The sequence below is a fragment of the Parasteatoda tepidariorum genome, chromosome 7 (genome assembly GCF_982258835.1).
Source record: "Parasteatoda tepidariorum strain Cologne lab strain chromosome 7, Ptep-v5.0, whole genome shotgun sequence".
NCBI classification, from domain to species: Eukaryota; Metazoa; Arthropoda; class Arachnida; order Araneae; family Theridiidae; genus Parasteatoda; species Parasteatoda tepidariorum.
The window spans coordinates 6,218,940-6,291,028 of record NC_141761.1 but is presented as its reverse complement, the minus strand read 5'-3'; the positions used below and the strand labels follow the sequence as shown (position 1 = coordinate 6,291,028).

Sequence of the window (72,089 nt, the reverse complement as noted above, 5' to 3'; positions counted from 1 at the left end):
TAGATCTTCTGCGCCAGTTTAAAAATCTAGCAATACCAGGGGTCTGTTTAGAAGAAATTTGGGTCCGTTAACGGACTCTTCACAAAATATCTTTTCATAAAAACGGACCCTTCACAAAATATTTTAACTTAAAAACGGACCCTTCACAAAATGATTTTTCTTTTAATCGAACCCTTCACAAATTTATTTATCTTCATTATTATTTTGTTAATCGAATAAACCCTGGAGAAAACAAGAAGGATGGATGTAAACGAATTAAGTTTTGTCTTCGGCAGACGATTCTTCCATTATTTGTCCGAAATTAATATTCTGCGTTCAGCAGTATAGGCTAAATACCAAATATTTGTATGTTGCATCTCTAATTTAGAAGCAGCAATTGTTGTTTATTTTTTAAAATTTAATTTTTTTAATAATAATTTTACGGTGTTGAGCATAATCTTGTATATCTTTACAATTTAAAAACTCCTTGAAAAAGTTTTTTTTTTTTTTTGCTTTAACGGACCCTATTTGCACAAATTCATAAAAGCGGACCCTGGTTGAAAGAATGTGAGTAATTTTTTCACAATTTCACGAAAAACGGACCTTTCACAAAATGTCTGGACAGACCCCTGAATACTGAAGTATTTGACGACTTCAAAAAAGTGGTTTCTGCATACTTCGGAAATAATCTTGACCAAAATTACAAAGCATGTATAGAAGCTTTCAAAAAGAGCTACATGGACTTCAGCGCTACACCAAAGGTTCATTCAGTTTTTTTTCACATTGAACAGTTCTGTGACAAAAACGGTGAAGGATTAGCATTTTTGGGGGAGCAGGCGATGGAGTCCGTACATTTTGATTTCTTATAGTCTTATTGGGAAATGAATAAGGTTGCTGCAAATCACCCGGATTATCCTAAACACCTTTTGAGTGTTGTTTGTAGATATAATGCTTCACATGTTTAAATTGATGTAATTATAATAAAATTATGATATTTTCATATTTTATCAGCAGTAAAATGTTGAAATAACAAAAGTTTAATAGTATTACAACTGAAAAATTATTATTATATCATTTTTTCCTTTCTATTGATATAAAACAAAGCCAGATTTTCCAAAATATCATACTTCGTGCGCAAAAATGTTCAAAGTGGATTTTTTTAAAAATCTCTCCACAGATTATTTTGATTTTTATTATCTCTTAACATTGTAAATTCAGAATCTCTTCTAATTTTCTAGGTGTAAGAGCATTTTATTTAACTTAGGTTAAGTCACGCCGTGTTAAATTTCCAAGTTTAGGTAAAAACTGCTCAAATCAAAAGTTTTCAAATTTTAGCCTAGATTTATTGATTAACATGATTAAAAAAACATTGATAAGCTTTAAACAAAATTTTAAGTTCCTAATTTTAAAAGTAAAGAATTTCATTTTAAGTTGCATTATCTATGTTTCATAATATATTTTATAGGAAATGTGTGATGTGTACTTACAATGCTTGAATGTACAGTACAAAAAAATAAAATAAAACAGACCACCCTGAATAACTTTTGATCAGATCATCATATTCGAGGACTCAATCTTAACGCTTCGAAGGGGTGACCTCGAATATGCTAATTAATAAGTGCAAAATAATATTTTAAGTTACGAAATCGGACACTAAAACGTTCTTTCTCTGAATAAACATACCTTTTTCTCGACGGATTCGAATTATTGATTCCCAAAATATCGGAGTTAGTTGAAACCTGGGAAATATGGTCCCCATAATTTGCTCAGGAGAGTAGTCCAAAGTTTGAACCCCCTAATTTACAATTTACTTCTTGCGTATTTCACTATATCTCGAAAACTTTTTAAAGGAATCAAAAAAATTTTGCTTATAAAATTCATTTGTCCAAAAACCAATCTCTGTAAAAAAAAATTCTAGTAAATATTTATTATTACCTATTGGCTTGGTTTGGATTTCATGGCGTCCGAACTTTTCAACTACAATAATCAAGAGCAATTGTAAACAGTGCGCATGCATTGGTATGACGAGCGCTGCTATTTGATAATTTTTTTTTTAGAATTCTTTTTTTAACTTTTGTTATGCATTAAGTTGGGAAAGTTTATTTTTGAGACCAGAGAGATCCCATAATTACTTCTTGAGTTGTGAATAAAGGAGAATTTCATTTATGAAGAGAATAAATTATGGAGAGATTAAAAGAGAATTTCATCAATTAAACGATATTTTATTTTAAATTAAGAATCAGAAATTCTAAACTACAGTTCAAAGTTTTTAATACTAATTCAGGAGAATATGACAAATAAAGAGGGCCCCCAAACTGATTGACCAAACAAGAAAAAAAACCGATCCCCAAGGCCTAAAACTAACCGAGGCTGAAAAAGCCTAAGCCAAAGAATACCTTAAGAAGCGTTACGCACAAACGGAAAAACGAAAGGATTCCGTTCACAAACGCAAGCATGAAGCCCGTCCCTCACATAAGTACCAAAGTGGTTGAGAGAATTGAACCCTGCAGAAGAGCGAATGGTGACTCTCCGAACCCCTTTCATGCAAATATGAAAACTGGGGGTTGATCATCAGTTAGGGATAACTTGCTCATAACCGTAGACTGTCTTGCACGCAATCTAAATGATTCATTCACTATCTATGTAAAATTGAAGAAAAGAGAGCCTAGCTTTCAAATCATATTTTTTAATATATGAACTTGTGAATTCGAAACGGGTATATGATGCAGTTTACATTCTCCAACACCACTATACCCATCCGAAAATTTTAACATTGATCTCGATTGGCTGTTCAGTCATCAAAAGAATTTACACAGAATGTGTCTTAGCTGCATTTAAATATGTCTGCGAAATTGTGTACCGAGCAGTTCAGGATTAATAGTTAAAGATGTCCAAGATGAAAACACAATAGTTTCTCTTCCAAAAAATAATTAGACAACAACCATTTTGTCAATGGGTAAAATGTCACAATTTTCTTCATTTTGTAGTGAATCGTAAAAATTTACTTTTCGTCAAATGTCTAAGAAATCAGTTTATTAAAAATAATCATGCATACAGACTTTTTAAGTTTTCAGGGTTGCCACAGAAAAAAAATGGATGAAATAGTTGCTTTTAGTAGCCTAAAGCATGAAAATAGTTACCTAAATAAGAATAAAAATTCATCACAAACATGACTAAAATTTAATTAATGACTTAATTGTCATATACCATGATCCATTTAGTCAAGTTGGTGGCAAATATGATAATTTTTATATAAACGTAAATGTTCTAGCACAATTTTCCCTTCTATCAATAATTTATCTAAGTGTATATATGTAAAATGATGCAGTCGGACCGAGCAGGGAAACAGACACAGGATTTTAATGAAATCAGATGTATTTTATTTAGATCATGTTCTTATGGAAGACCAGCGAAAAAGTGATGTTAACTCCATTCAGGATCAGTCTTTCTGGTAGGGAAAATCTTGCAAATAATCCGAAAATGTCTCTATTTAGAGAAGAAAGGGAAATCTTAGAAGTTACTATTGGTTAATGAACTTGCTCGAGTGATTCCCACGGCTTAAAAGGGAAAAAAGATCTTTATTTAAATTTATGCATAGTTGGGCCAAAAATAGATTTAGAAACAGGATGTAGGTTTTAAAAGTGTGAGAAAGTATTTTGGTTTGAATAATTAATTAGTAATAAAGTAGGAGTTGTTTTATAGCAAAGAAACTAACATAAAAAGATTAATAGAAGCTTTTTATGTTATATATATATATATATATATATATATATATATATATATATATATATATATATATATATATATATATATATATATATATATATATATATATCAGGGGTCTGTCCAGACATTTTGTGAAAGGTCCGTTTTTCGTGAAATTGTGAAAAAATTACTCACATTCTTTCAACCAGGGTCCGATTTTATTTATTTGTGCAAATAGGGTCCGTTATTGCAAAAAAAAAAAACTTTTTCAAGGAGTTTTTAAATAGTAAAGATATACAAGATTACGCTCAACACTGTAAAATTATAATTAAAAAAATTAAATTTTAAAAAATAAACAACAATTGCTGCTTCTAAATTATAGATGCAACATACAAATATTTGGTATTAAGCCTATACTGCTGAATGCAGAATATTAATTTTGGACGAATAATGGAAGAATCGTCTGTCGAAGACGAAACTTAATTCGTTTACATCCATCTTTCTTGTTTTCTGCCCTGGAAAGGGTTTATTCGTTTAACAAAATAATAATGAAGATAAACAAATTTGTGAAGGACGAAGTAGACTTACAAAGGAAGATTCTGCAGATTGAAAGAATTAAAAAGTGAAGACTCAAATTTTCAACATTTGCACACTCAAAATTTTCAAATTTTTTTTATTACACATGAAATTACAATTTGATACTTATGATAAAGTGGTCAAAAAAACTTACCTCCTCAGTTTGAGTGGCAACCGAGCTGCTGGGGGGTGGTACCTCTGGTAGGTATCTTATTTGTCGGTTCATTGTTTTAACCTAAGTAAATTATACATAACAATATTAACAATTACAATTTTCTCATAATTTCGAATATTAATATTTATTTCATTCATCAAAGATAGTTAGCAGATTTTTTTAAAAATTAATTTAAGAAGAGAGTTCTGAATAAAAATAAACTGAACATTTTAGAACAAAAAAAGTCCCGCAGTGGTCAAGATCATTAAACACGGTTCCCAACAGATCACCGAAGTTAAGCAGCATTGCTTGCGGTCAGAGTGAGCGAGGGTGACCACTTGCGTCAGTCTGCGTAGGGACCAAGGGTGTGCGGTATGGGTCCTCGTTTAACTGTTCTACTGTAAAGTGCTCGACATCGCGTGCAGGCCGTTGGACTACCGAAGAGGGGATGCCATCCCCTCTGCAGAGGATCAAAATTGTGATGGCATGATGTCTTCGGATCATACTCAAGGATGTTTCTCAGACCGTCGCCAATAGCCCATTGTGCAGCTCTAGTGCGACGTAAATGAATTACGAAGCAACTACGAAAGCTTTGAACTGATTTCAATAAATTAAGTTCGCTTCATTATGTATTAGTAATACTCATTTTAATATTCAAGCAATAATCTGTACAGAAATCCTATTTCAATAGGGATTCTTTTTTTTCAGGAAACTTTTTCTGAATTTTAATTAAACCAGTAGATCAGGCGAAACTGGCAATATCCAGTAGAGTTGGCAGCTATGTGGATATAATTTTTAAATATAATTTCGAGAGTCGCATTTTGGTGATTTAGAAAAAGTCAATCACATGACGGAAGATATGAAATTATTAAACATTTTTCTTTTGAGCTTTTCGGAGAAAACAGGTAATTTAAAAAGAATACTTCAGTTCAGTGGCCTAATGAATGCAAAGTACTTAAAAAATATCCTGAATAAAAACCCATTACATTCATGTCTAAATATGAAAGTGTCCATAAACTCGTGCAAAACATGCCATAATTAAAATATTGCAGTAATTTAATCTAATCATTAAAATATACTAATATAATACCCGTTATAATAAATATTCTATAATACATCGTTTAATTTAAGAAATTAAAACACGTAATCAAGACGTAATCAAGAGAAAACCAGTCGGTTAAAAACAATAAACTTGAAAATTAAGATTTTATCTAGACTCTTTATAATGAGTCTAATAATTTGGACTGTATACTATATTTTTTTAAATCTATTTTTCTATAATTTCAGCTAAATGTTTCGTCTTAAAATAAAAAAAACAGGTTTTTCTATATATTATTTGCTGAATATCCGCTCTGTTTGAATAATGAATCAATCATAATTGATACAAAACTGAAAGGAATCTATTTTAACAACCATAGAAGTTGACCAAAGAATTCCTTCAAACAAAAGTGAGAAAGATTATCCCACGAATTAAGTCGATCCAATGTTTATTTCAAATTAAATAAACTAGAAATTCGAAACTAAAGTAAGTGAACATTCATTCAAAACTACGAGTTGTTGTTGAAAGGGAGTGGCGGAATGTTCTCGAAAAATTGCTGATAAGGAAATAAAAAAGAAAGATGTGTGCTTCATTAATTCACATTTCAGCAAGCTTGGCATACTAATTAGATAACGGATCAACTGAAAGCATTGCATGTTTGACTTTTTCTATTTTAATAGACCTTGAGTTTATTTCCAAAAAATTGTGTCTTTAGACCAACATGGATTGTGGTTCAATAAATTGTGAAAACGTTGAATAGAAAAATGTGAAAAACACGCTTTTGCATAATACGCACAGAAAATCGACGAGGTAAAGAAAAAATATTTTTCGAAAAGGGAACATGAAGCTCTTTTTAAAAACACCCACAATAAAAAAGCACCTTTGAGGGCTTTAAAAAAACAAAAATTGAAAATAAGCATCTCTACAGGGGTGATTGTGAGCCCAACTCAAAAATCCTGAATCTTTCTTGAATAAAATCATTAATGACGCATTTTAAAAAATTAATACAAATTTAAATTACTGAAAATTTCAAGTCATGAAATTCTAAATCAATTATATGCAGCATAATTCAAATGGATAATTATTACTTTCATGTCTATTACTTTCATTCTACCAGAAAAAATATTTACAAATGAAAGCGATGCCAAGTATAAATGCTAGATCAAATATTTCTAAATAAAATATAGAAGAAATTTTATACATAAATGTGACCGATGATTTCTTGAAACCTTTTTGGCCTTGGAGTCCCGAAAACTTCAGGATCGCGGATAGCGAAAAATCTGGAAATCCGGATTTTTTCCAAAGCACTATCATCTCTGGACCCATTTCAGAAATAAACTCTTATTTTAAAGTTGCGCTTTTTTTTTCCTTAGAAAATAAATTTAATAAAAATACCGAAATTCGAGATCAGCATATATGAATTGTTCAATAACAAATAAAATTTAACATTTTATATTATAACAGGGTGGGTAGCCAAATCTTTCAACAAAAAATAAGCACAAAAAATATTTTAAGCAGTATATACATTATCAAAATGTAAAATAATTTTCAAAGACAATACAACCATAAAATAAAGGAAAAAATAAAATCGAAAAAGGAAAATGAAGCACTTTTTAAAAACACCCAATAAAAGAAGCACCTTTAAAGGCTGTTAAAAAACGAAAATCAAAAATAAGCACCTTTAAGCACTTTTTAAAAATGCTACGCATCACGTATAACCCTCATTAAACAGCTGACCAATTTAAATTTGATAAGTATTGTTCAACTCCACAGTTTTGAACCCAATTCAAAAGACAAGGGAACTCTTGTATTAAGTATAGGGGGAAATTTGCCTTTACTTTTTGATGGAATTCTCAGGCATTTAAGTTACATGGCGAGGAAACCCGCGAAAATCTCTCACGGTGTAACGATAAGGGGACTTAAACCGTCTACCACTGAATATACTTTTGAAGTCAGCAGTGTCGTCTATACTAGCCGGGTGCGGAATTCGGTTCGAACGGCCATCATTGGGAATCGAACCCAATTTACCTCATTGGGAAGCGACAGCTTTATCTCCTGAGCCACCGTGACTCAAAATGTAATATAGTGGAAAATAGCATAATGAACATTTGAATTAGGGATATGTAATGGGGGTGCACAACCTGAGGCCCGATGACGCAATCTGAAGAAGAAAAAATTCAATTTTATTTTCGAAAAAAAAAAAAAATCGGAAATTTGAAATGTTTGCATTTAAGTTTTTGAAGCACCCAATTTCAATCAATGTAGTTTTTCGATGCTTGACGCTGCAGATTTATGCATAGTTTTGAAAATCTCAATATTTTCAATACATCATTATTACAATAGGCGAATTTCGAATTTTAGTTATCGCTCTTCGTGTGTGCAGATTTCATCGTAAATCCAATGACTTTTCGGTAGTTAATTACCATTCATTTTTACGTAGTTTCTGAAATCGCAATTTTTGGAAGTTATATGAAAAGGTTTTTTTGTGCAAACGTCATGGAAAATCTGAATGACTTTTGATCCTTTTTTCGGCAGTTATAGTTACTTATTTCAGCATGGATTTTAAAATTTCAATATTATCGCACGATATTATTACGAATCGCGAGTAAAGAATCGCTCATTTAGATAAAAAAAAAAATTTTGATGTGGTTTATTTGTATCGATTTTATCGCAAATCTAATTATTTTTTCGTTATTTTTTTAATTATTGCTACACATTTCCAAAAGGTTTTGAAAGTCCCAATATTTTATATACGCTTTGCTTTACTTTAACTTCGAATCCTGCATTTAAATATATAACATTTTGATGCACTTTATTTACACGAATTTTATCGTAAATATGAAGGAATCTTAATAATTTTTTTGGTAGTTATTACTATTCTTTCCCTAGTGATTTAAAAAAAAATCTAATATTTTTAATACTATAATTTAACCGCACACGAGTTTTGAATCGCGCACTAAAATAATTACTATTTGTGCTATGTGTACTAATGTACTATTTGTGCCGATTTGAACATAAATATAGGAGTTTTTTCGAACGTTTTTTTTTTTTCCGTTATTGCTCCATTTTTACTTGTGATTCAGAATATCATGATATTTTAACACAATATTACAACTCGTGATATTAGTTTCTGCTTGAAAAAAAAATTTGTAACTTAAAAAGTAATTACTAAGGCCCGGATTTTGATGACATATGCATTTTTTTGCATTTTTGGACATTTTTTGTCCTTTAGAGCATTTTTTTAAATTTATAGGGCATTTTTCATTAAATTTTTTGGCTTATTTTGCATTTTAAAACATTTTTTAAATTTCATGATAATTTTTTCCAATTTTTATTATTTTTTTTATTATTGCACTGGCTTCCAAACAGTGAAGAAAATCTCTAGGATATTAACAGGTGAAGCAACATCTTTTCAAATTGAAGAAGAATTGTCAGTAAGTGAGACCGTCTTTTTCAAATACGAACCTATAACATCAGTAGACGTTGAAAGAAGCTTCTGCAGGAATGAAAATTTACTTTCAGACAAGAGACGCTCGTTTACATTTCAAATTATCAAAAAACATTTAATAATCCAATGTAATTCTGATATTTAGTAATATTATGAGATGGAGGTTGTTATATGCATTAAAGTTTCTATACAAAATGAAATTGTTTTGGTGTCAATATATTTTCCCTTTTTTGTTATTTTAGGATATAAAACATATTTTTCAAACTTTAATGAACGTAGAACAAGTATTGCATTGCTTTATATTTTTTAAATGACTCATAATAATTTTAAAGACCGAAATATTTTTTTAATTCAATATTTTTGCTTTATTTAAAGCATTTTTTTGCCTAATTTTTGCATTTTTAAGGGCATTTTTGGCCCTTTTTAAGAGCATTTTTTGCACTTTTTAAGGACATTTTTTGCTTTTTTTAGGGGCATTAATTGAGATTTTTTAGGTTATCAAAATCCGGGCTCTAGTAATTACGTATCTTAACAAAATCGACACCATCCTGAAGAGAATGAAAAAAAAAAGAAAGAAAGAAAACGAGATGTGTATATCTATATTATACAAAAAGCAAAAAAAAAAAAAAAGATTCAAAACTCGTGCATATTTCTTTAGTCCCACGAACACGTGCAAGTTTTACAGCACACACACTTAACCTATTCTTTTTGATGTCGCATGATTTAAAAAATCACATGTCGGGATTCGTATTAACAATTTTACGTTTTAATTCTATTACGTTTTGCCTGTTCAATATTACGATCAATATTTAAACAAAATCATTCGATTTTAATTAAGGCTCGAAAAAGCTATCTCATGATCAAATGAATAAAACTATCACAATATTTACAAATTTTGCAAATTACAGGATAACCATTAGGAAATTTTTTTAAAACCATTTTTTACCTACTTTGGACCATTTTATATCATTTATGATTATATGCTGGGAAATGATTTGTATATTATTAAATTTTTACTGTAAAAATTTATTTCTCTACTGCATGCTAAATATTATTTTCTGCTGAAGAGGTTTTGTTTTAATTTAAATCATTCTTAACCCTATAAACTTTCCTTAAATCAAAGTATTTAACTTGCATTTATTTTCGTAACTAGAATTTTTATTTATTTTTTAAATTCTATGAACAAATTTTTAATGTTAAAATTTATGTTTAAATGGACTTTTGTATTATGTAATATGATAAAAAAAACATGAATTTTCCAATAGATTTTAATTATTTCAATTTATCTAAAAAAAATTTGATAAATTAATTTGAATTTTCGGATTCTGTTTTTTTTTTAAATTTTTTTTTAAGTAATCAGTTTTGAAGTTTCTAATTTTAAACATTTAAAAGTATTCAATTTTATGCAAAGATATTACAAGGTTAAGAGACATAAAAAGTTTAATGCCTAGAACAATGATGTTTATATAACAATTACTACCAACAATTGCTGTCAATATGCCTGTCTAAATACTTTGGCATGTGGCCCTTCACTCAAAAAGGTTGTGCACTGCTAATATATAATGTCTCATAGTTGCAGTTATTAGAAATGAAAGAAAGGCATTGATTATGATTGCAGAAATAAAAGGCGAATGAAAATTTAAAAAAAAAGATCATTGAATAATTTGCTTGAATCAGGAATTAATCTTTAGCAAAATTTAGTGTATACATAGCTGCCAACATGGATAGGAAAAAATCCAGTAGATTTTACGAAATAATATAAATCTCATGATGATTGTTGCACAATGTACTAAATATTTTACGCATATGGAATTTTAGGGATTTTTATAGTCATCAAAATAGAAAGACAGCAATATTTTCCCGATATGATTGACATTATACATAACAATGTAAACAATTACAATTTTCGTAACATAAACAATTTTTTCATTATTTCGAATAGTAATATTTATTTGATTTATCAAAAATAGTTAAAAGATTTTTTTTAATTTAAAAAGATAGTTCTGATAATTAACACATAGAAATTAACACATAGAATTCTGAAAATAAACACAACAAAAAATAAACACATAGCTGTCAACATGGATAGGTATAAATCCAGCAGAATTTATAAAATAGCATAAATTTCATGAAATTGCATGCACATTGTCATAAATATTCTACACATAATAGGAAAACTGCACTATTTTCCAGTTATGATTTAAGACTTGACATAACTTGAAATGTTATGTATTATGTTTACTCATATTTCGAATATTAATAGGCATTTAATTCATCAAACGTATTTATAATATTTTTTTTATTTCATTTGAAAAGAGAGCTGAGAATAAAAATAAACTGAACATTTTAGAACAAAAAAGTTGGAACATTTTAGAACAAAAAAGTTGTGAACTGTGAACATTAAATGAGTTTCTCTTTATTTTGTATCAGTAATACTTATTTAAATATTTAAGCAAGCAATAATCTGCACAAAAATCCTATTTCAATAAGGATTTTTTTTAGAAAACTCCAATTTTAGGTAATTTTTTAAAATATTCTAAAACAAGGAGAATTTTAACTAAACCATTAGAAACAGGCAAAATCCAGAAGTCTACTGAAGAATAAATATTAAAGGAACAATAAAAGGACAAATTTCGATTTTTTATAAAAATTTTTTTGAAAAGTGCGATTCTTTTAAAACTGGTTTAATGTTCCTTCCTAATGTTCGAGTTAATGTTCCAAAAATACTCAAAGAATAAACAGATTAATTACATCCAAAACACGATATTTCCATTGTAAATATTAAATAAACAATAAAGAAAATATTTTTGTAATGAGTTGAAACCTGGTTTCATGTTGAAATCTGCGCGTTATATTCTCAGAAAATAACTTTTGAATCCTTCAAAATATAGAACATTTAATGGTAACCAAGCAGAATGCACAGCACAAACTGTGGTGAAATATTCTTAGTTTTTAAATTCAGGGGGAAATTAAATTAAAATTTAATTTTAGGGGGGCCTGCAGTACTAACACCTCTAATTAGTTTTGAAATACAGTCGAATCGCTTACTTAACGAGTTCGGCATTGAAAGTTGAAATTTAAATGAACAAATTCCAAAAAAAGTTTTTTTTCCTTGGAATAATAAATTGACTCGGCTATATATCAATAATTAAAATAAAAATTAGTATAAATGCAGTGATTTAATTACCTGAGTGAACTTTTTTTGTATATAACAGCAAAATATAGGCTTCGATAAGCAAGTAAGCAAATTTGGATAAGGGCGAGACTAACTCTAACTATCACAAATACTTTAATAATGAAAAGAAATCGGAAAAAAAATAATTTTTTATTTTCAATATTGGCGACCGTTAGGCGACGAATTAATAGACAATTTTCTTATAACCAATCAGAAGATTTTGAAGGTGCGAAATTGTACAAATCGGAGTTTTAGCTGTCTTTAACGTATAGATGTAACCTGATTAGTTGATTACTGAAACAGTAAAACACGAGGCTTAATTGCACCTGCAAAGAAATTTCATCTGCCGTGAGAAAAGAAATAAAAAATAGGCATAGCTAAAAACGAATATAAAATTTTACTTTTATTTTTTTAGGGTTAATAATGGAAGGTTTAGTTCGATGATTTTAAAGCAGACGATTTTACAAAAATGGTTGCAATCTTTTCATAGCCTATAAAAAAATGAATAATTTTATAAAAAAGTTAAAAATAATTTTTGCACAAATTTATTTTTTTCATACATATTATATTCACAAGCTAAACTAATATTGATTAAAAATCACTATTTTTCATATCGTAACGAATGAAATAAGATTTTTTTACCAAATTTTCACAATCTTATTTGTTTCTAAAATTAATAAACTGAACTAATTTAGCTGGTTAACTTGTCAAAAATATTGCAGGAAACAACAGCAGCATACAACATCAGGTGTTACTATAGAGCTTTACTGTTTTTAAGCGATTAAAACCAGTTTGCAGATATTCGTGTATCAATTGGGTAAATTAGAAGATATAAAATAAATTCGACGATATATTATGTAAACGTAGAATATTTATTATATTATAATAATTAGACCTAATTATGAGACACTCTGCTGTGTTTTGCACGAGGCAATACTTTTATATTTAGACAATATGTTTTTATTTGGGAGATTTTTTTACGCACTTCCTATTTGTATTTATTTTTAACATATTGCATGACCCACTGATACACGAACATAAGCAAGTGCAAACCGGTTTCAGTCGCATAAAACACAATAAAGCTGTGTATAGTATCGCTTATCCTTTATACAGTGCAGTGATGACTCAGGGCGATCACCATCCATGGAGGTGGACCGGGTTCGAACCCTAGTCTGGTCGATTCGAATTCCGGCTTGCAGCGACTACAGTGCTGACGTGAAATATCCTCAGTGGTAGACGGTTGATTGATTTGTTCATTTACGTCGCACTAGAGCTGCACAATGGACTATTGGCGACGGAAACATCCCTGAGGATGATCCGAAGACAAGCCATCACAATTTTGATCCTCTGCAGAGGGGATGGCACCTCCGCTTCAGTAGCCCGACGACCTGCACGCGAAGTCGAGCACTTTACGATAGAACAGTTTAACGAGGACCTACACCGCACACCCTCGGTCACTACGCAGACTGATCCAAGCGGTCACCCACCCGCGCACTGACGGCAGTAAGTGATGCTTGACTTCGGTGATCTGCTGGGAACCGAGTCTTAACGATCAGTCCACTGCGGGACCAGTGGTAGACGGATCAAGGGTTAGAGTCCCCAGGCTAACCGTTGGAGGTTTCTCGTGGTCTTCCTCGCCATGCAACGCACATGCGGTTAATTTTCATCAAAAAGTCCTTCACGAAAGCAAATTTCTACCACTACTTGATCCAGGAGTTCCCTCGTCTTCTGGATTGGGTTCAAAATGGTAAAGGATACGAACATGGGTAGCCGTAAACTGAAAATTCGGTCGGCTGTTCAACGACGGTTATAAACTATATAAAGTGAAGTTTTAAGATTTGAAGTATTTAAAAGGGGCTTTGCTTGATATAATGATGTCCAACCACTTAAAATAATCGTGATACTTTTCAATTCTATGAAAAGGTACTATACTATTATTAATTACTATTATAATTAGTATTAAGGGTATTATTAATAATAAGGCAAATACGCCAACTAGTTCCTTTTTCTATATTCCCCCTATTATTAACATTTTTCACTGATTACGTGGCTTAAAAGACGAATATTTTTAGAATCGCCTTAAGTATAAGAAATTAATTAATTTTTAAGGAATTTAAAACAAAAATGATACTTTCCTTTAAAAAAGAAAGTAGCACTACAATCTACGAAAAAGTAGCGACTACAGTAGTTTCACTACTTCCGACCACTGAGTTTGTATGCAGGCTATTATTAAAGTTAAAATATGAATTGTACTTAGTTCGCATTGGAGTATTGAGGAGGGAGCAGCATTCAAACCTGTTTCGTTACTAAACTTTTACGAAATTTTTTAAAATTTAATTATTTTAATCGTGTCTATAAGTCAGAATATCATTTTATTTTTATTATATGTTCGGGGCTAAAAAGTCGACCCATGTAGCGTACGCGAGACAAATTTTTGGGACCCTTAGGTTTAACCTTTTTTTCTCCTATAATTTTTATTTATTTAAATATAAAAGTGTTTATATGTCTTTTCATTTAAGAAAGCATATTTAAAATAAAAATAAATAAGAATAAACTATAATAATACTTATAAATAATAACTAAAATAAGTAACAAATAAATATGATTTACATTATGTAAAAAAAAATTATCGTATTTTATTAATATATGTTTGAAATTTATTTCTTTTTTTAAAAAAAATCATTGTTTTTCCTAATTTTTTAAGATTTATTTTCAAAAAATCCATTTTACCCATAAGACCATGGCCTAATCAGGCACTGGTTTACTGCTATCAATGTTCAATTCTTGGTTTTGTAATACCGAAACCAGCACAGAAGACTAGAAAACTCCCGGATTTAGCATTGGGGTGAACTAGAAGAAATTTTTGATGAAGAAAGTTAGCATTTGCGTTATATGGAGAGGGAAACCATGAATACCACCCACGGAGTCTAAGGGCGAATGAATTCTTTTGATCATTTGATTTAATTATAATAGCAAATGATAATATTTATTTTTTTATAACCATCGTCGAACAGCCGATCCAATTTTTGGGTGAACGACTACTCATCTTCAACTCCGTAGCCTTGTCATTTTGATCCCAATCCAGAAGACAAGGGAACTCCTGGATCCAGGGACTGTATATGGACTTTTTGATGGAATTAACCCTCATGTGCGTTGCATGGAGAGGAAGACCACGAGAACCTCCCACGGTTAGCCTGACGGTAAGGGGACTCTAACCCATGATCCACTGAGGATATTTCAAGTCAGCACTGTAGTCGGTGCAAGCCGGATGCGGAATCCGTATTGACCATCGCCGGGATCGAACCCCGGTTCAGCTCATTGGAAGGCAAACGCTCTATCCCAGGGGTTTCCAACCGGCGGCCCGTGAAGCCCTTTTTTGTGGCCCGCGAACTTAGTTGTCATTTTCTTGCGGACAATTTTCGTAAAAAATCTATATGGGTTTAAAATACTTTTCTTTCGTTAAAAAAAACCTAATCTCTTCGTTTCTAGTGACATTTAACACACAAAAAAATGATACTCAGCAAAATTATTTGCAATGTATGTTATTTTGCTTTCTAATAATATTAAAACAAAAATTATATTTAAAAGCAAAATTCTTATTATATTAAGTTTCCATTCGAATGCAAGTACACTTCCTTGGTCCCTATTGCAGGCGCCAGTGCAGCTTAAGTGTAGATGTCAGTTGTGTCTTCATTTTTTCTGAAAATTTGTCTTTCTTTCGTGGCGTTTTTCTCTAAACAAGTTTATGCTTTCTAATTATTCAATTTATTTTTATTTTATACTAAATAATTATAATGAGCGGAAATGATAGTGAAAATCGAGCTTTCAATGATGGTTGGGAAAAGGGGATTATTTAATGTGTCAAAATAACCAAGCAAATGATATCAGTGCCTAAAGAATATAAAACAGACTTTACTCAACGCTGAAATGGAAGTGTCAAAACTGTAGAGGAGGAAGTATAAAGGATTTAAAGAAGAAATTGAAACAGGAATTTTTACCTAATTTTCCCATCATCTTTATACGCCGTTTCTCTTGCTGAAGAAAAGAAACCATTTACCAATGGCAATTTAGTAAAAAAATGTGCTATTGAAATAGCGAAGGCTTTTGGTGATGAAAGATTAGCCGAGAAATTCGATTCGGTGCCGCTTTCTGATCAAAGGAGAGTCATCAGGGGCGGATTCAAAAATTTTTCCTGGGGAGGGTCATGGACTCAGATTTCCGCCCCCCACCAATTAATTTTTTTTTATAAAAAAAATTTTTTTTTTGAATGTTTTTTTAAAAAAAGAAACTGGGGTTTTTAATGCTAGTCTTCTCATTTATTTTTTTCATAATGAACAATAGAACAATACATAAATAATTCAAGTTTTCAAAATCTTTAAATAATAAATGTAATGCGTTTTTTTAGAAACTTTGTCGATGATTTTTTCAACATCCAAATCAATTTCTCGATGAATATTGCGAGTCCATTTAAATCGTTCTTGATTTTGAGTTGCTCTAAGCCTAGTTTTGAGACGTCGAGGAGTTGAAAAGGAACATTCTGCTGTTGCTGCACTAACTGGCAGAGTTATTCAAATTCTCAACAACATATTGATTGGTGGCTACAAATCAATGTCACAGGCATTATTAATCTTGGAAAGATCGTTGGGGAAAAAAATAGATTTTTCCCACCTACCTAGGTTTATATTTCCCTTAAATAATTTTTAAAATATTTTATTTCTTTTGTAAACTATTAAAAAAATTATTTTTATTTTATTTTTCACTTTTTTTTTGGGGGGGGGGGTCATGACCCCCCCCCCCCGCTAAAATCCGCTACTGCGAACAGGAGGTTTTAGTGCTTAACTTTTGTTTGTTGCTGTACTTTATCCTAGATGTAGGTAGATAAATGCTTTTGTTACTTTTAATTTTGACTAAGAATTAATACTTAAAGTATGTATAAATTAATCATTAATTTGTAATTTAAAAAGTAAAAATTTCAACAGTGTGTGAATATTGTTTGTAAAGAGATGGCCCCAGAAAAGTTATAATCCATTGCTCTCAAAAGTGTCGATTCGTTTCTGATTTAGTGTACCCACCTTATTTATCAGATTAACAATTAATTTAATATGATACAACTGGCAGGTAATCATTAAAAATAAACAATTTTAAAGAACGTTTATTTCTTTGTAAATAACTTCGTAAAACCACCGTCTTCCAAGTATTCATTCTAAATTCGAAATTTTGATAATTCGAAGATTTTTTACCTTCCCTTCTGCTTTCGAAGAACTAAGAGTGTATGTTGTGTAATTTTTGAATAAATGTAATTATATTTCAATACTTTAAAAGTGAGGAATATCATTACTATTTGAGTTCTTTTTTAATGACTTTAAATTCTCTTTTCAAGCAAGCACTTTTAAAAACTGTGATTTAAATACAATTATTTTTAAATGTAATGTTAAAGAAAAGTATATGTTCTTTAGAGTTATAAAATCGTTTTAAAACTGTTTCATAGAAAGAAAAAAGTAAAAGAAAAATTTTGTTCGAGAATGAAAACGATTTTTTTTAACGTCTTTTTATAGACTCCTGATTACAGCTGTAAAATTTGATAAGTAAAACATCTGCTAACAAAAGAGGCGTTATTGTAATTACCCTTTTATAAAGATATGTAGACCCCGTTTTGAATTGGAACAAAATTTGATGCAAAATGAAATTAAAAATAGTCGCCAAGGATGAGAATATGGTTTCACAAAAAAAAAGGGAGAAAGAAAACTAATAAGCAAAAAATTTTTTTTCTTTGTCAAGATATCTTACCCTTCAATTCCCACGGAATTTCTGAAGTAAAACTTCTAAAAATCTGTTTCGGATGTATCACAAATAATGCTCTGAATTTGATTTTAAATAATTTTGGCCGCCATGACATATAAATTCGTTTTTGCCATAAGCTTCTATCACCTCAAGCAATTCATCGTCGTTTTTCTTTTCTTTTTTTGTTCTTAATGTGATACACATAACGTTTTTCATTTAAAGTTAAAGTGTTATAAAAATTTAAAACTTTAACCTTTTTAGTCTACCTATATAAAGTGGTTTTAAAAAACATTTATTTTATTATTATTTGTTAACAGGAACTGATTTACAGGTGGGTATTCGTTCCCAGAACCCCAACTCGAGCTTGTAAGGGCTTCCAAATTTTTCTCAGAATTTTTTCAGTAAAAAATATTGTTGTATATTACCAACAATAACAATTTTCTTTTAAAAAAGTTTTTTTCTCTTTAAGTTAAATCGGTTTGTGATTATGTTATTTTAGCATTAAAGTTAACTTTCAAGCAATTTACATTATATTGTCAACTTTATTTTAAAATGTTAAATGCATACAAGAAATATACTTATTAAATGGAAATGAAATTTTTAAAAAGAAAATATATTTCCAATAACGATATGTTGAACAAATTATGAAAAGAACAAGCATTTAAAAACTGTTGCGTTAATATTTTATATCGCTCCTCTCAAATCAAATTAAAATAAATAAATTCTTTTATAAAAAAATGCTTTCCAAATTACTATTTTCAACGCTTATAAAAGCTCTTATAAGTTCATTTCGAAATAAATCATAATTTAGCTTATTTTATTCATTTTCAGCTTATTTATATACACAAATTTAAAAGTAGATTCGATACGGCACAAAGATTGAAAATTTAACTTTTGGATATAAAACCGAATTTAGAGGGAACCCTAAATAATTATTGTTAGTTAATTGACACAAAATAATTATTATTAATTACTTTTATTATAGAATGAAATATTTTAAAAGACCTGTTTATGTTTAATATTTAATCAATGAAAAAACATAACCTATATTAAAATCTAACGAATCAGAAATATCCCTAAAATCTTTGACAGATAGTGTGTCAAAGAGTGAAATGATAAGTGACCCATCATTAAAATAAATGAACAAAAATTCACAAAATATAAAAAACTAAATAAAAAAAAAAGAAGGATTTACAATCCCTGGCCAAATTATTAGACAAGATTCTATGTAAAATCTTCAGTATCAGGTGAACTTTAGTGTTCGGATGAAACCGGTTTATACTTGTTTACGCTCGTGTATTAATTGGTTAACACTGTAATACAATACGTTAAAAATAAATACAAATAGGAAGTATATTAAAAAATATCCTGTATAATAACTCATTACATGTATGTTTAAATATAAGAGTATACTCGTGCAAAACATGTCATTATTAAAACATTACAGTGCATCTAATCATTTGGTCTAATTATTATAACATACTAATATAATACCTGTGTAATAAATATTCTATATTTAGATAATATATCATCAAATATATCCAATTGTCGAATTTTTCATTATATATCGTCTAATTTCTCCAATTGATACACAAACGTAAACAAGTATAAACCGGTTTTAGTCACGTATAATATGGCCACGGATTGTAGTTATTACTTTGCTGGCTCAAAAACTCTTCCTTCAGAACAAATTCGGGTCAAACTACCCTCATGATGAAAGGTCATGGTCCCGCAGTGGACTGATCGTTAAGACACGGTTCCCAGCAGATCACCGAAGTCAAGCATCACTGGCTGCGGTCAGGTGACCACTTGGATCAGTCTGCGTACTGACCGAGGGTGTGCGGTATTGGTCCTCGTTAAACTGTGCTACCGTAAAGTGCTCGACTTCGCGCGCAGGTCGTCGGGCTACCGAAGCGGGGGTGCCATCCCCTCCGCAGAGGATCAAAATTGTGATGACATGTCTTCGGATCATCCTCCGGGATGTTTCCCAGACCGTTGCCAATAGCCCATTGTGCAGCTCTAGTGCGACGTAAATTAACAACAACAACAACATGATGAAAGGTCATGATCAACTTTTGCTCATAAAAAAATTATTTATAAAACATAGTTTTTAATTTGTCAAAGTTTGTAATTTAAGTAAAAAAAATATTGATGTAATGTAAACAGAGGGCATATATTATAAGCTACTAGATAATTTGAACTTTGAAATTATATTACGTTAAAAAAAATTTATCAATAAAAAAACTGTGCATGCCTTCCATGTTTTTCCCAACTACACCCATAAGAAGATTAAATTAAAACATTTGCTTACTTCCAAAGATGATAAATTTATAAGTCTCCTTGATATTCAAGTAAAATTTTTATACAATGGTTCAAGTACGTTTAATAAGAAAAATAATAAAATAAAATCAATTAAGGTAAATAAAACAATTAGGCTAATTGAAAAAAATTAAGATAGTTAAAAGGGAGAAAAAACTTCTATAATAAACTAAAAAAACATCTTAATTATGTAAGAAAGAAAAAAACTTGAATAGACACAACGGAAATCTCAAGAGTCAGTCAACAAAAGAAATATTAATAAAACTCACATCATATTTACAGAAATTTTTTGTTCCAAGCAATTTATGATCAGACAAAAGGCTATTTCTGTTGATACCTCCGAAGTAAGGCAATTGAAAGACATTTTCCCACAGTGAGGCGACTATTTCACAATTCTGTGGGTGGTAGTATGTATACGAAAGTGTTGATATTTTCATCAGTGGAAAAGGTGTTTTATTGGTCTTTTTGTTAGAAAAGTGAAGAATAAACAATTATTTTGTATTTGTAAACATTTCGATTAGATTCAGAGGGCCCAAACTCCAAATAAAACTTTTAAAAAAAAATCGGATCTGAGGTACTGCGTATTTAGCTTATACGTAAATCCGGCCTTGGTTGGGTTCGTTCGTTCGTTGTAGTGGGAGTCTGAGTCCTTACGGTCCTTTACCCATTCATCCTGAAATTAAACTAAGAAACATACATGACAAAATTAAAATTTGGGGAGCAAAATGGAGTTCTTGAGAGAGAAAAAATGACACTTTGCCATAATTCGGCGATAACAAAATAAGAAGTAATTAAAAAGTACGTGAAAAAAGGTAAAATTAAAGTACAGTGGGAAAATAAACACTTTCTTTTTTTTCTTTCTTTATCAAAAATTGGGTGCCTGGGCGGCGCAGCGGCCACTACCCCATACATCATGAAAATTATTAAAAACAATGAGTAAAAACATTTGAGTTAAGCAACATTATGGTAGCTTTAAAAAGAATTACCCACTTTGTTTGAATAATTTACAGTTGTGAGTTGAATTTACAAATATCAGAAAATTAACAATTCTATTGGGAAATAATGCTTATCAAATTAATAGAGGAAATATTGAGAGTTTTTAAGAGTTCTTGGAAAGTTCAGAGTTTATAGTTTTGTTTATGCTATTTCCATCTGCTCTAGAAACACTGTATGATAATTCACAATTATTGACGATTCACAGGGAGCGATGATGCATTGATGATAATTATACAATGATCGATGATTCTATGCACGATGTTTCACTGTGTATGAAAATAAACACTTATGAATATTTACAGTATTTACATAATGCATACAAAAGGGGGGTTAAAAGAATGTGTAAGTAAGTGTGTTAAAGAAGAGACCAGGCCATCCTGGTAACTAAGAATCGTGCCTCTACACTTAAGTTACAGGAATTAGCAACCAAGGATGCAAACTATCTTTAAATGCACTTTGAATTTGTCCGTAAATTATGCTTAAATATTTTAAGCAATTGATCATTTGTATAAATTCAAATTATATTTATACTGATCAAAATACAGCAGGTTTGAATAAAGTTTTTTTAAAAAAAATACTGTGTTCTAATACCGATAAAAAGATAGTGGGTTCGAATATGCCTGTAAAAAAGGTTCAAGTACTGATAAAAAGAAATATGTGAAAATGATGCTAAACTAGTGGGGCCCTAAGCTGCTGAAAATGATGGGGCTCTTACAGGTATATTTATATACTACATCTAAAGTAAATTGGTCCCGCAGTGGACTGGTCGTTAAGACTTGGTTCCCAGCAGATCACCGAAATCAAGCATCACTGGCTGCGGTCAGTGTGCGGGTGGGTGACCATTTGCATCAGTCTGCGTAGGAACCGAAGGTATGCGGTATCGGTCCTCGTTAAACTGTTCTACCGTAAAGTTTTCGCCTTCGCGTGCAAGTCGTCGGGCTACCGAAGCGGGGGTGCCAACCCGTCTACAGAGGATCAAAATTGTGATGGCATGTCTTCGGATGCTTCCCAGACAGTCGCCAATAGCCCATTGTGCAGCTCTAGTGCTATGTAAATGAACTACTACAGAAACAATATGAAAAAAACTATATATATACTTTATGTTACTTAAATGTGTAACTATAAATAAATAAAATTAATTCAGTAATTAGGTATTTCTGTTTTTGTAATTTTGCATCTGTTTGTTTGCAAACAGATCTGGTATTTCTGTTTGTTTGCAAAATGAAACGAAATGTTCCTCAAAAAAGTATCATAATTTTAAGAAATGAGAGCTGTTTAATGATTTTTAACGAAACTCGCAGAACGTTTGTAATTATCAAAACTTCTGCTGCAGAACAATGAATACAACAACACTGCTTGCTGAAATTTCGAGAAACTAACCTTCTGGAACTCTCGGCCATTTCGGTATTTTGCTTTATTGAAATTACATTAATTATTATTTGAAGACTCAATTTAGGCTTATAAACCTTTATCAAGTAGAAGGACAAATAGAACAGTTTAGTGAAGGACATCACGATGTTGTAGTTCATTTACGTCGCACTAGAGCTGCACAATGTGCTATTGGCGACGGTCTGAGAAGCATCCTTGAGAGTGATCTGAAGACACGCCATCACAATTTCGATCTTTTGCAGAGGGGATGTCTTTTAATCGGACCCTTCACAAATTTGCTTATCTTCATTATTGTTCTGTTAATTGAATAAACCCTTCCCAGGACAGAAAACAAGAAAGATGGATGTAAACGAATTAAGTTTTATCTTCGGCAGACGATTCTTCCATCATTCGCCCGAAATGAATATTCTGCTTTCAGCATAGGCTAAATACCAAATATTTGTTTGTTGCGTCTCTAATTTAGAAGCAACAATTGCAGTTCATTTTTGAAAATTTAATTTTTTTTATTAAATTTTGCAGTGTTGAGCATAATCTTGTAACTATTTACAATTTAAGAACTCATTGAAAAAGGTTTTTGCAATAACCGGACCCTATGTGCACAAATTCATAAAAGCGGACCCCAGTTGAAACAATGTGCGTAATTTTTTCACAATTTCACGAAAACCGGACCTTTCACAAAATATCTGGACAGACCCCTGAGTTGACCTTTTTTAAACCAGTCTTTGTTTGACTAAATATTCGATTTTGTCATGATTAGCGAAAAACCAATTGTCAGACAGAAATTTTTAAGTTAAAATTTATAAAAATAAACAACTCAGTTAGTAAACAATGTCTTGACGAGATAAAATTATGCATGAATTATGTTTAAAAACGATTATGTCTATCCCCTGCTTGCGTTATGGCAGCCCTTAAAGAATGTACACAGAAACAACGAATTTTTTTCTTTCAACATATTTTTATACACAATTGAATAAGATTTTATAAAGAGTCTAATATATTGTTTTCATGTTTGCAATTTTTAGCAAAATTGCCGTTTTAAATGGATTACAATGTCTTTCTGCTTAATCGATTATTTAATCGTTCTGCACAAATCAAATTTTCAAGTAACCAGTTCATTGATAACAACTGAGCTGAATAAAACAAAATTCTAAAATTTGATTACACTTTGAAAGTTCAGATTTACGCTTAGTTGTTCATTGAGAAATAAATTTTGGTTCTCCATATATCTAGACATTGCAATTTATGTGCTAGTTATCATTATATTAGGATTTGATGATCTGCTAATGAAAAGCCCCCATGACAAGTCATAGCTGGAAAAAAATTGATATCTTAATTTTTTTAAAAAACAGTTATTTTTACATCCAAAGAAGACATTACCTTTTTTTTAGAAACAAGCTTGCTTCACAACTTCTAAATAACAAAATTTAGCAGGACAATTTTATTGTACTTAGTGTTATGCTTAATCTCGTCTTTTCCCCGTTTAATTATAAAATAAGCATCTAATAGCAGCCTTGTTTTGTAAATTTATTTATTCATAACATATTATAGGGGAGAGTGGGGTCAGTTGTAACATTTTTTACTTAACTATTTTTAACTAACAAAAAATCCAATATATTATTAGTATTAATTGACAGACAAGTAAAGTAGACTATCCTCTACTAGAAAAGAAAATAAATACCTTATTTTAAATGTTATTATATTAGTTATTAACAATTTTTGACAGTCCTGCACTTGTTACAACTGTCCCCACTTACGGGGTCAATTGTAACAGTTCATTAATTCAACTAAAACATAGTTAATTATACATATCATCATAGTTGTGATATATTTTTTTATTGATCAAAATAGTAGGGATATTTTAGGAGTAAAAATAATAATAAGCAGAGACCTAAAGGGTTAAACTTTTAACTTTAAGGGGTTAAAAATTTTAATTTATGCTGTGAAAGGTGACAAATAAAATAATGCACATGCAACATAATATAAATGATATAGGAAACTATTGGTGGTTCTTAAAGAAAAAAGTAATAGTTTGTAAACATAAGATTATTTATTTTCAGCTGTTACAATCGTCCCTTTACTTATTGTTACAATCGTCCCCAAGACGCCATTTCAGCCTCATTTGTTAAAAACAATGCTAGTTAATTAACAAAACTAATCTTTTTTTGAAATGTTAATTAAGGTGTCCACTTACATATTCAGTTAATAATTTTCATTTGTTTAAACAAAATTACTTTGTTACAATATAATATTCTAATAGCAAAAAAAAGTACTTACGTAGCGTGAAAATATCTTTTGTGATGTAACTCTTTCAAAAGTACATAAAAATGGTTGCCAGCAGGGGTGTACATGTAGATTTATTCAATACACCTTGTGCGCCACCTAGGAACCAAATCTAGAACCCGACACTCGAAATTTTTGCTCTGTTACAATCGTACCCTGTTACAATTGACCCCATTCTCCCCTATATAATTAACTGTTACATGTAATTAATTATTGGGTGTACAACTTAGTTCGGACCGTTTTTAAAAAATGATCTGCTGTTATGAATGTTACATAGTGACTGCTGGTTTCAGGGAGGTTAAACATCTGTATCCAGTTTATATCGCTTTGAGTTTCATACAAAAACCTTGTTTTTTACTTTGTTGAATATGTCAAATTTTGCGGTAGGTTTTATGTTTCTGCTTTAATTGGAAGAAAAGTGCAGCTGAAGCGCATCAAATGCTTGTAGAAGTTTATGTTGACAATGCTCCAATTGATAAATCATGTAGGGAATGGTTTCGACGTTTCAAGAATGGTTAATGGTGAATAAAGAATGGTAAATGGTGAATGATGAATGGTGAATAGTTTTGTATACTATGAAATGCTACAAACTAGTGATTCCATTACGGGCGATGGGTATAGGCTACAATTGATTCATTTGAGCCGTGCATTACGAGAAAAAACGGCGGAAGCCATTTTATTTTTTAATTCTTTTTTTATTATTATTCCATTACGCTTTCTTTGCTGGATTTCACACACAGAAAACATCCCAAGCAAGCTAGAATATCCAAAATGTTGCAAAAGAAATCGAAAAAGAGCAAGTAAAATGATTTTCCTGGATTTTTCCAGTTTTTTCCCATTTTCCCAATAAAAAAAACACTTATTTCGTACATGCAGGACCCTCTAGAATATCGAAAAACGCATTAGAAAAATAATATAGTTTAAAATAAAAAGAAAGAAAGAAAATTTTTTGAAAATTTGTCCGTCCCTGGGATTCGAACCCAGGACCCCTACCTCCAGCAGCGAACTTGCTTGTCTGGTGGCCTACTATCCAGTCCACGGTGATGCGTGAAGCCTATCACAGTTTCGCTTCAAAAGCTCTCTCCTCTCATCTTCGTAATATACCTTTAGGGGCCCACTGTGACCCCCCTAACTGGCCTATAAAAATTCTCTTCAGCAGCCTTGATCGGACCATAGACTCCAACCTAGAGTCCGAGTTTGAAAATTATATCTTGATATTAAAAGGAGCTAGGGGGTCTTGAAATTTGAACCTTTCTCGAGCCATTTTAATTTTTTATTCTTTTTTTTATTATTCCATTACGCTTTCTTTGCTGGATTTCACACACAGAAAACACCCCATGCATGCTGGAATATCTAAAATGTTACAAAAGAAGTCGAAAAAGAGCAAATAAGCAGATTTCCTTAATTTTTCCAGTTTTTTCCCATTTTCCCAACAAAGAAAAATTATTTCCTACATGCAGGACCCTCCAGAATATCGAAAAATACATTAAAAAAAATTATATAATTTAAAAAAAAGACAAAAACAAAAGTTTTTTTTTGAAATTTTGTCCGTCCCTGGGATTCGAACCCAGGACCTCTCCCTCCAGCAGCGAACTTCCTTGTCCGGTGGCCTACCTTCCAGTCCACTATGATACAAGAAGCCTACCACAGTTTCGCTTCAAAAGCTCGCTCCTCTCATCATCGCAATATAACTTTAGCGGCCCACTGTAACCCCCCTAATTGGCATATAAAAATTCTCTTCTGTAGATTTGTTTGGAACATAGACCCCTACTTAGGGTCCGAGTTTGAAAATTATACCTTGATATTAAAGGAACCTAGGGAGTCTTGAAATTTGAACCTTTCTCGAGCCATTTTATTTTTTTATTCTTTTTTTCAAATTCCATTACGCTTTCTCTGCTGGATTTCACACACAGAAAACACTCCATGCATGCTAGAATATCCTAAATGCTACAAAAGAAGTCGAAAAAGAGCAAATAAACTGATTTTACTGGATTTTTGAAGTTTTTTCCTATTTTCCCAATAAAAAAATTATTTCTGCAATATATATACGACAGTTTATCATGCGTAAGGTGTTCTATGAGTAGAATCGTGCATCTTTCATTGTTAAAGAACGCATAACGGAATAATAATAAAAAATAATAAAATGACGGATTGGGGTTCGAAATTCGAAGCCGTCTAACTCCCTTAAATATTAAGTTATAATTTTCAAACTCGGACCCTTAGAAGGGGTCTATGTTCCACACACGTCTGCTGAAGGAAATTTTTATAGGTTAATTAGGGGGTGCAGGGGGCCCCTCAAAGGTCTATTGCACAGCTGATCGTGAGAGGTCTTTTGAAGCGAAATTGTGACAGGCTTCTGGCGTTCGAATGGTCTGGTGGTCAAGACACCGGACTAGTAACTAACGGCAGCGGCGAGGGGGCGCAGGTTCGAATCCCAGCAGCGGCAACTTTTCCAAAATAATGATTTTTTTTCTTCCGCTTATTTTGCATTATATTATTTTTTCAATGTGTTTTTCTATATTTTAGAGTATCCTACATATAGGAAATATTTTTTTAAATAGGATAAATGGCGAATAATGGATAAAAACTGGAAAAATCCAGGAAAAATTGATTTATTTCCATTGTTTCAAATTGTTTTTACAATATATTCGACTGTTTATCATGCGTAAGTTGTTCTATGAGTAGAATCGTGCATATTTCTTTGTTAAAGAACGCATAACGGAATAATAATAAAAATATAAATAAATAATAAAATGACGGATTGGGGTTCGAAATTCGAAGCCGTCTAACTCCCTTAAATATTAAGTTATAATTTTCAAACTCGGACCCTTAGAAGGGGTCTATGTTCCACACACGTCTGCTGAAGGAAATTTTTATAGGTTAATTAGGGGGTGCAGGGGGCCCCTCAAAGGTCTATTGCACAGCTGATCGTGAGAGGGCTTTTGAAGCAAAATTGGGACAGGCTTCTCGTGTTCGAATGGTCTGGTGGTCAAGACACCGGACTAGTAACTGACGGCAGCGGCGAGGGGGCGCAGGTTCGAATCCCAGCAGTGGCAACTTTTCCAAAATAATGATTTTTTTTCTTCCGCTTATTTTGCATTATATTATTTTTTCAATGTGTTTTTCTATATTTTAGAGGGTCCTACATATAGGAAATAATTTTTTAAATAGGGAAAATGGCGAATAATGGATAAAAACTGGAAAAATTGGTTTATTTCCATTGCTTTAAATTATATTTACAATATTTTAGACAGTTTATCATGCGTAAGGTGCTATATGAGAAGAACCATGCATCTTTCTTTGTTAAAGAACGCATTATGGAATAATAATAAAAAAATAAAAAATGAAATAAAATGGCGGCGTTGGGTTCGAATTTCGAAGCCGTCTAACTCCCTTAATTATTAAGTTATAATTTTCAAACTCGGACCCTACGTAGGGGTCTATGGTCAAAACATGGCTGCTGAAGAAAATTTTTATGGGCCAATTAGGGAGGTCTCAGGGGGCCCTTAAATGTATATTGCGAAGATGAGAGGAGAGAGCTTTTGAATTGAAACTGTGGTAGGCTTCACGTATCACCATGGATTGGATGGTAGGCCACCAGGCAAGCAAGTTCGCTGCTGGTGGGAGGGCTCCTGGGTTCAAATCCCAGGGATGGATACTTTTTCAAATTTTTTTTTTTATTTTTTATTTTAAATTATATTATTTTTTTAATGTGTTTTTCGATATTCTGGAGGGTCCTGCATGTAGGAAAAAAATTATTTTATTGGAAAAATGGGAAAAAACTTGAAAAATCCTGGAAAATCAGTTTATTTGCTCTTTTTCGACTTATTTTGTGTCATTTTGGATATTCTAGCATGCATGGGGTGTTTTCTGTGTGTGAAATCCAGCAAAGAAAGCGTAATGGAATAATAAAAAAATGGAACAAAAAAAAAAAAATGGAGCGAGTAAGGTTCAAATTTCGAGACCCCCTAGCTCCCTTTAATATCAAGGTATAATTTTCAAACTCGGACCCTACGTAGGGGTCTATGGTCAAAACTTGGCTGTCGAAGAAAATTTTTATAGGCCAATTAGGGGGGTCTCAGTGGGCCCCTAAAGGTATATTGCGAAGATGAGAGGAGAGAGCTTTTGAAGCGAAACTGTGGTAGTCTTCATGTATCACCGTGGACTGAATGGTAGGCCACCAGACAAGTAAGATCGCTGCTGCGGGAGGGGTCCTGAGTTCAAATCCCAGGGACGGCCACTTTTTCAAAAAAAAATTTTGTTTTGTTTATTTTAAATGATGTTATTTTTTAATGTGTTTTTCGATATTCTGGATGGTTCAAAGAAGTCTCTTGTTGTCTGGATTAGGTTCAAAATTGCAAGGATACGAAGTTGGCGACGGCGTTTATAAAATAAAATTCAATTAGTAATAATTTTTGAACGCTACAACTGTATTTATACCTAATCACTATTTATTTAATATTTTGATTATTTCTACTAAATTATTCAAGAAAAATGTCACTGAAATAGTTCGCTGTTTATAAAAAATATTTCGGTTTTTGTAGTTTTATTTCTCCACCTTATTTTTAATTTTACGTTGGCAACTTAATGTTAATTGAAATCAGCTTCGTTTCTTTTCATTCCTGTCTGGCAAGTCTTGCAAATGAGCGCCTATTTTTGAGCGCGTGAAATATGTCGACTGTTATTTCCAATCAGTATAGTTTTAAAGCAAATAAAGTGTTTATTTAATTGTAAATAGTATGTTGTGAAGTTTTGTACAGTTTATTTTCTTATTCATATGTATGATTTACTTTTAAAAAAAAGGACAAAATTAATTCGTCAAGAGATTAGTTTACTATTGAAGTTTGTGAAATTTAACCAGCCAAAAGAAAGTTTCAAATGATTATACTTAATCATTAATGATTATATTTTGAGAAAGCTTAAAATGATTATACTTAATGAAACATCGGTGTGAAATGAGTTTGATTGCAGAGAAAACTGTTACTGTTCTTAAACTATTTTATTTTTTTAATTACGTATCTAAATATTAATAAAATTGAGTTTCGATCGATTTATGTGAAGTTAAAAAGTCTTAAATATATTGTTTGGATTTGAAACTGGTGGCATCAAGCTAAAAATAAGCATTTTGATAAAAAAAAAGATTCTGGATAGCTTCAGTTTTTAGATATTGTATATGTAAATTGTTATATTTATTTGTATTTATTTTATGTGAAGGTAAATTATAGTATTCATTTACGTTCTAATTATATTTCGACGAGGTGAGGCGAAAGAAAGTTCATTGTAGCGGTGTAAGATGGTGTCCCACCTCGGTAGAGGTAGGGTAGCCCAGTGAGTATCAGGCAGTACAAACCTCTCTTCTGTGTGCTATTATTTAAAATCTAACGTTTCCTCATTTTTTTAAAAATATTTTTTTCTAATGTGGAACTTATGCCTTATTTGTTCCTTCTTTACTCACCTTTTTTTATTTTTAATTTCAATGTTTTTTTTCTTCTAACTAATATCCACTTTGTTTTGCCTGCAATGCTTTTGTCTGGGTGGGGCGAAAGAAATTCATTGTGGCGGTGTACGATGGTGTCCCACCTCGGTAGAGGTAGGAATGAGACTTTCAAAGTATCAGGCAGTACAAACCTCTCTTCTTTGTGCTATTATTTAAGATCTAACGTTTCCTCATTTTTTTAAAAATATTTTTTTCTAATGTGGAACTTATGCCTTATTTGTTCCTTCTTTACTCACCTTTTTTTATTTTTAATTTCAATGTTTTTTTTCTTCTAACTAATATCCACTTTGTTTTGCCTGCAATGCTTTTGTCTGGGTGGGGCGAAAGAAATTCATTGTGGCGGTGTACGATGGTGTCCCACCTCGGTAGAGGTAGGAATGAGACTTTCAAAGTATCAGGCAGTACAAACCTCTCTTCTTTGTGCTATTATTTAAGATCTAACGTTTCCTCATTTTTTTAAAAATATTTTTTTCTAATGTGGAACTTATGCCTTATTTGTTCCTTCTTTACTCACCTTTTTTAATTTTTAATTTCAATGTTTTTTTTCTTCTAACTAATATCCACTTTGTTTTGCCTGCAATGCTTTTGTCTGGGTGGGGCGAAAGAAATTCATTGTGGCGGTGTACGATGGTGTCCCACCTCGGTAGAGGTAGGAATGAGACTTTCAAAGTATCAGGCAGTACAAACCTCTCTTCTTTGTGCTATTATTTAAGATCTAACGTTTCCTCATTTTTTTAAAAATATTTTTTTCTAATGTGGAACTTATGCCTTATTTGTTCCTTCTTTACTCACCTTTTTTTATTTTTAATTTCAATGTTTTTTTTCTTCTAACTAATATCCACTTTGTTTTGCCTGCAATGCTTTTGTCTGGGTGGGGCGAAAGAAATTCATTGTGGCGGTGTACGATGGTGTCCCACCTCGGTAGAGGTAGGAATGAGACTTTCAAAGTATCAGGCAGTACAAACCTCTCTTCTTTGTGCTATTATTTAAGATCTAACGTTTCCTCATTTTTTTAAAAATATTTTTTTCTAATGTGGAACTTATGCCTTATTTGTTCCTTCTTTACTCACCTTTTTTTATTTTTAATTTCAATGTTTTTTTTCTTCTAACTAATATCCACTTTGTTTTGCCTGCAATGCTTTTGTCTGGGTGGGGCGAAAGAAATTCATTGTGGCGGTGTACGATGGTGTCCCACCTCGGTAGAGGTAGGAATGAGACTTTCAAAGTATCAGGCAGTACAAACCTCTCTTCTTTGTGCTATTATTTAAGATCTAACGTTTCCTCATTTTTTTAAAAATATTTTTTTCTAATGTGGAACTTATGCCTTATTTGTTCCTTCTTTACTCACCTTTTTTTATTTTTAATTTCAATGTTTTTTTTCTTCTAACTAATATCCACTTTGTTTTGCCTGCAATGCTTTTGTCTGGGTGGGGCGAAAGAAATTCATTGTGGCGGTGTACGATGGTGTCCCACCTCGGTAGAGGTAGGAATGAGACTTTCAAAGTATCAGGCAGTACAAACCTCTCTTCTTTGTGCTATTATTTAAGATCTAACGTTTCCTCATTTTTTTAAAAATATTTTTTTCTAATGTGGAACTTATGCCTTATTTGTTCCTTCTTTACTCACCTTTTTTTATTTTTAATTTCAATGTTTTTTTTCTTCTAACTAATATCCACTTTGTTTTGCCTGCAATGCTTTTGTCTGGGTGGGGCGAAAGAAATTCATTGTGGCGGTGTACGATGGTGTCCCACCTCGGTAGAGGTAGGAATGAGACTTTCAAAGTATCAGGCAGTACAAACCTCTCTTCTTTGTGCTATTATTTAAGATCTAACGTTTCCTCATTTTTTTAAAAATATTTTTTTCTAATGTGGAACTTATGCCTTATTTGTTCCTTCTTTACTCACCTTTTTTTATTTTTAATTTCAATGTTTTTTTTCTTCTAACTAATATCCACTTTGTTTTGCCTGCAATGCTTTTGTCTGGGTGGGGCGAAAGAAATTCATTGTGGCGGTGTACGATGGTGTCCCACCTCGGTAGAGGTAGGAATGAGACTTTCAAAGTATCAGGCAGTACAAACCTCTCTTCTTTGTGCTATTATTTAAGATCTAACGTTTCCTCATTTTTTTAAAAATATTTTTTTCTAATGTGGAACTTATGCCTTATTTGTTCCTTCTTTACTCACCTTTTTTTATTTTTAATTTCAATGTTTTTTTTCTTCTAACTAATATCCACTTTGTTTTGCCTGCAATGCTTTTGTCTGGGTGGGGCGAAAGAAATTCATTGTGGCGGTGTACGATGGTGTCCCACCTCGGTAGAGGTAGGAATGAGACTTTCAAAGTATCAGGCAGTACAAACCTCTCTTCTTTGTGCTATTATTTAAGATCTAACGTTTCCTCATTTTTTTAAAAATATTTTTTTCTAATGTGGAACTTATGCCTTATTTGTTCCTTCTTTACTCACCTTTTTTTATTTTTAATTTCAATGTTTTTTTTCTTCTAACTAATATCCACTTTGTTTTGCCTGCAATGCTTTTGTCTGGGTGGGGCGAAAGAAATTCATTGTGGCGGTGTACGATGGTGTCCCACCTCGGTAGAGGTAGGAATGAGACTTTCAAAGTATCAGGCAGTACAAACCTCTCTTCTTTGTGCTATTATTTAAGATCTAACGTTTCCTCATTTTTTTAAAAATATTTTTTTCTAATGTGGAACTTATGCCTTATTTGTTCCTTCTTTACTCACCTTTTTTAATTTTTAATTTCAATGTTTTTTTTCTTCTAACTAATATCCACTTTGTTTTGCCTGCAATGCTTTTGTCTGGGTGGGGCGAAAGAAATTCATTGTGGCGGTGTACGATGGTGTCCCACCTCGGTAGAGGTAGGAATGAGACTTTCAAAGTATCAGGCAGTACAAACCTCTCTTCTTTGTGCTATTATTTAAGATCTAACGTTTCCTCATTTTTTTAAAAATATTTTTTTCTAATGTGGAACTTATGCCTTATTTGTTCCTTCTTTACTCACCTTTTTTTATTTTTAATTTCAATGTTTTTTTTCTTCTAACTAATATCCACTTTGTTTTGCCTGCAATGCTTTTGTCTGGGTGGGGCGAAAGAAATTCATTGTGGCGGTGTACGATGGTGTCCCACCTCGGTAGAGGTAGGAATGAGACTTTCAAAGTATCAGGCAGTACAAACCTCTCTTCTTTGTGCTATTATTTAAGATCTAACGTTTCCTCATTTTTTTAAAAATATTTTTTTCTAATGTGGAACTTATGCCTTATTTGTTCCTTCTTTACTCACCTTTTTTAATTTTTAATTTCAATGTTTTTTTTCTTCTAACTAATATCCACTTTGTTTTGCCTGCAATGCTTTTGTCTGGGTGGGGCGAAAGAAATTCATTGTGGCGGTGTACGATGGTGTCCCACCTCGGTAGAGGTAGGAATGAGACTTTCAAAGTATCAGGCAGTACAAACCTCTCTTCTTTGTGCTATTATTTAAGATCTAACGTTTCCTCATTTTTTTAAAAATATTTTTTTCTAATGTGGAACTTATGCCTTATTTGTTCCTTCTTTACTCACCTTTTTTAATTTTTAATTTCAATGTTTTTTTTCTTCTAACTAATATCCACTTTGTTTTGCCTGCAATGCTTTTGTCTGGGTGGGGCGAAAGAAATTCATTGTGGCGGTGTACGATGGTGTCCCACCTCGGTAGAGGTAGGAATGAGACTTTCAAAGTATCAGGCAGTACAAACCTCTCTTCTTTGTGCTATTATTTAAAATCTAACGTTTCCTCATTTTTTTAAAAATATTTTTTTCTAATGTGGAACTTATGCCTTATTTGTTCCTTCTTTACTCACCTTTTTTAATTTTTAATTTCAATGTTTTTTTTCTTCTAACTAATATCCACTTTGTTTTGCCTGCAATGCTTTTGTCTGGGTGGGGCGAAAGAAATTCATTGTGGCGGTGTACGATGGTGTCCCACCTCGGTAGAGGTAGGAATGAGACTTTCAAAGTATCAGGCAGTACAAACCTCTCTTCTTTGTGCTATTATTTAAGATCTAACGTTTCCTCATTTTTTTAAAAATATTTTTTTCTAATGTGGAACTTATGCCTTATTTGTTCCTTCTTTACTCACCTTTTTTAATTTTTAATTTCAATGTTTTTTTTCTTCTAACTAATATCCACTTTGTTTTGCCTGCAATGCTTTTGTCTGGGTGGGGCGAAAGAAATTCATTGTGGCGGTGTACGATGGTGTCCCACCTCGGTAGAGGTAGGAATGAGACTTTCAAAGTATCAGGCAGTACAAACCTCTCTTCTTTGTGCTATTATTTAAGATCTAACGTTTCCTCATTTTTTTAAAAATATTTTTTTCTAATGTGGAACTTATGCCTTATTTGTTCCTTCTTTACTCACCTTTTTTAATTTTTAATTTCAATGTTTTTTTTCTTCTAACTAATATCCACTTTGTTTTGCCTGCAATGCTTTTGTCTGGGTGGGGCGAAAGAAATTCATTGTGGCGGTGTACGATGGTGTCCCACCTCGGTAGAGGTAGGAATGAGACTTTCAAAGTATCAGGCAGTACAAACCTCTCTTCTTTGTGCTATTATTTAAGATCTAACGTTTCCTCATTTTTTTAAAAATATTTTTTTCTAATGTGGAACTTATGCCTTATTTGTTCCTTCTTTACTCACCTTTTTTAATTTTTAATTTCAATGTTTTTTTTCTTCTAACTAATATCCACTTTGTTTTGCCTGCAATGCTTTTGTCTGGGTGGGGCGAAAGAAATTCATTGTGGCGGTGTACGATGGTGTCCCACCTCGGTAGAGGTAGGAATGAGACTTTCAAAGTATCAGGCAGTACAAACCTCTCTTCTTTGTGCTATTATTTAAGATCTAACGTTTCCTCATTTTTTTAAAAATATTTTTTTCTAATGTGGAACTTATGCCTTATTTGTTCCTTCTTTACTCACCTTTTTTAATTTTTAATTTCAATGTTTTTTTTCTTCTAACTAATATCCACTTTGTTTTGCCTGCAATGCTTTTGTCTGGGTGGGGCGAAAGAAATTCATTGTGGCGGTGTACGATGGTGTCCCACCTCGGTAGAGGTAGGAATGAGACTTTCAAAGTATCAGGCAGTACAAACCTCTCTTCTTTGTGCTATTATTTAAGATCTAACGTTTCCTCATTTTTTTAAAAATATTTTTTTCTAATGTGGAACTTATGCCTTATTTGTTCCTTCTTTACTCACCTTTTTTAATTTTTAATTTCAATGTTTTTTTTCTTCTAACTAATATCCACTTTGTTTTGCCTGCAATGCTTTTGTCTGGGTGGGGCGAAAGAAATTCATTGTGGCGGTGTACGATGGTGTCCCACCTCGGTAGAGGTAGGAATGAGACTTTCAAAGTATCAGGCAGTACAAACCTCTCTTCTTTGTGCTATTATTTAAGATCTAACGTTTCCTCATTTTTTTAAAAATATTTTTTTCTAATGTGGAACTTATGCCTTATTTGTTCCTTCTTTACTCACCTTTTTTTATTTTTAATTTCAATGTTTTTTTTCTTCTAACTAATATCCACTTTGTTTTGCCTGCAATGCTTTTGTCTGGGTGGGGCGAAAGAAATTCATTGTGGCGGTGTACGATGGTGTCCCACCTCGGTAGAGGTAGGAATGAGACTTTCAAAGTATCAGGCAGTACAAACCTCTCTTCTTTGTGCTATTATTTAAGATCTAACGTTTCCTCATTTTTTTAAAAATATTTTTTTCTAATGTGGAACTTATGCCTTATTTGTTCCTTCTTTACTCACCTTTTTTTATTTTTAATTTCAATGTTTTTTTTCTTCTAACTAATATCCACTTTGTTTTGCCTGCAATGCTTTTGTCTGGGTGGGGCGAAAGAAATTCATTGTGGCGGTGTACGATGGTGTCCCACCTCGGTAGAGGTAGGAATGAGATTTTCAAAGTATCAGGCAGTACAAACCTCTCTTCTTTGTGCTATTATTTAAGATCTAACGTTTCCTCATTTTTTTAAAAATATTTTTTTCTAATGTGGAACTTATGCCTTATTTGTTCCTTCTTTACTCACCTTTTTCTATTTTTAATTTCAATGTTTTTTTTCTTCTAACTAATATCCACTTTGTTTTGCCTGCAATGCTTTTGTCTGGGTGGGGCGAAAGAAATTCATTGTGGCGGTGTACGATGGTGTCCCACCTCGGTAGAGGTAGGAATGAGACTTTCAAAGTATCAGGCAGTACAAACCTCTCTTCTGTGTGCTATTATTTAAGATCTAACGTTTCCTCATTTTTTTAAAAAAATATTTCTTTCCAATGTGAAACTTATGCCTTATTTGTTCCTTCCTCACTCATCTTTTTTTCATTTTTAATTTCGATGTTTTTTTTCTCTTTCAAGTCCTTTGTTTTCATTGACAAAAAAATGGTATATATTACAGGTATATATACTTAAAAAAAGAAAACTGTTAACTCAAAAATCAGGGAAATGACACGATTGGGTTGAGTAATTAATCTTCATTTAAATACATTGTTTTATTCCCATCTTATAGGATAACGATATTATGTAGAGCTGAGCTGAAACACTTAATCCGTAACATATTGATTCTTTTTTATTTGAAATAAACCATATAAAATGTCATATATTCAACAACCATAATTTATATAAACAAAGGTAATTTTTATTCCAATACAAATAATTAACCTCAAATTAAAGTTTAAACAATTAAAATAAGGAAAAAATATTTTTAATACAAAAGTTTCATAAAAAAATTCTATAAAATTTTATTATCAGTAATAAAAACTACTTTAATTAGAAAACAAAACAACATATTTTTAAAATTGGGACAATTTGTTTCCATAACATTTTGAGAAGGGAATAGCGTTGAGCAAAATTTATCCAGTTGTTTTTAATCAAAATCAAATAGGATAGTCAAAGTAATTGTGGTAATTAACTTTTTGGAAACTTTTTTTATGCATTATTTTTTAAAATGTTTAAGTTATGTATTTGTGAAAATTTTAATGCTAAAACTTTGAATACTGTTGAGGGAGGAAAAGAATTTATCTGACCATCAAAATTATAATTTGTCAATTAAATAACCTTATTTTCCATTTTAAAACGGCAATGCCGATTTAAAACCAGATAAATTAAACAGGAACAAGAACACATTTCACTTGAGATTGCAATAATTTTATTTAACTTTCACTTTCTACTATTCTCTTCTCTTTTTTTTAATAGTTTTGAGATTTATATTTTTTTAATCATGAAGATGATCTTTATTCTAACCATTGTTTTTGAAGAGGTAGGATTACCAGCTCGCGCATAGAAAGCGGGATCAGATCTTTTTAAACCTCCCAAACAAACATTACTCCTAGTTGCAGAACTTCTCCGTTTCTCTCCTCATCTGAGGATGACAAAGAAAGCTCTGACAGCAAATTTTGGTTGAGTTTGCCAAACAGTTAGCGAAAACATCGGTCATCGGCAAATGTGATATGAGCAGATTAAAAATCCATTGATTGCGTCAATTGGGAACAACTAAAATAGATATAGCCCCCATCGTTTATCTACTTCCCATACCAATTATTCTGAAAAAAAAATGCAAAAAATGAACATATTTCTTTTTATTTTATTAATAAATACAAGTAACTAAAACAAAAGATATTGCACAAGTTTCAAATTGTTATTTGAGTTTTTTCATGTGTAAGAAACCTTTAATTTAAAATCAGTTCACTATCCAGAGTTATTTCGGGGAAAACGAAAAAAGTTAAATATTAGTCTTTGTATGATAGTTCTTACACAACACATCGTGATATTTTTCAAACGTCAGTGAAGAAATAGATCATTTCGTGTTTACTCTTATTGGCTATGTAAATTCAGCAACCATCGTTTATACAATCGCACAAAACACGTGTGCAGTCCAACATACAAATAAAACTTGGCAAACAGCAGGTTAAGTTTTTCGCTTCCGACCGAGCAAAAACGTGATAAAACAAAATGTACTGACAAATTCTGCTAAGCCCGAGTTTTCTTGGGATGACAAATAATTTGCAAAATATCCGAGTTAACTCATTATAATTAGGGAAGAGGTTAAGCAACGACTTTAGTATCAGTTAAGTGTTCATAGTCATGAAATGCCGGTCGAAATCATTCTTAGTAATTATGGCAGATGAAATATTATAAATTGTTAGAAAATCAATTTATGTAAAGAAAATAATAATTTCTTATTTCCCGTCGTGATCTCAAAAATCATCATCAGTTAATCTATGTAAAAATAAAAAACGGCAGTTTCATTTCTTATTTAGACGTGATAAAAATTTTAATTTATAACTGGATAGAGTAAAGCCCATAAGCAGAATATTTTCAAATGTTCTGCAACAGGACCCATTAATTTATACAAATGTTCTGCAAGCATTTCACTGCGAAAAAAAGTCAACTTTAAGTTAAAATACTATATTTTCACTTATTAAAATACAGGATCATGCACAGATACACTACATTATTTTTTAAACCAAGGCAAACATTCTAGATTTGTTACTTTTTCAATCACTTTTGAAGTATCAATTTTGTTAATGGCGACGATGATGAATTATTAATAAAATACCTATGACATGAAGGTCCGAACATTAAAATAAGGGCTGCCTTAAAAATCTTTCGAAGGGACAAGTGCCCAAATGGTGCACCATTTGCAAACACAAACATTCGCTGGCTGTTGTTCCAACAACTTCTTCATCTCCATCGAAAGCATTTGGTCTTTCAGAAACAATTCTGTCAATCGTGGATCCCCACGATTCTCAAATTGCTTTTGAAATGGGAATGGAAAATATAAAAGTCATTAACTTAATGAAATTGGAAATCTCGGAATTTAATTCTTTAACGGCTTGATTTAGAAGCTTTCTTGATAAAATAGGTGATCGATTTCTCCTGCTGTCTGCTAAACACTGATACACCCATTTTATAAAAATGCTATAGCCAAAAGCTTATTCTTTAATTTCCTCCTCAGAATGGCAAAGATATGGGAGAGGGAGAATACTGATAAATATGCTGAAATTTGTGCAGGGTGTCAAATGTTCCTCTTTTAAAGCAAGATCACTCCAGGAAAACAGCAAGTGGTCAAAGCTAAAGAGAATTCTATTCAAGATACAAATTGTTCTGCAGGATTTCGTTTGTTCTGCGACGTACGTCACAGTTTTAGGCACTTTCTGCGTCTGTGGAGTAAAGTAACAGATTAATTAAACAGTTTTGCGATTTATCAAAGAGGATTTAGATAAGATAATTTTAAATACTGTAAAAACATCTTAAAAAAAGCAAAATAGTCAGTTTTTAGCATATTGTTAAAAAAATTAAAGAATGTGCTGAGTTTTTTTTTAAACGCAATTGAGTGTATTGATTTTTCCGTGATTTTAAAGAACTTCCAGAAGATAGAGCAGGCAAATATAATTTTTGAGAGAAAAATTGTTTGATGATTAATTAATTTAATTTTTTGAAACAAACCCATAAAATGAGGGCATTTTTAAAAAATTGCTTGATCTCTATTTTGTTTTAGAGTGATGTTATAGAATTTAACGGGGCTAAACGTACTAAACATATATCATGCAAAAACAAACATTTATTATTTTAGTTTTTTAGTAAAAGAGAAGTTATTTTTTAATTTTTCCCTTTATTAAATTTTTTTAAAACAAATTCGCAAAGTTACATACTATTTTAGTAGTTCAAAAATTAATCAAACGTAAAATAAAAGTTTATTATAGATTCATTTGGAGAGCTATTGATTTCAATTAATTGAATGTTAAACTTTAAAAGAACTGTATTAAAACTGTTTTTTCATTAAAACTTTTCAAATAAAAATTATGCTTTATTAGTCTTTTGATGCAATATTCTAGAAAACTCTGCCTCTGTCAAATAATTAATTTTAGAAAAGAATCTGTTCATTATGATTTCCAATCTGTAATCTATTATCTCTACTTTTAATAAACTATATTGTCCAAAAAAAAATTTTTTTTTTGTATAAAAAAGGCAAGTATAAAAAGTTTAGAAAAACATTATAGAAACTTTATTTAGGAACAGTTTTAAGAACATTAAAAAGAAATCTTACAATAAGAAATCTCAATATCTTTAAATTTGACCAAATATGTTGGATTGATTTATATTAACAGGAAAAAAAAGTCATACCCGGGCAAAGTCAATTAAATCAATTTTCATCATAAGAACTCTCTTGCTTCTGGTTCATTAACTCTGCCAAATATCACTGACTCCAAAGAGTTGCATAGTTTTACTAACATCAACTTCAATGGAGTCAGTTATTTAGCCATATCTTTTTTGATGACTCAAAGGATGATACTTCACACACTAATTATAAGGAAAAAGTGCTCTAAGACTCAAAACATTTAAAGTAATTTGAAATAATTAAATTTGTGTTTTAACTAAGTCAAAGAGCAAGCTGTAAAATATATTTACGAACTTAAAAATAAATAACCATCAGAACTAACTAATAATAAAAATCCTTGCTAAAAAAATCATTATATGTAGAAATACAATTGTAAGAAGAAATATTTAAAGAGCAAGAAAAAAAGTGCAAGTTCAGTTGCAAAATTACAAGTTTGCAAGGAGAGAATAATTTAATAATTGGATTCATATTGTAAAGAAACTTTATATTACACGAAACTTTATTTCTAAGCACTAAATTGGTTTATGTAAAGTTTTTGATGTTACCTTTTCTAATGGAAACGAATATTTAGCATATAATAAATCATTCAGGAATGATAATTCTTTGGAAAAGAGTACTTTCATGCTTAGAACATTAAAAATAATCTGGAAAAAAACTTCATGGTTAGCAACTCACATATTATGAAATTGAATTTCAAGATAAAATGCATTATAAAAAAAAATTGTGAACGGAAATTTAAATATAGTTACTTAAATGAATGATTAATAAGAAAAGCAAAGCTGTAAAATTATAACTTATAAAATTTATATGTGTGAATAAAATTATGAGTGAATAATTAAGTGTGAGAAAAAGTTTAGTTTTGAATAATAAATTAAGAAAAAGATTTAGATAATAAAATAACATAAAAAGATTAAAGCTTTTTATGTTGCAGCCCACTTTCCTGAAACATTTGTATAACCATCTAAAAATGTATAAAAAATTATTCTCTATTTACAATACTTTCCCTATGTTAGAAGCACAATTAACATGAAAAGAATACAATTTATAATCTTAATATACAAGCAATATATAATTTTTTTTTATTTCCAATGGCCAAGGTTACAAAAGACCACTCATCACAATGGAGGAACAACAAAATAAACAAACACAAAACAAACGTGGCAAGAAAAGTCCATGACCCCAATAAGTCTCTTGCACGCCAGTAACAGTCACACAAAGGGATATCCCCCAGTGCCGGGCAAAGACGAATGTGGTTTGCATCCATCTCTGCTTGAAGGTCACAAAGCGTACAGAAAGGCTCTTGAGCAACATGAATTTGATGGAGATGTTAGAGGAGGCAGTCGCGTCCGGTAGTCAGTCAAAACTCACCAACTGCCCTACGTTTCGGCCACGTAGGAAGATTTCTGAGATTATTCCATCAGATCTTACCAGAATTTTTTTCTGTGTATTGGTTTAAAGTGAGAGCCATCATCTTTTTCTTGGTTAGGCGCTTGGCATTAGTGAGAGGGACAGCTTTCTTTGATGTCTGTACTAGCCAAATCATTTAGCCACAAAGCGTTACCAGGATGCACCACTAGGAGGTAGATCTACGCTGCACCCCTATATATAAAAATAAGAATTATATATAAAAATATATAAAATAAGAATTATTATTATTTTTTTTTTTAAATTACGCCCGCCATCGTCTTCTCAGACATAAGGCGTCTTGCAGTCCAATACAACACTGAAGTAGCTCCAGAAGGTGAGAGGGCACAAAAGTCATCAGAGGAACGAATGTCAAGAAGAGAGGGGCAATCTAATAAATGCTCCCCAGTCATTGGCGAAGTGCTACAGAGCACACAAAGAGGTGAATTGACCAAGTTAATTTTAAATAAATGGGCCTGTAAGTAGTCATGTCCGGTAATTAATCTAAGGCAAGCAACTCCCTCAGCTCTGGGAAGGAGGGAAAGGTGAGAGCGCTGCTGGTCATCAAGAAGGCTAGCCCAGGATTTCCCATCAGTTAAGTCCCTAAGAGCAGATATTGTTCTGTGCCTGCATTTGCTCTTAAGAAGCCGCCTTGCATTTCTAAGAGGAACTGGATGAGAAGATGGATGCAGTGCTGAAGCCTCTCTAGCCAACATGTCAGCCCGTTCATTTCCGTAAATGCCACAGTGGCCAGGGATCCACTGGAGGACTACCTCTCTTCCAGAACAAAGAAGAGAGTCAATGCGTTGTTTACACTTAAATTCGAGTTCAGAGGGATATAAATTATATTCAGAAATGGTCTGAATAGCAGCCTGAGAATCGACAAAGATAACAATGTTTTGTTCAGATGGTTCACCAATAGCTGTAATAGCCATAAGGATTGCAAACACTTCTCCATCAAAATTATCTGCCCAAGTGTCAAGAGGTTCTCTAAGGCTGAAATATTTGGAGTAAGCACCAGCTCCAGCTCTACCAGTTGAAAAAGTGGCGGATCCATCAGTAAAAACCTGCAGCCATTGCTCGTAAGGGTATCTCTCGTGTATAGTGGCCAGAGCAATAGGATACAACTCGGTCTGGTGGAAGTCCGATTTCCGAACAGGCAGTACCAAGTCAAATCTGGCAGTGGCATATCTCAGAAGGCCCGTAAAAACAGGTGGCCTATAGATGCAAAGTTTGGAGTTGGAGACCTCAAAGATCTCTGCAAGTCTCCGGTACTCAAAAAGAAAGGAATGTTGAGATTTAAGTCTAGTTTGAGGAAGATTGTAGTAAGGCCAAAAGTGCTCCTTTCTCAACAATCTTTCACCAAGAGAAAGGACAGCATAAGTTCGTTTGTCAGATAAATTATAAATTTCTGTCTGTAGCTGCATGGCAGAAATAGGGGTTGAGATCGCAGAACCAGTGATGAGCCTTAGTGCTTTGTTTTGAACCAAATCGAGTTTTGATAACGCACTGTCCGAGGCAGTAACAAGGATTTCTGAACCATAGTCAAATACTGGTTTAATGTAAGAAGTAAAAGTGGAAGCAAGGACACTTTGGGATGAACCCCACTTTATTCCAGCGAGACGTTTCAATAGACCAAGGCGATTTGTCACGCTATCTGCCACTTGATTTATGTATTTAGTCCAGGTCAGTCTGGTATCAAGAGTTATGCCCAAGTAGGTAGCACAATCGGTCCGACCCAGAGTACTATTTTTGTATACCAAGTTAACATTAAACTTTTTGGTACTAAGAGTAAAAAGTTCAAAATTTGTCTTTTCCGGGTTAACCTTGAATTCGTTGTCCAGGGTCCAGGTTGCCAGAGCCTCTAAAGCCAAATTGAGTGTTTTCTCCAGCATAGAGATATCAGAGCCAGTAGACCAATAAGAATTATAAAAAACTCACTTTAGTAAAAATGACAAAAAATTAACACACAATTAGCTGCAGATAAATCTTTGTACGCTTACTTTTCAATTAAATGAATTTTTTTAAAAAAGATTTTAATAGTTTATATTTACTCTCTGTCAGTTCAAAGTCATTTGTTTATTTTTCATGATAATAGTCTTTTACTAATAAATACCTTTCTTAATCCATACAACTTTCAATTTTTTCACTTAAAATTATAAATTTCCCCCTCGACTTAAAAATGCAAACATTCAAAGACATGAAATATAAAAACAGAAAAAAAAAATCAATCTAAAATTAGAGACTGTAAAAAGAAAAGATTAGATATTATAAAAAAGAGAGAACAGGCTGCATAACTAGTAAGCTGTAGCAACACTACAGTAGTCTGTAAAACCAAGGCCAAATATTAAATAATACATTCCCAAAACATTTACAATAAGTTAAAAAGCTTAAGAGCTGAGAATAGATTTTTTGGAAAAATACTTGTAAAAGTAAATAAAAAACTAATAAACCCCAGTAAATTTTATTAAAATCTTTTAGATTTAAAACTAATAATAATATAAAACTGCAATAAATCTTAAAAAAATATTTTTATCCTTCGAAATTTTTCTATTGTAAAAAATGCCTTTACAATTTAGGAAATTTTCTGCAAAATTCATGACGTATGAGCATTTTCAGGGAAATGACATAAATATTATTAAAATATCTTTGATTGATTGATTGAATGTAGGGTTTAGTGGGGTTAGAATAGTATGTAGGGTTAGAATAGTTATATAAATGTAAAAAGCAAACTGGTATTGTAAATAGGAAATTAAAATTAAAGAAGATGAAAAATAAGGTTAAATAAACAACAATAATAATAATAATAAGACCCAGTTTAAAATCAGGAAAATACTGTAGAATGGATTAAACTGAAATCAAACAAACCTTTACATGACAAAAATTACATTAAATACAATTATATTTACATCAACCAACACTGAACAGCGTGGCCACTTCAATCCAGTTTTAAATTCCCCTGAATTTTTTCAGGTTTTTTCATATAAACATATTAAAATTTCCAGGTCGTCATGTTTTTTTCTCATAAAGTGTAGGATAGGTACAAGAAAAGTATCCATATTATGAAATATTTTATTTAAAATGTTATATTTTTAATATATCACCGAGAAAAAATAATCGTACTAAATTAATTCGTAAGTAAGATATTGTTTCTTATAATTTGTAACTTAGTAAGATATTGTTTTTTATTTTTTAATGTTTGGATAAATTTCTAAAAAATTAAGACAGATGTGGAGAAAATATCTTTAAGTAGTAGAATACATTGTTTTTATTGAATAAAAAATGTTTTAATATGATACATTAAGTAGGTACCAAATGTGAAATAAAGAAAAAAACCCTTCAATAAGTATTGTTTAATATATTTTCATTAAGCAAGAGAAAAGGATTCTAAGCAATTATACCTCAAAAATTTTTTATTTTTACAGTGGCTTCCAAAAGTGTTCGCACACTTATGACTTTTATTGAAATAGGGCTCTTTTCACTAATTAAAATGAATATTTCAGAATGGGTATTTAATAAAAAGATGTATAATCTATTCTTAGCAAAACTTCATGGAATATTTTACAAGTAGCTTAAAAAAAGGATAATAATAAAATTTATCACCATATATAGTTACCATTCGAAAGGAACACATATTTTCCATACTTGGTTTCAAAAGAAGTTGGGGACTAGATGGACTTTTTGAATCTTCCAAAATCTGTTTCACTAGCGTTTTTTTAAATAAGTTTTGTCAATATGGGTCCTCGAATTTTGAACTGAAAAAATAGAGAGTAAAAAATTACAGGCATTCAAAATAATAAATGTTTGATTAAAAAATTGGTATTTCTAATTTTTTGTAAGTGTTTAATTTCTTGTAATTATCATTATCACTTAAATGATCATTTCAATCAAGTCAATAGGATATGATAGTTTTTCTTTACAGGAAAAATGTTCCCTAAATAATATACTTTGAAAAACTATGAGGGGCTTTTTTTGGACAAAAGTGTTCAAGTATATTGACTAATGTTGATATGAAAGATTATAAAAGAATCATAGCAATATAATCAATCGTCAGTTTATTTAATACAAAAATAGAAAAAAAAAGTTTTGTCATGCAAAATATACTTAAACATATAAGTAAGTTATAAAAGAATATTAAAGATTTAAAAGGTATCAAAAATAAACTGAAATATATAAAAATTTAAATATAAAAAAATATGTTGCTTTAAATCAGTAAAAAGTAAGCAACTATTTATTGGTTATGACAAATAATAATAATATCATTTAAAGAAAAGTAATTTAGCCGAGAGTATCTCATTAAAAGATTAAAAAATATATGTATTAAAAAAAAATTAACAGAAAATAGGTAGCGGATTGACAACAATTTTAAATGTTATATAGTTAAACAATTGCAAATTTTTACAATTTAACAATCTCTCTTTTTTATGTTTAAATAAAAGTTCATTTAAGTAAAATCTGCTAATGTGTTAATATTACACATTAGAAAAATTAAATAATAATATTATTGGAAAACAACTATAATAATTTTTATTTTCTTTTAAGATTTATAACAACAGCTTGTTCAGTTAAGTTTACATGGAGAATATGAATTATTTACCAGATTTGTAAATGACACATATCTTTATATTCTGTAAGATAAAATAAAAATTATTTTGGGTTTTGAACTGTTTTTAATGCTATTTGTCAAGCAATTGCACAGGGAAACAAAATAACTACTAATGATGAAAATTAAAAAAAAAATCTTTTGTTCAAAAAAAGAAAATAAAACAAGTTTTTAAATACAAAAAGTAAATTTTAAATGAAAATAAATAAAAAGGTCAGTAAAAAAAAGAATCATAATTATGAATCATTTTTAAAAACTATCTTCATTCGATTCTACCTTTAGATGATGAGCATATTTCTGAAACAAAATAATTATCAGAAAACACTTGAGATGGTAAGATAGACATATATAGTACAGGGATAAATAAATGTAGATAATGTGTCCCTTGGCAAGTATGACAAATTTGCACTTATTTGTAATTATTTAAACATAAGGGAACATAGCAAGGTACCCACTCAATTTTAAAAAAAAAAAATTCAAGAACTTTTCAAGAATCTATTCGGTATTACAGTTATGTTCTAAAGTACATGTCAACCAGATTTTACAATTACGTAGAAGCAGAAATTTTATATATTTAAAGCAAAATGCTTATTCAACAACCAAAAAAAAAAAAAAATTATTTATTAAATTTATCAGCTGATAATACAAATGGTTGATAGTTACATTGCTGTTTCAAATCATTTTGAAAAATTCCAATTGAAAACTAGCATCAGTGAAGCTTTTCATGAAAAATTTAATGAAGTGAATTAGAATTATAGAAACTGAATGAATGAATAATGCATATTACATTAAACAACCTTAGTAAATAATTGATAAAGTTTGTGTAATTGCACGGTTATTGAAATATAAATGCCTTTTTTTTTACTATCTTAGATCAAATTTCAAAATGTATCCATTTAACAATTTTCATGTTTCAATTTTAATAACAAATTATGTATTTTGTTACTTCAGAATATCGATAATGTATGCTAAACAAAATAAAATCTATTGTAGAACAATATTTTACAGATAACTAACTAGGACTTACCGAGCTTTATTTTCTTTAAAATATATCTATAAAATGTGAAGTGTGATTTTTAAATCGCATTTATATGAATATACTATATGTGAGATATACTATATTTAAATCAAAATTATAAGAAAGGTGAAGTAAGTCCCAAAGATTGCGTAAATCATGTATCACAATGTGAGATTCGTAAATTGAAATGCGGTGTATGTTTCTTAAATCAGAAAATATGAATAGCAAATGATAAAAAACGTACGAAATAACAAGACGTAAATCACAATGTGTGATACATAAATCACTTTAATGTGAATTCTGTTGCGTGATCAGTTAATAGTTTTAATGTGAATTGTGATCATTAATGAAGCAAACTGCAATTCGAAAGGTTCTTAATATAGAACATCTATGTGTGATTCTTAAATCACTTTGATGAGAATTGTGAGTGGTAATTCTTAAATCTCTCTTTTGTGAATTGCAATGCGTGATTTGTAAACTACTAGAATGAGAATTTTGAGGCATGATTCATAAATTAATTCCTTATGTATCACATTATATGATTCAGAAATAACTTTAATTGAAATCATGATGTGTGATTGATAAATCACTTTAATGTGAATCATGATGTGTGATTTATAAAACATGAATCCTGATGAGTAATTTGCAAATCACTTTAAAGTAATACACAATATGTGATTCATTAATCACTTTCATTAAAATCGCAGTTTGTAGAACATTTTATATAAATCACAATGTTTATTCATAATTAATGAAACCTGTCGAATTAAATTTTATTTATTAGCAGTAAAAACTAAACGTAAAAATTTGATCATAAATGATAAAAAATTATCCTTCGTTCATAAATTAAAAGAACAAATAGGATAACAATATTAACCAGCCGTAATAATGAAGTTAACACATTAAACACGTTTCTAAATCGATTCACCCTATATCATTCAAAAACTATTGACTACAAAAGCGAAATTTTGTTTAGAAATTTCAACTTTCAAAATATCAGAGAGATCAACAATAATCTGGTGTGAAAAATCTAGGACAAAAAAGTTTTGCAACTTCTTTAACCCCTTTTCAATAATCCTCCATTGAATTTACTAATTATTTCTTTGCCACTTTTTTGTAAGAAAGATTGGTATTATTTTAATTCCTACAAAATCAAGTACTTTTCAAGTGCTCTATGGCAAAATGCAAGGACTTTTCAGGGCCCAGATTTTTTTCAACAAAATTCAAGGACTTTTAAGTACCATGGGAACCCTGCTTAAGTATGAAATTTCTTTAATTTACAAAATAAATTTTTCAAACTACTCTTTTTTGGACTTAACTACAATTCCGATAATCTAACACTTTTTTTAGTAACTATTAGACTGTTTATTATATTAAAAAAAAAGGTTTCTACTAGTAATTAGACTGTCAGAAAAAAATACATAAAATGTTTTCAATTAGATAAAATTTTGCATCAAATATGTCAGTTTTATGCGTCAAATATTTTGTCAGGAAACAAAACATCATTAGATGAAGTCAGTGTAAATATTCTTCTGAGAACTAGAATTTTTATACGGAATAATTATAATACATGATAGAATTATTAAACTTAATTATTGCTATTGACAATTCTGATTGGTCACTTTCCATTCTGTAAAAATAATGCTATTTTTTCTGACTTGTGGGAAATAGTTTATTAAAGAAAAGAATTCTTGATTTTTAATAATATATCTCACTAGCAGTTTATATTCGAAACATATTATAATTTTTTGAACTTATAAAAATAAATTCAGAAAAATGTATATAAAAACAGAATATTTACTAATCTTTGGACATCATACAATTCAGATGAAATATTTACAAATATACAATGATTGTGGCTGATGATTCATAGATAAATTTTTCTTAAATCTGATGGAAAAACGATCCTATTACATTGGGGACAAAGTTTCTTTACACCCTATAAATGAAAAAAAAAAAGTTATTCAGTATTGAGACAACATTCATTTTAGAAATTAACATATGAGAAACAACTATAAGTGACCTGATAAACATTCCTTGTTTTAATTTATTTGAGACTCATGAGACGCAGTCGGAAAAGAACATTACTTATAAAAATACATTTCAGTGGTGCAAAATATAAAAAAAGATTTCTTAAAGTCAATTCCGACTTAAATCAACAAAGAAAATTTTTATTTTAGTTAATTTTTATTAAATAATTACAATTTTTTCCCCATATACAACAAAAATTAATTAAAGAAGATTTAATGTTTGAGAAAACTGTATAAACATCAAGTGTCCTCCACTAAAAGTGTATTTGAACTCGAGTGGATAAATAAAAAGTATTTTATTAACAATTGCAAATTCGAACGAGATATAAATAGAGTATTAAGTAATAAAAGGAATTGAAAAAAAAAAAAAAAAAAACAATAATAAAATTAAAAAAAAAAAAAAAAAAACCAAATGAAAAGCTTTTGATCAAAATTTTACCTACTAAAATGCAACCTTAATGATAAGAGTGCCTAACAATATACAGGGTGTTTATAAAGTCCCAGACCCATTTTGATGTTTAATAACTCATAAAATAATAAATATAGATTAAAATTAATAACATAAATGGTTAGATAGACTCAAAAAGTTTCATGACTCTTGTCAATGAACTTCCATGTGCGCCCCCTTCTTTTTTAGAGGTTTACAACAGATATGTTAGGAAGGATAGAAGATGCTGCTGATTTTCTGAAGCGCATAATGTTCTCCGACGAAGCATCCTCTCATGTTTCTGGCACTGTTAATCACCATAATGTGTGTATATGAAAACCCCCATAAATACTGTGAGACACAAAGGGATTCCCCTAAGGTTAATGTGTGGTGTGGACTAATTCAGGACCGAGTCATTGGGCCTTTCTTTTTTACAGAAAAGACGGTCTCATCAGTCCTATACTTAGACATGTTGGAAAACTTAGTATTTCCACAACTAGAAGAGCTTCAGCCATATGTCCTTTTGCAACAAGATGGTGCACCACCTCATTGGGGTATCATCGTTCGTAGTTCTTTGAATGACCATTTTCCAGGAAGATGGATTGGGCGAGGAGGTCCAATTCCTTGGCCACCCAGATCACCTGATATAACACCACTGGACTTTTTTCTTTGGGGATCTATAAAGGACAATGTTTACAGGAACATCGTGTCGAACATTGATGACCTAAAAGGCAGAATCACAACTGCAATAGCCACTGTGGATGCCAACATGTTTGCCGCTACCTGGCGTGAAATTGACTATGGACTTGATATTCTCCGTGCGACAAAGGGGGCACACGTGGAAGTTCATTGACAAGGGTCATGAAGTTTTTGAGTCTATCTAACCCTTTATGTTATTAATTTTAATCTATCTTTATTATTTTATGAGTTATTAAACATCAAAATGTGTCCGGGACTTTATAAACACCCTGCATATTCTAACTAATTTGAGCAGATAATATTTTTAGCCGAGAAAATTTGAAAAGTATGTACTTCTTCCAAATGGATATACCTTTTGGAAGATTAGGTCCGAATAGTTTAGTCGGGAAAGCAGTTGAAACTTTGGATTTTTAAATGTTATTTTTTCATAAATTAAATTATTTGTAGAACTATTTAATCAAGTCAAATATATTTTGCACTCAGAATTGTAAAAATCAGCAGATTTTGTCATTTAAAGTTATATAAAAATTTGTATATCTTTGAATTTAAAATTTTTGCTCTTATTTAATAAACTATTAATTTAACTGGAACAATATTACAATGGAAATACAAAGGAGAGTTATTATTGCCAATAGATGTTTGAATGGAATTCGAAAATACATAAATCTTATGTAATTCATAGAAAAACAAAAGTTTTATTGTAAAAATCTCTTTTAAGATCTATTTTAACATATGCTTCTGAAACTTGGACCCTATCTTGTACGGATAAGTTATTTTGGGTACCTTTGAGAGAAAGGACTTGAGAAGTATTTTTGAAGTTTGTGTGGCTTAGAAGAACAAATTTAGAGCTTTATCACTCATATAAAGAACCTGACATTATTAACTTTATTAAACGACAAATAATAAAATGGACAGGACACACTATCAGAATGGACGAAGACCGTACCACAAAAGAGAGCAGGCAAAATTTGAGATTGGCCTAGAAAAAGACCTTTTGATCTTAAAAACTGGAAAACGCTAGCAGGAAAAAGGTTAAACTGGAAAAAACTTCTTCAGAAGGCCAAGGTCCACCCAGGGTTATTGAGTCATTGATGATAATGATTAATCTAACTCTTATTCTATGCACAGAGTGCAAAAAGGTTTCATTTTTAAAGAAACCTTTTTGCACTCTGTGCATGGAATAAGAGTCTTTAAAAATGATGTTTTCTCCGTTAGAGACATGGTGAAATATGCAAAGAATGAAATTAATATTAAGGAGTTATTAAATTTACATTACTATAATAATACATATAATTATAGTAATTCAATTATTAGTAAAATCATTAAAATTGAGGAGAATTTTTATTGCTCTCTTGACAATGGCGATCATATTTTCCAGATTGCAGTTACAGCCCTCATATCAATTTTGGAATTTTAAATTACTAGAAACAACAAAATTACTAGAAACTTTTTGCATTTTCAATATTTTTCTTCTTCTAAATGTATATTTTCCATGAATGTTTAAGTTAGGCTTACGAAATTTTATGCTGTTATTGCATAGTGTGTTAAAAAACACTATTTTTCGATTGCAATTTATTACCAGTTCCTCAAACCTTTGAAAGCTTTAAACTTTATTAATATGTATGAGAAATCGCATGAACTAAACACATCTAAAGTTATTAAATAATTTTCTAAGTATTTTTTGAAAAATATTAAAAAATCTGTTTGCATAGAAGTGTTTCTGTTATTTTGTCCAACCTTCATGGCAACTTGTGTCATAAATTAAAATGAGCAAGAATGACATATCAAAAAGATTTGGAGGTTAAGCAAGAATTGTTTTAAAAGAAAAAATTATTTCCAACAATAAAATTAAAACTATTAGAAATAAACAAATTAAACAATAAATAATTCAGCAAATTAAACACAAAAGGAAGCTTGTATCAATGGTTAAAAGTACTGAAAACAAAAGAATGAAGTTAACATAATTTTCTTTGTAAAGTAGTTGCTTGCTTTTTCTCATATCCTCATTCTCTGTTTGTACGTATTGAATTGTTAAAATAATTGAATCTAATTTATGTACAAAGTATAGTGATCATGTTTATTTAACATAGTAAATATAATTGTTGCATTATAGCGCTAAAAGTTCAGCTGTTTTTACAAAACTGCTGCAGCATATCTGAAATATAGATCAATATTTAAAAGCCAATTAAGAAATTCATACTGCCAGTGCTCCACCTAACAATCAATTGTCGAACCAAAAACTAACGTTTCTGTATCATATTTGGTATATCAATAGCGTTAAAGCAACAATATATATATATATACATATAGCATAATAAATAAAGACAAAAAGAAAAAAACAAAAAGTTTTATTTACTGTGCATAAGCTGCAAGCAAATAGAACTGATAAAATAAGTTCAAAAAGTAGAGAAAAAATGGAAAAAATTACAGAACAATGAAAAAAAGAAAAATAGTAATAGAAATCCGAAAAAAAATTATAAAAATCCGCAAATAAAATATAATCTTTTATTTTCCAAATTTTTTTTAATTTCCCCCCTTTTTTCTTTGTTCTGTAATATTTTCCATGTTTTCTCCACTTTTGAATATATATATATATACGTAAATATTCTATACATTTGTCAAAATGCTATAAAATATATCACGAAAGAAAAAAACTTACACATAAATTAAAACAGAATTACATAGTTTTAATTTATTTAAATGTTCAAAAAATTAAATATTTTACTTCAAGTAGACTAAAAAAAAAAGTAAACTAGAAATATTTTATTTTAGTTACTTTTTATTAAATAATTACATTTAATGAATGGATTAGTAATTGAAAAAACTGTATTAGCATCAAGTGTCACACCCACTACAAGTTTAAAAACAAAATGTATTTCAACTTGAGTGGATGGAAAAAAAAAAGTATTTTATCAACGATTGAAAATTTGAAGAAGATAGAAGGAGAGTGAGAACTCTAACAATAGGAATTGAATAAAAACTAAATCATAAAAGAAAGCAAAAATATAAACTTGACCATTTTTTTATAGCATTTTTTAACATAACAGCTTATAGTAACACAACAGTGAGAGGAAAAAACAAATGTAAAAAATAAAAAATGTAAATTTAATTTATTAAGTTAGTATTAAATATTGTTTCTTGTTTGCAAAGTTTTTAAAATATTAAAGATTTGTATTGATTTAAAAATTGCTAAATCTGCATTTATAAAAGTTTTGTTCAGTAATTAAAAAAAAAATGATTATTAATATATCTTTTATTAGAAGGCTTAAGTAAGTGCCTTCTGAGGAAGGAAATATAGTTACCATTGTCATGAGCCAACATTCTTCACAATGCACATGCCAACAGGTGGTGGATACAACAGGTTTTGTATAAGATTCCTACAAAGAAAAACCACATTAATCACCTTAATTTCGAAAGAAAAAAAAAAAAAGAAAAAAAGAATTTCTTATATATACCTGCCAACATAATGCAAAATCATTTTCACAGACTTTACATGATCATAATAAAATAACTAGTTTCTGAGAAAAGGCTCTTTTCTTTTGAAAGAGTTCCACAATAATAACAATTTATGCACAAATTCATATTGAGATTTTACTCTATTTTTAAATTTAATAACAACTTTATTTGATTATGTAAAAAATAATTTTAATTCAAATTAATAATTAGTTAAAATATTATTTAAAAAAGTTATCCATTGAATATTTTAGATTTAAATAAGAGTTATTTATAAATGTACATTGACCAAAAACATTAACAAGATTAATATTATCGATCATACTGAATTTATAAAGATATGTAAGGAATCAAGCAAACTAAGAACATCTTAATAGATTTAGATTACAAATGTAAATTAGTGAATGTCCCTTATTAAATTTTTAATAAAATTTGTAACTTGGTTCAGAATTTCTAGTGCCCTGACACTTGGACAGTAGGGAAAAGGTCCAGTTACAGCTTCTAAAGTCATTTGAAAATTTCAATTATTTCGTTAAAGAGAAATGTTTGAAAATTTTTTTTTTCATTGGTTTACAACTTTACTAATTATTAATAAGTACAAAATTGCAGATAACTATTTTTTCTCTTTCACATATTTTAAAATAACATTAGTGATGTTTGCTAGGTTATAGCTCAGAGTAATTGAAAAAGGTGCTTATTATACGTTTTTTAATATTTAATAATTTTTTGTTTCTTATGTCAGATATGCTCATTGATTAATGTGAAGACGGCAGCATAGACAGTGAGTCACTAAATTTGCATTATCTGAATCTGCGTTAAATTTTTTATAGATATATGCTTTAAAAAATGTTTCTATAAACCTATGTAATTAAAATCAATAAAAAAGGTTGAAAACAATGAAACTGCTACGTACTAAAAATTAAAGTTATCAGAAAAGTAGTACTAATTTGTTTAGAAGGCCAAGGATGACAATTAATTCCAGTAATAGGTTCTAACTGAAATATTAAAACAATATCTATGTAGTAAAAAGCAAAGTTAATAGGTAAAAGGCATTTATTTGATTTATTAGGGGAACTGTAAAAAAACAAATTTCGGTAATTTTTTTTTACTACATATAATTGAAATGAATAAATGAGCTATGAATTAAAAAAATAATGATTAAACTTGCCAACACTGAAGAAATAAAATAACGAAGATTTCACTAGCGAAATTTTTTAGGTTACAAGTAAAGTTTTGATACATCATGCATAATAACGCAAGGAAAAAAGGGAAATTCAAAATTGGAATAAATATAAGCACTTACATTTAGCGAAGTAAAAAATATGTATATAAATTTTAATCTAAAATTTTTTTTAAAAAAAATATTATTTATAGTTACTTAAACTATTTTATAACCGCCGTTGAACAGTCGACCCAATTTCAGGTTTACGACTATGAATATTCGACTCCGTAGTCTTGTAATTTTGAACCCAATCCAGAAGACAAGGGAACTAACCAGTCTTTGCATTACATGGAGAGGAAAACCATGAAGACCTTCCATGGTTAGCCTCACGGCAAGGGTACTCTAACTCATGACCACTGATGATATTTTTAACCTCTAGTCGGTGAGAGAGCCGGGAGCAGAGGGATTCGAACCCTCATTGGAAGGTGAACACCCCTGAGCCATCACGGCTAGACTTAAAACTATTAACACTCAACATACTGCAGTACTGGCAACATCTGTTGAGGAATAAGTGAAGTATTTTTGACATCAGTAAATATTTTATCCCCAAAATTTTTATAAAAAATTTCTTTAATAAATACGTAGAAATCTGATAATGTACAGGTAAACAGGAGATAGTCCTAAAATAGAGGTTTGGGAGGTATGTATCTCTCTTAAAATCTTTTAAATAATTTTTTTGACTTTAAGAAAAGGGAAGGAAAAACTTTAAAAAGTATTTAGCAAACAATTTATGCAAATAAGAAATAACTTCTTTAAAAAATAAACAGGGTTCTCACTCAATTTTAAGAAAAAAATTCCATGATTTTTCAAGATATATCAGGTAATCCATACTGTATTTTATCTATACTATGCAATTTTTCATAAGAAAATGTCTTTACTTTATTTGTTTGGTCAAATATAACATTTTCTGAGCAAAAACATATCATACCCGCTAACATTGGAAAAATAATAAAACGAAGAATTTACTAGTAAAATTTTTTTGGGCTACGAGTAAAGTTTTGATACATCATGCATAATTATGTAAGTCAAAATTGGAAATAATATACAATAATTACATTTAGGAAGTAACAAAAAATGTATATAAATCTTCATCTAAAGAAGATTTTTTAACCATTATTTATAATTACTTAAACTGTAAACATTCAACATGATGTAGAAGTGGCAATAGTACCATCTATTGAAGAATAAGAGAAGCATCTTTTTCCTCAGTAGATATTTTACTCGTATCACCAAAATTTCTTAGACAAATCCGGAGAAAATTGAGAATATACAAGTAAACAGGAGATAGTCGTAAAATACAGGAGTCTTTGTTAATAAACGGGAGACTTGGCAGGTATGACAAATAATAGAATGAGAAGAATGGAAACATGGAAAAGTTTCGCTAAAAAGTGGAATTTTATGAAATAATTGAATTGTAATAGATGTTGTAATTATTTAACGATAAGGGTAACAGTAGGCTAGTTAACTTAGTTTGAATTCGTATTTAAAATTAGAAGAATTAAAAGTCCAATACTGAAAACATAAATCAGCTTTATCAAATAATTTTTCCACACAAGTGATTAACATCCAAACTAATTTTTTTTAAAAGAAAACTCACACTTTACATTTTCCAACTACCCTGTGGCAGAATTGTTTTGGGCTTTCTGCGACATGCCCCTCTAATACTAATATCTTTCTGCAAAATACCTTTAAAAATAACATGTTACTAAATAAAAAAACAGAAACGTCAATTTCAAAGAAAGAAAAAACTTTTTTAATTGAATACGTAATATTTTTTATTATTCTAATACTATGTAAATAGTCTTGCACTTTGTAGGGGGGGGGGAAGACACTAATTATTTATTTTTCTTGGCTTTTGTAAATCCTCATCCCATTAAAAAAAATCATGACATCCGCAGCATTAACTACTGTTACAAAAGATCGACTTCAAAATCACGCAAAACAGACTCTTCAAAAAGGGGTTACTAAATTCATTTTTTAGATTCAGTTGCTGTAACAAATAATACAGAATTAAAAATATTTTATTTTTAAAACTACGTTGAAATCAATAGTAATATTTGCATAAAAAAAAAGGACAAAAATTTCTGTAGAAAAGAAAATCAAAGATTTTTACTTCATTACTCTTTCATTATTCTCAAATGACAACAGAAAAATCACCAATATTTCTTTTTTCACTCCAATGCGCAAGAAAGGCATTGTTTGACTATAATTCTGTGGAGATAAGAAAATTCTTTTAAAATTTCTGAAGAAAAGAAAACCAAAGTTTTTTTACTTCCCAAAGGAAAAATCTTTCTACGAGAACTCAGGAATGTTCTACGACAATGTCGCTGTGTCACCACGATTCTGCCACATATCAAATAAAATATACTTATTTTAAAAAAAGAATGTAAATGCATAAAATGAAGTTTACCAAACAAATGAGACACCGAACATTCTTATCTTGATCTTCAAGAAATTTGATCTTTTTTTTCAATGATGAAACCACTGGATCCAAATCAGTTTTCCAGAACAAATAAAAATCTTTTATCCTACAGAACAAAAGGGGAACCTTGATAATAGAGGTAAAAACAAATATGTTTTCTTACTTTGACAACTCTGAGATTACAGTATCTGAGTCTGTAAGAAAAATCCATGAAATAAGTATGATCTTATATCATAATAATAATTTTATTTAGAATATTATGAAATACTTTTAGTGAAAGTATTTCATAATATTATTCTAAATATTCTTAACACTGAAGATAATAAAAGATTAAAACAATATATCAGAATTTATATATATTCTCTAGTCAATTTTAATTGATCTGCTCAAAATTTGTTACAAGCATGCACTTCACTAGAAGGAAAAGCCAGCTAAAGTAAGAACTCTCTTAGTCATTTTTCGGTGACTACGGTAACGAGGTATAACTATTTCAAGTACTGTGGGGTCACTGTTTAGGACAGGGTATCACTCGGTTCAGTGAAAGAAAGGGAATTTTTTTTCTATTGTGTTAGTCCTAGATTGAAGAGAAACTCCAGGAAATGCGCCATTTTTATTTCCATAGCAGCAGACTTTGAGTCAGGAGAGTTCTTATCACAGACAAATTATAGGTCACCATAACCTCAATCTAATAGCACTGTTTTGAGAAGGTAATTTATCGATGCCAACCATCTCGAGGCTAAAAAATGTTGCTAAATGAAGAGACAAAATACTACAGTAACTGCTAAACTACCTAATTTTTAAAATAAAAGTGTTAGGCCTGTATAAAAATAACAGAATACAAGTCAACATTGGAGAAGATAAAAAATAACGGATATTTTACAAATGACATTTTTTAGGGCTATGAGTAAAATTTTGATACATCATCATGTCAGTCAAAAAGAGAAATTCAATATTGGAAATAATTTAAGCATTTACATTCAGCGAAGTAATAAATATATATATAAATCTTAATATAAAGAAGATTTTTTAAACCATTATTTATAATTACTTAAACTATTAACACTCAAACTACTGCAGAACTGGCAATAGCACTATTTGTTGACGAATAAGTGAAGTATTTTTGCCATCAGCGGATATTTTATTACCAAACTTTTTTTATTACAATTTCTTCAGCAAATACGGAGAAATTTGAGAATATACAGGTAAACAGGAGATAATCGTAAAATACTGGAGTTTTCGTTAAAAAACAGGAGACTTGACAGCTATGTAACAGGGAACCATACTTCCGGAGGTAGAAATTGAGAAAATAAAATATTACTGGTCTGTGGGTCAGTGACTAAAATATAGAACACATTTAATCAATCACAATTTATCAAATAATATCAATACACATTTTCCCTGGTCAGTGCTCTCTATTACCCCCTTTTACCTATAAATGTTATCAAACTTATCTGTATCTAAGCACATAAACAAAAAATTAATGTAAGAAGATAAAACTAATTACTTACCCGCTTTAGACCATTTATGACTTATCTCTCAATTTTGAGGACGTGCAGATGAATCTCTGGAAGAAAAAAAAAATACAAATTTAATATTTTTGCAGGTAATGCATGATAGTTGTACTAACTCTTTTTTAAGCACACACGCTACTAACCCGAAATGCAACTTTTTTTCCAACAGAACTTTACAATGAAAACAATATCAGCACTATTATTTTAACTAACTAAAGTAATTTTGTAACTTAATGCTATAAAAAAATAAGAGTAAAAACTGGACATGTTTGCTATCATGACAAATTTCAAAGTCATTCTCAAAATGCTTATATTGTAGATACAAAAATTGAAAAAGTTAAAAATTAGTAAGGACTAAATCTAAATTTTTTGTAAAAACACATTTTTCTGAAGCATGAGCAATATTATACAAAAAGGGTTCATTTAATTTATTTCTGATATCAATACAAGAAAGCTAAAATCTATGATTGTTTCCTTGTGAACAGTTAAACCCCATATTTTTTTATGTTATTCTCTTTTGGGCAATTAATAATTAAAATTAGAATCAATAATTAATAATTAAAATTAGCAATTAATAATTAAAATTAGTGACACTTATTTAAATATTCAAGCAAGCAATAATCTGCACAAAAATTCTATTTCAATAGGAAATTTAATCAATTTTAGGGAATTTTCTAAAATGCACAAAAACCAGGAGAATTTTTATTAAACCAGGAGAAACTGGCAAAATACTGTAGCCTATTGGAAAATGCAATTGAGTTTGCAGCTATGTATAAGCATAAAAAAAATAATAATAATGCATGCAGAATTAGTAGCTGTAGTAACTGGTAGGGCACTGGGCCCATGTCCAAAAGATAGTTGAGTCACAAAGTCCTCCGTGTTCCCATAACAAATCACACCTCTGGGGATACTGATATAGGAGCTTCCTTGCCTTCTAGATTGGGTTTAAAAGTATAAGACTATGGAGTTGGACATCAGTAGACGCAAACCCAAAATTGGGTTGACTGATCAACTACGGTTTTAAAACATAAAATTAAATCAAGTGACAAGGGGGAGCAATCATACTCATGGTTTCAGACCATGAATCACCATTAATTCTATGAATAAAGTTCTGCCCATAGATAGCTCACTTCATTATTGAGTAATAACTTGTTCCGAAGCAAGCCGGGGGGAAATATTAAATCAATATGAATTTTTCAAAAATTTAGATTTCATTTTTACTTGATTAAATTATTAAAAAAAGGACAGAATCTTGTACTAGTGTGGAGCAATATACCAACCTTATAAGGTACACTGAAATTATCAAAACATTTCTTGAAAAATAATAGTATAGCTAACATTGAAAATAAAGCATGCCAATATATACAAATAAAATAAAAGTAATAATTACACGGCCTTTCGAAGCTGTTCCAAATCTGACCTATCTTTTTCAGATCACGTATTAGGAATCACATCAATTTCAGAATATCAAATTTTAATTAAGGAAACATTATAATTAGAGAAGTATACAATAACATGCTGTGGAGCTACAGAACGAATTTACAATGTAACTTTTAACCAATGGTTATCAAACAAATAGAGTTTGTCTGAAGTCCCATGCCATTCGTCTGGACCTGCGGCGGTGACTTTGGTAACGAGGTAAAACTATTTCAAGTAGGGGTGTGGGGTCACTGTTTACGGTAAGTTTTGGCTCCAGTCAGCAAGAGAAATGAACTCTTTCTTCGGTCTATTGTGTTAGCTCTAGAGTGACGAGAAGCTACCCTCCCAGAAATGCGCTAGTCTTGTTTCCATAGCAGCAGAAAGCCTCAGACTTTGTGGCAAAGGGAGTTCTTACCATATACAAACTAGAGGTATAGTATAAAGTGCAAATTGTCACTTTTATCTGGTTAAAAAACATTTTATCTGTTATGATACAAATGTCACAAAAGCTTCCTCATAATATGATATACTTTTTTATAATTGCAAATAGAATAACTAAACTGTTTTTGAGCTAAATTTGTTCAGTTATTAGTACAAAATGATGCAGCAACAAACTGGGATTTGAAATCAAATATTCTGTCATTTGACTGCAAAATAAAAAACACCTGTTGAACTAAAAACAAAATGAAGTATGAATTTTATAAAATTCTTTCACATTTTGCAAAAAAATGTATTATTAAAAACCATTTTTTTTTTTGCAATCAAAAAACTTATATCAAAAAATTATTTTGCTTAAAAAGTACTGAAAATAATAATAAAAGGAACACAGTTTAAGATATTTATTCATAGTGAAAGGGTTTCAAATTTAAATACTTAATTAAAGCAAAAATATTTCTTACTACTCCTATATTATTTAAATAAAACAGTAATTAGCAGTTTAGGATTAACCCCCTAGAAAATAAAAAGAAAAAGATGTAAAACTGCCCAGAAAAAATAATAATAATTCTATAAAATAATATATTCTTCCGCCACAAGGACCTTGAAATATCAAATTTTCTAGAATTCCATATTTCAAAGGCCTCATGGCAGAAGAAAGTTTTATTTTAGATAACTTATTGTATGTATTTATTTTTATTTTGCCTTTGAAATATTCCTCAAAAAATAAGTGCCAATTTCACTAATATATAGCCTGGCTGCGTGGCCAAATCTTTCAACAAAAATAAGCTCCTTTTAAGTCATTTTAAGTACTCAAAAAATATTTTTAAGCACTATGTACATAAACAAAACACAAAGTACTTTTCATGATCATGATAAAATAATTACTTTTCTTGATTATATCAGTCACCATAAAAAGATCCAGAGATTTTTCGATTCGATTTCAGAAGGTGGAAAATGAAGACTGAAATTGAGAATATTTTGCAAAATGAAGCAGGATAGCACGAGAGTGCTAAAATCTCACTGAACTCAGCTCAGTAGACTCGCAAGCATTTCATCAAACATGTAAAATAATTTGACCTTATTATTGATCTACAGTAAGTCAAAATGGATTGTGGTTGAATGAATTGTGAAATCGTTGAATACAAAGTGAAAAGCAAGCTTTTGCATAATATGTGGCGAAAATAGACATAGTAAAGAAAAAAAATCTTATTTTAGAAAAGGGAAAACTAAGCACTTTTTAAAAACACCCAATGAATAAAGCACCTTTAAGGTCTTTTAAAAAACGAAAATAAGCATCTTTAAACACTTTTCAAAAATGCTATGCACCAGATTCAAGCAACAATAATTGGTCAACATAAAATTATAAAAGTAAAGGTATCTTGGGAACCACAAGAAAAGTAAATGAAATTTCCAAATAAAAATCATTATCAATGGCTCGACAGCCCAGGGTGGACCTACTCAAGAATTTTTTCCAGGCTAACCTTTTCCCTGCTAGTTTTACAAATAAAAATACCTTTGTAAAATGATATTAAAATACAAATTAGGTATTGATGGAATAAAAAGGATACTGAGGGGCTATTGTATCATCAACATCTACATTCATATCTTCATCTTCAGCTGTCTGTCTAACAGAATCTCCATGCAGAGCTGTTAAAACATAAAGGAAATTAAAGAATTACAATTTCACATAAACACTGATTTCTTGGAATGGCCATCATAAAAATATACTCAGTTCCTTTCACACAAATTAAAAAATTACTTAAAATTCATTTTAAAGAACAAAAGATAATTTAAATGGAATTCAAATTTTACACAATCATTGATCACTTGAAATCAGGGTTGAGGTTTTAGATATCTTAAGCAAAATTTGGACAAGACTTATGGGTGTTCAAAGCTGTCTTAGAATGTCCTAAACCTTGAACGTTGGAGAAAAGTAAAAATTCTACATGAATAACTATTGTACACATAATTACATAGATTAATAAATATTTGAAACTTTTTATACAATTTGCTGTAACTTATTAATGGAAATAAGAAAAGATTTATAACTTATGAAGCTCCACAATTCAATGAACAACAAAAGTGAATACCTTTAAATATGAATAAATATGCTTTTAATACTGATAAATTATGCTTTTGCATAAGGATAAATAATGCTATATTAAAAACAATATTAAACTTTTTTAATAAAACAAAAACTTTTCTTCATTCTGTTCAAAAATTAACCTTTCATTTTTCGCTTTTTTTAAAATTGTGAATTCAATGGTTTCGGACAGGACGGTTTAAAATGTGTCCTAAATCTCTGCTTGCCACAAATAGACATAAAAAAAGGGATTATTTTAGAAATGAATAAGTAAATTTAATTAATCAGATAAATTTTATAAAGGCAATTATAGTAAAAAATATTATTTAAAATAATTTCGAACAATATTATTGCACAAAAATCTATTTTATCGCACATAATATATACAAATGCATCATAATGAACTACTGAAAAAATTAAAGATAACAAATGAATCAATGCAATAATTTCATGGTCATTAAGTCAATTTTTGGAAATGTCTAAATAGAGACTCCCTTACCTTTTATACTTTTATTAAAGGTTTACAAATATACAGGGGTGATTGTGAACCTAACTCAAAAATCCTGAAATTTTCTTGAGTAAAATCATTAATAACCCATTTCAAAAAATTAATGTCTTTATAAATTTAAACCATTGATATCTTCAAAACATGAAATTCTAAATAAATTATATACAGCATAATTTAAATGAAGAATTATGTATAAGTTTACTTTTATCTCTAATCACATTTATTATTCTTCGAGAAAATATATTTATAAATGAAAGAAATGCCAAGTATAAATTCTAGTTCTAATATTTTTTATATAAAATACACAAGAATTGTTATACATTAATGTGGTCAATGATTTCTTGAAACTTCTGGACCTTGGATTTCCAGAAACCTAGGGATCATGGTCAGCGAAAAATCCGGAAATCCAGAGCACAATCATCTCTAAATATAAAGTAATAAATTTTTTTTCTTAAAAAATTACACTTTAAACAAAGATAATTTTATGATATAAAAATGTATTTGTAACATTAAAATTAATTGCACTTTTTAAGAATGTGTTTTTAAACAGTTAAATTATCCATCCCTAGTTTTAAAATGCATAGGAATTAGTACTAACGTAATTTTGCTTGAAACTTATTAGCAGAGCAATATATTTATAAATAAAACTATGAAAATTTCATTGAAAGATTTTTTTTGTAAAAAAATTTGATTCAAACTAATGATTTTTAAAAATATTAGTTGATTTTAATTGATGTAACTCATTTTTGGAGAAAGGGGCACAAACACACCATTTAAATAAAAAAAATTTTATTCACTGTGACGTATATTTTTCACTAATTTTATTTTTCTGCTATTGTCAAGGGTTCTTAAGACACCCCAAAAATTAATAGTAATTCAATTGGAGTAAACACTTTCTATTGAGAAATTTTAAAACTACCAAAGTTTTTCAACTTAAAATGGTTATTGACAAATGAAATTTTTTGAAAATGTATAATTAGTCCTTTTGAGATTTATCATTAGGTTCTTATGATGGATTAAAGTTGCAAGTCAGTAAATGAAAAAATTCCATAGAAAAAGCAAGTGTTTAACTAAATGGTTTATTCATTAATTTGGTGAATGGTGCCTATACGCCCCATTTTATTTATTAAATAAAATATAATTTTTCATGCATGAAACTTTTTTGTGTGTCTTAATGTAATATAAGCATATTTCAATGTAAATAACAATAAATTTTATAAAATGTATATGGTTGGCCTAAAATGAGTTAAGTCAAGTTGATTTAACACGTTGAATGCCATGGGGGTCACTGGTGACTGGCAAAGCCAAGATTATTAGAAACACATAATTCGAGTAAATTTTGATTACACGAATGATTGCAAAAATTAAATGTTTTGTTGTACATAATATTTCATCAAAATATGCAATGCATACTGAGAAAATCATTTTGGCAGACAGGCAAGGCATGTTAAATTAGTGTGGCATTCAACGTGTTAAAGAAATGAACCTAGAATTTACTGAATTCCCAATACAAAAATATGCTGAATTCACAGAGTATCTGCTACATTTTAGACTTTCAAATTCATGACTTTCCATGATTAATTCCAAGAATTTTTCATGACTTAACGAAGTTACTATTTCCCCCGACAAAAACAAAACAATAAATTTAAAAAAGCATTATAATAACATTCATTGAAATGATAGGTATAACCAAAACTCTGCATCTTCATATTTATAGATTTTAAATTTAAAAAACAGAGTAAAGAAAGAGATGAAGCAATAAAATAGCTGAAAAAAATACAAAAGCAAATAATTTTTTCTTCTTTTTTTCTGCGGAATTACAGTCTTAAGATACTTTTTATTGTTCATCGGAAAGGAAAGAAATACTCCTGATTTTTCTGTTCTCATTTCGGAATGAAAAAATTCGCCAATGACTGGCTTGCTTCAGCTAAAATTGTAAATTGATAAAATAAAAATAATAATAACATCACAGAAGTTTAAAAGATAATTTGCTCTAGAGATGTTTTTTCTTTCATTTTTTTTTAAAGAACACCATGATTTTTAAAGAACATGAAAATAACATTTTATGTTTCAATAAAATATGACTCTGAGGGGGGTTTTGTTACAAATTCAGATATTCGGAACACCATGAAATTGGGGGGAGGGGGTACATTCCATTTTAAAAATAAGATTTTTTGGTGACCTAAATCCATGACTTTTCATGATTTTTTTTAAAAAAATAGTAAAAATTATGACATTTCATGACAAATTTTGTTCAATACCGGGTGTACTTTCCAGGTGTGCGGATACCCTGAATTCAATAAAATACAGATTAATCAAAAGAAAATGTATGTTTATACGTTTTATAGAGAAAAAAAAAAACAGGAAGTAATTCTTACATCTATATCCTCCAGGAACTAAACCAATAGGTCGTATTCCAGTCTCATATTCTTCAAAGCTGTCAGTATCATCGACATTAACATCAGAATCTCCGTCCTTCAAAAAAGAAGAAGATTTAGTTAAATCTATAGTCTGTCTACAACTACAAAAATACAATTACAATTCATTAGTATAAAAGAAGTTAACTCAATTCCACACTGGTGTAAGAAATTAAGAGAATTTGCAAACTTGGTCGATTATCTCTGTAACTACAGGACCGATTTCAATAAAATTTGATATGTACATACATTGATACAATACAAAACAACCATTTCACAATTGTAATGCACAGGCATGATCGTGCGAAACACTCGTTGGAGCCAGAAGATATTAAATAGCGGTTGCTGAATAAACAAAAAAAAAAGTTAATAGGGGGTATGGTCCTCTCTCACAGATATACAGGCCTTGCAGCGTGATTTCATATGTGAAATAAGGCACATTATCATTTTCTGTGGCAATTGGCCAGAATTGTCCAGCGGCAATTTAATACTCCAACGAGTGTTACATGCATGTGTATTACAATTGTTGAATGGTTACTTGTTTTGTATTGTATCAATATATGTACATATTAAATGTCATTAAAATCAGTCCAGTATTTCAAGAGATAATGATCAAGTCTGCAAATTGTCTCAATTTCTGGTACCTTTAGATTGATGAAAGATGGCACGGTCGATAATACTTGCCCTACTTTTGAGATGCCATCTGCACACACCTATTTTGATTTGAATGCGCCTTCTTCAGCAGATAGTAAACATCAAACAGTTCTCTTGCTATTTGTGACTGCATAATTGCCCTCATCACGCAACGTGTCTGCTTACATACACTCAACTGCTTTCTGCAACACAAGAGCAGCTGCCAACTTAATACAGCTCTCACGATCAGCACTCAAAGCCTGGTGATCTTAATACAGCTCTCCCGGCTTAGCATGGAGCAGCAATAAATCAAGTGGTGGTATCCCTCATTGAATTCTATCACAGATAAAAATTTTGATGAGAAAGTACTGTAGTGTGTCTACCACTACAAAAATACAACTCCAACTCATCTTTCTATAAGTCATATTAACTCTATTCTATGTTGGGATACCTTAAGATAGATGGCATAATTGATAACACCTTTCCTACAAATCTATAAACAATTTTATATTTACCTAATCATTTTTTAAGGTACAGGACAAAAGCAGATACTACAACTGTAAAAGTTTTTGATATTCCAAGTCATAGTAAAGATGAAAATAAAAACTTTTGAACACATTTATCTTATCCACAAATAAAATAAAATAGTTTTAACTTGCTAAAAACTTTTTCTTTTCTTGGAAAAGAAATTATCCGGAAATCAACATGTTTGCCTAAAAATAAAGCAATAATATGGTAAGCTCGTAAAAATCTTCATATGATGCGTTATCACTAGTTTTATTATTTTTTCCCCTTCATATTGCAGTGATATCAAATACTAAAAACTCACTCCCTTTTCGAACTTGTCTGAACATTCAATATGTTATTCTTTAGGGAAAACCCTGCCACAAGATATCAAACATCAAAAAGATAGCATATCAAAAAGTAGCAATGAAAAATATTACACGTAACGATAATTAATAAACATGATATTGTGAGTGTTGATGAATTTTATTTGGACAACGAAAAAATTGACAGATGCAAGAATAATAGGAATTAGTTAAATTGTAAAACTATTATAGATATTTTTTGACAATACATTGTGATATTTAAATTACTAGTTATAGGGACAATGGCAACAACCGAGAGAAACAGCAAATTTTATTTAAAAGAGGAATGAATAAATGAACCTGTATGCCGAAAGCCACATGCTTATTGATTTCTTCGGCTGTACCAGACATCCTTAAACTGCAGGCGGGACATTTCACTTTGTTCTTTGCTCTCGCTGAATATCTTGCTACACGAGCTGAATAAGAAACATGCTTTATTAACAGCAATACAACAATATTTGATGCAATAATTTTTACTCAATGAATTTTGTAGAAGTATACAAATTATATAGATTTTAACTAAAAGGCTAGTACCCAGTTTTCATACCAACTTTCATTTCTCTATACAACATAAGAAGAGCCTGGTCTAAAACTGTTATAAATAAAAAATATTTTTAAAGGACGAAAAGAAAAGGAAAAAAAATCCTAAACTATCAAAGAAGTTCTAGTTGCATTAACACATAATTATCTAAAGTATTTATTTATACATTAATTATTTAATGTTCCATTTTGCTTAAAATAATCTCGAACACAGTAAATACTGTTTAATGTGCTTTAGTGAATAAACCTAATTTCCCCAATTAAAAGACAAGATTAGAAATGATCATTTTAAGAACTAAATAAAAGAGGCACATCAATAATTGTGAACTGACCCCTACAAAGTTTATTACTGCACCTGTTGAAAACAAGAAATAAGTGTATGACCCCTGAATTCATCACCATAAAAAATTAATTTATCTTCCATAATATAATAAGAAATTATCTGATTAGTGTATTTTTAATTGGCAGCTGCATCCTGTAAAGAAAAAAAAATGTAGATTTTTTTCCATTCCTTTTTTTTTCTTAATAAAGTTTTTTTTTTTTTTTTTAATAACTTCTATTTACCGAACTTCCATTTTGCGAACTTCTCTATTTTTAAATTTTTTTTCTCGAGGAACTAAGAAACTTTTGGAAATTTCTTCATAAAATAACTTCGATGCAAAGTGAATTTTCTATTTAACGTACTTTCCTTTGAGATCCACTTTCCCAAAAGATTTCAAACTTGTTAGCTCATTTTATGGGGGAAATGACCTTGAATTGATTTTTGATGCCACTTAACTTTTAGAGAAAGCAGTAAAATTCCTTTCCCTTGTTGTTTGTATTTCAAACGAAAAACTCAGACAAACTTAATGGATTTTATCGCTAGTAATTAAAGTTAAGAGCGCATACGGTTACGTATATTTAAAATTACTTTTATTATAAATACAACAATAATTTTATACACAAATTTAGCTTTTTTTGGTTAAAAATATTTAGCATGATAGTGTAACACTAGATAATGTTTTGTTCTTTTCCTGTTTCCTATGCAGATTTCTTTAATGATTAAGATTTATAAAATAAATAGTAGATACTAGTTTTCAAGTGTATCAATTGCCTTTTTTATAATCTCCAGTGTTTACGAATTTAAAAACTCGTTTTGTGTTGTTTAAGTACGTCAACAGGTGATTTTCTACTTAATGAATTTTACATATAACGAACTTATTAATCGGATTTAGTGACAACGTTAAATAGAGGAAAGACTGTACATTAAAAAACATATAAAATATATTTCAGATTGAATAAATATAACATTACAATACATTTTTTATCATACGAGCAACTGTTTTCAATTTGAAGAATGCTAAAATCCAACTTATTCATTGCATAACAAAAACAAAAGTCGATTTTTTCAAATCATGAACAATAACTAAACTTTATATTTTTATAATTTTCTAAAGAAAAATGCCTAAATATTAAGGAAAATTTGTTAATATACTCACCAGACATCTTTAAATTTCATTTAAAAACACCATAAATTTCACTCAAAAATTAAAGTAAAGACGTAAACAAACGGCAAACTTGGAATGCCTCAGTTGATGCCAGATTCTGAAAAAGAAATTGTATTCATCAATAATATATATCGCAAAACGTTTATAGAGGGCAGTAGCTGCGAAAAATGGACTTAAATTATACCACTGATGATTTAGAGGGTTTAATTTACAACTAAGTAAAGTGGGGCGTATATGTCCCAGTACTGTACAAAGGGATAATCCATAAAATTTTTTCAAACATTGATTAATTCATTAAATTAAATTAAATTAATTTAAGTTTCATATGGGAGAAAAAATTTTAATTACTTAATAAAAATTAACTAAAATAAAATGTTTCTTTGTTAAAAAATTACCATATGTTCAATTAATTTTTTTTTGTAAACACAGAATTTATGTTATTTTAAATTAGAAAAATATATATTTGTTTCTAACGAAAGAATCTTGATGAGAGGAGAGAGCTTTTGAAGCGAAACTGTGGTAGGCTTCACGTATCACCGGGGAATGGAAGGTAGGCCACCAGACAAGCAAGTTCGCCGCAGGAGAGAGGCGTCCTGGGTTCGAATCCCAGGGACGGTCAAAATTTCAAAAAATTTTCTTTTTTTTCGTTTATTTTAAATTATATTATTTTTTTTATGTGTTTTTCGATATTCTGGAGGTTCCTGTATGTAGGAAAAAAAAATTTTTATTGGGAAAATGGGAAAAAACTGGAAAAATTCTGGAAAATCAGTTTATTTGCTCATTTTCGACATCTATTGTAACATTTTGGATATTCTAGCATGCATGGGGTGTTTTCTGTGTGTGAAGTTCAGCAAAGAGAGCATAAAGAAATAATAAAAAAAAGAATAAAAAAATAAAATGGCTCGAGAAAGGTTCAAATTTCAAGCCCCCTAGCTCTTTTTAATATCAAGATATAATTTTCAAACTCGAAAACTAGGTAGGAGTCTATTGTTCGATCAAGGCTGCTGAAGAGAATTTTTATAGGCCAATTAGGGGGGTCTCAGTGGGCCCCTTAAGGTATATTGCGAAGATGAGAGGAGAGAGCTTTTGAAGCGAAACTGTCGTAGGCTGCACGTATCACCGTGGACTGGAAGGTAGGTCACCAGACAAGCAAGTTCGCTGCAGGAGGGAGGGGTCCTGGGATCGAATCCCACGGACGGTCAAATTTTCAAAAAATGTTCTTTTTTTTAATTTTGTTTATTTTAAATTACATTTTTTTTAAATGTGTTTTTCGATATTCTGGAGGCTCCTGCATTTAGGAGAAAAAAAATTTTTTGTTGGGAAAATGGGAAAAAACTGGAAAAATCCAGGAAAATCAGTTTATTTTCTCTTTTTCGACTTCTATTATAGCATTTTGGATATTCTAGCATGCATGGGGTGTTTTCTGTGTGCGAAGTTCAGCAAAGAGAGCGTAAAGAAATAATAAAAAAAAGAATAAAAAAATAAAATGGCTCGAGAAAGGTTCAAATTTCAAGACCCCCTAGCTCCTTTTAATATCAAGATATAATTTTCAAACTCGGACTCTACGTTGAAGTCTATTGTTCGATCAAGGCTGTTGAAGAGAATTTTTATAGGCCAATTAGGGGGGTCTCAGTGGGCCCCTTTAGGTATATTGCGAAGATGAGAGGAGAGAGCTTTTGAAGCGAAACTGTCGTAGGCTTCACGTATCAGAGTGGACTGGAAGGTAGGCCACCAGACAAGCAAGTTCGATACAGGAGGCAGGGGTCCTGGGTTCGAATCCCAGGGACGGTCAAATTTTCAAAAATTGTTCTTTTTTTTTAATTTTGTTTATTTTAAATTAAATTTTTTTTAATGTGTTTTTCGATATTCTGGAGGTTCCTGCATGTACGAAATAAGTGTTTTTTTATTGGGAAAATGGGAAAAAACTGGAAAAATCCAGGAAAATTGGTTTATTTCCATTGTTTTAAATTATTTTTACAATATATTCGACAGTTTCTAATGCGTAAGGTGTACTAAGAGTAAAATTGTACATCTTTCTTTGTTAAAGAACGCATAATGGAATAATAATAAAAATATAATAAATAAAATAAAATTGCGGGGTGGGGTTCGAATTTCGAAGCCGTCTAACTCCCTTTAATATTAAATTGTAATTTTGAAACTCGGACGCTGAGTTGGGGTCTATGGTCCAAAAATATCTGCAGCAGGAAATTTTTATAGGTGAATTAGGGGGAGCAGGTGGGCCCCTCAAAGTTTTATTGAATAGCTGACAGAAAGAGGACTTTTGAAGAGAAATTGTGCCCGGCTTCTCGTGTTCTAGTGGTATGGTGGTCAGGACACGGGACAAATAACTGACGGCAGGAGCGAGGGGGCGCAGGTTCGAATCCCAGTTTTATCAACTTTTCAAAAAA

At 30.3% G+C, this 72,089-nt stretch overlaps 1 protein-coding gene across 3 annotated transcripts; it reads right to left on the bottom strand.

The window, feature by feature from the left end:
- Positions 1–41,552: 41,552 nt before the first annotated feature.
- LOC147806784 (uncharacterized) lies at positions 41,553–69,801 on the bottom strand. 3 transcript variants are annotated; one of them, XM_087167199.1, is made up of 10 exons: positions 69,673–69,801; positions 67,955–68,070; positions 66,114–66,210; positions 61,268–62,791; positions 59,285–59,340; positions 57,765–57,970; positions 53,982–54,056; positions 49,325–49,462; positions 45,519–45,657; positions 41,553–42,097 (listed from the first exon to the last, which is right to left on the bottom strand). In XM_087167199.1, the coding sequence occupies exons 1-4, from the start codon at positions 69,677–69,679 to the stop codon at positions 62,685–62,687; spliced, it is 327 nt and encodes a 108-aa protein (XP_087023325.1). In that variant the 5' UTR covers positions 69,680–69,801; the 3' UTR covers positions 41,553–42,097; positions 45,519–45,657; positions 49,325–49,462; positions 53,982–54,056; positions 57,765–57,970; positions 59,285–59,340; positions 61,268–62,684. The 3 variants fall into 3 exon arrangements, with proteins under 3 accessions (XP_087023325.1, XP_087023327.1, XP_087023326.1); XM_087167201.1 differs by lacking the exons at positions 41,553–42,097; positions 45,519–45,657 and adding an exon at positions 55,046–55,127 and having other exon boundaries at positions 49,303–49,462; XM_087167200.1 differs by lacking the exons at positions 41,553–42,097; positions 45,519–45,657; positions 57,765–57,970 and having other exon boundaries at positions 49,303–49,462.
- Positions 69,802–72,089: the final 2,288 nt, after the last annotated feature.

What these genes read in the sequence shown, in the direction of transcription:
- LOC147806784 (XM_087167199.1), bottom strand. An exon ending in ATGTGGCTTTCGGCATACAG is followed by an intron (nt 66,211 to 67,954) that starts GTTCATTTATTC and finishes TCTTTTTTGAAG; the next exon opens with GACGGAGATTCTGATGTTAA. An exon ending in AGTTCCTGGAGGATATAGAT is followed by an intron (nt 62,792 to 66,113) that starts GTAAGAATTACT and finishes ATGTTTTAACAG; the next exon opens with CTCTGCATGGAGATTCTGTT.